The sequence below is a fragment of the Elephantulus edwardii genome, unplaced genomic scaffold (genome assembly GCF_000299155.1).
Source record: "Elephantulus edwardii isolate Elephantulus edwardi_28Jun2011 unplaced genomic scaffold, EleEdw1.0 scaffold00079, whole genome shotgun sequence".
NCBI classification, from domain to species: Eukaryota; Metazoa; Chordata; class Mammalia; order Macroscelidea; family Macroscelididae; genus Elephantulus; species Elephantulus edwardii.
Genome location: NW_006399829.1, coordinates 10969726 through 11025035, shown reverse-complemented (window position 1 = coordinate 11025035; position 55310 = coordinate 10969726). Strand labels below are relative to the sequence as shown.

Below are 55310 nucleotides of genomic sequence, written 5' to 3'. Positions count from 1 at the left end.
AGCAAAATTTAACAGGCCAGCAAGTAATAAATGTCAGAGAGGATGTGAAGAGATAGGAACTTTTATATATTGTTGATAGGATTGTAAAATGGTACAACTACTCTGGAAAGCAGCTTAGTGTTTGCTCAAAAAGCTGAACATAGAAATTCCATTATGACCCAGCTATTCCACTGTTTGGAATATACTCCAAGAAAATTAGAAATGAGACACAAATGGAGATTTGTAAACCAATGTTCATAGCAGCGTTATTCACTATCGCAAGAACCTGGAAACAACCCAAATGTCCAACCACAATCAAATGAATTGAGAAATTGTGGTAGAATCACATGATGGAATACTACACAGAACACAGGAGCAATGATTTTGAAAATTACTACAGAATTTTGGAGGGACTAGAGAGCATTATGCTAAGTGAACTAACTCAGCTCCATAAAGACAAATACTGTATAAGACAATTATTATAGAAATAGAAAGATAACTATTAAAATGGGTATGAGGATCCAAAGGGGAGAGGGTAGGAGCAGAGGGGTGAGAATATGGGCAGGGCGGTAATCATAAGTTTACACAATTTGATGGGTAGAGGGAAGCGTGGGTAAAGGATCCAGTGCAGGGAGTGGGAGGGGGGGAAAGAAGTATATAAACTTTGTAAGCAAACCAGCATAAAATAAAAACTTATTAAAAACAAAAAAAGAAATACTATGGACAAAATCTTGAATGATACAGGAAGCATTAAAAGAAAGTGGAGGGAATACACAGAATCACGCTACTAAAATGAATTGGACAACACTGAAATATTTCAGGAAGTACAATCCAGAGCCAATGGTAATGAAAAAAGAAGTTCAAGCTGCACTGAAAGTATTGACAAAAAATAAGGCCCCAAGAATCTGTGTTGATACATTTTGACTAATAAACGCACTCCTGCACATGCTCACCAGACAGGAAATTTGGAGGACTGTGGCCTTGTCAACTGACTGAAAGAGATCTGTATTTGTTCCTATTCTCAAGAAAGGTAATCCAAAAGAATGTGGAAATTATCAATCAATATCATTGAAGATCATAAAAAAACCCCGCTAGAATCTACATAAAGAGAGAAGTGCCAGAGTTCAAACTAGGTTTAGAAGAGGTTATGGTACCAGGGATATCATTGCTGGTTATGGATAGATGCTGGCTGAAAGCAAAGAATACCAGAAGAGTATCTATTTTTGCTTTATTGACTATGCAAAGGCATTTGGCTGTGTGGATCTAAACAAGTTATGGCTAACATTGATAAGAATGGAAACTCCAGAGCACTTAATTGTGTTCATGTGAAACCTATACGTAGGCCAAGAGAACAAGGAACACTACAAGTTTTAAAATTAAGAAAGGGTGTGTGTCAGGGTTGTATTCTCTCTCCATACCTAGTCAATCTGTATGCTGAGCAAATCATTCAAATAACTGGACTCTGTGAAAAAGAATGTAGCACCAGGATTGGAGACTCACCAACAATCTACATTATGCAGATGACACAACCTTGCTTGGTGAAAGTGAGGACTTGAAGCCCTTTCTGCAGAAGAGCAAAGACTATAGCCTTCAATAGGGGTTACATGTGAAGATCAAGAAAACCAAAATACTCACTACTGGACTGATAGGCAACATCGTGATGGAGAAAAGATTGACATTTTCAACTACTTCATCTTACTCAGATCCACAATCAACACCCTTGGTATCAGCAGACAAGAAACCAAAAGACGTATTGCATTGGGAAAGTCGGCACTTTGGGATTTTTCCAAATTGGCAAGAAATCATATAAGTTTGAGGACTAAAGTGTGACTGACTCAGGCCATAGTCTTTTCAATCACTTGTTATGCATCTGAGAGCTGGACAGTGAATAAGGATGACAGAAAAAAAAATTATGTTGGAGACGAACACTGAAAAACCCATGGACGACCAAGAGAACAAACAGATATGTCTTAGGGGAAAGTACAACTAGAGTGCTCGTTAGAGGCAAAGATGATAAAGCTTTGTCTCACATACTTTTCGTATGTTGTTAGGAGAGGGACATCATGCTTGGGAAGGTGGAGGGTCAGCAAAAGTGAGGAAGAGCCTCAACCATATAGACTGACACAGCGACTGCAGCAATGGCCTCAAGCATGTCAGAAATGACAAGATGACACAAGATAGAACAGAGTTCAGATCATTGTTCATAGGGTTACCATGAGTTGTACTCAACTTGAAGGCACCTAACAATAGTAATCAAGGGGTTGACACAGTGACTGCACCAATGGACTTAAACACAGCAACAATTGAGAAACAACTGTGAGGATGGATCAGAACTGGAATCAACTTGACTGGGCCTGACAACAGTAATTAAGAAGTGGAGAAGAACTGTTTTTGACATATCAATAGTTCTTCAAGATAGGGTTTTTCTTTTCTTCTCTAGCTCCTTCAATATAGTAACTTTTATTTTATCTAAGGGGGGAAGGGACGACATTCTGGACTATGCACTGTAATTTTAAAGCATTCACTTATTAGCTGAATTATGAGGAAATAGGATCTGTACAGATACACATGTCAAACTGGAGGAGCTGGTTCAGCCACCTTGCTCAGGGCACCTGTTTCCTGATAGCTCTACTCAGCAGAGCCAGTAATACTGTATACTTGCCCAAGATACTTCCCTAAATGCAAGGAGTCCTCATGTGCAGAACTATGGGAGATGATGAAGGTAAATCACTGCTTGACCTATGTTACTCACATAATTTCTAGAGTATAGAAATCTCAGATAAAAAGAAAACAAAAATCCAGGTAAAGGTGCTGTATGACATGCAAATTTTCTTAGACCAGGTCACAAAATGTAAGACAAGAATTCGTACCCTGAATTTTTGTGGTTACTGGCAAAAAAAGTGTAAACACTCCCCCATGTGGTATATGCCATTTTCTTAAGACAACATACAGTTTTTAACAAAATTGTGTTTCTAGTGGTTTTTACTTAAGTGGTTTGCGCTTAAGACTATCTGTAATTGCTATAATATTTACCATAAGTGTTAACAGAATTATATGAAGGATCATTTAAAAGAAATATGCTAGCACCTTTTTTAAAAAAAATTGTTCATTTCCTCTAAGAACGTGCAGTGTTTTCTATTTCATTGATTCTGGCAGTTAAACATGCAGAGTTTTCAATGAGAACCAAATTAGTTGTCCTTCTAGCATAGGGGAAGTTGAATGATATGTTGAGGGGAAAATCATCCAGAGACCTTGTTTCTGAGTTCAGTATGTGAATGACTAATGAAAAAGCAATTGAAAGTTTCTAATAATGGCCCCTATTAAGGAAAAGTACATAACAATTAGGAGCTTCCTTTTTCTTCTCATTTGCTGGAAGCAACTCATAGCTGACCCTGCACTGAGTTTTTGGGGGGTTGTAAATCACATAAGAGACTGCCATCTTTTTCTTGAGTCCCTGGTGGATTCATTTGAACTGCCAGAAAGATGTGACCTTTAATCTATCAGCTTCACTCCCTAAGACTACACCACCACAGACAACACATATAAGTAACCAAATAATCTATCATGCAGCTATAGTGCCTGTAACGGGCTTGGACATGACAGAGATCATCAGGATGGAGCAGATAGGGCCAGGTTCAGATCTATCGTTTATAGGGAGTCTTAGTTGACTTAATGGCACAAAACTAGTCAGCAAAGGAGAGGAAGACCTACAGTTAGATGGACTGACACGGTGACTGTAACAACGGGCTGAAGTGTGGCAGAGTTCATGAGGATGGCACAGAGCAGCGTTCAGATCCATCATTCATACGGTGGCTATGTGTTTTAGTAATCTTGACATGACCTAACACCACAAGGTCTAAAAGCATGTTATACAAAACTGCTAAGAAGAAATACTTCAAAAATGGACTCTGTGCACCTTTTGCAGTGAAGGGGGGGGCTCTCAAACCGATTGCCACTGAGTTGGAAACAACTCCTTAATTGACCCTCCAGCGGGTTTTCCAAAACTGTAAATGACATGTGAGAAGACTGCCCGTCTTTTCTTCGCAGAGAGGCTGGTGGATGCGCACAGCCCTCCTTACATTTAGTAATGCAACTCTCTGCCAACTAGGCCACCTTAGCTCCCAAGAAAGAGGAAGGGCTTTGCACCAACATTTTGAACACTGGGCAGGATCAAGAAACAAGTCCGCAGGGTGGCATTTGCCCTGCAGAAGGTCTTCTTTGGATTAGGCAGGTTCAGGAAGCACTTCCTTTTACGCCGCGCCAGGCGTCTCAGTTGGAATATTAATGAAAAGTTTTTCGTGGGACTGCATCCCAGTTCAGCTGGGGACCCAGCGGAACTTGTAACCCCCATTGGCTGTCCGGATGGTGAAGGCGTTGCCCTGGGGGAAGGCGAGGGTGCGGATGGTGCCGTGGCTGCGGATGGGCGTGCTGAATGAGCCATCTTCCAGCTCGCTTTGGCTCAGGTTCAGCGCGCTCTGGCTGCAGTCGGTCCGCAGCCCTCGGAAGGCGCCGTGCAGGTTCCCAGGCCGGCCAGCCGTGCTCGCGGGCTCCGGCTGTAGCCGCGGCCGTTTAGGGTCGTGGTTCTTCAGGGCTTCATCACAACGCTGGGAAAGCTCTCGCAGGACCGCGTCCACTTCGGCGCAGTCCTGGCCCGTGGCGCTGAACAGCTCCTCCAGGCTCCTTTTGGCTGTCGCCCTGAGCAGGAAAGGCTCCGTGGCCACCTGGCAGTCCCGGGACTGTGTGATCATCAGTTTCTGATAAAAGGGGTGGAGAGCGGAAAAGGTGCCATGGAATGCGTGAAGGAGAGGGCCTCGGTCGAGGGTACCCAAAGGCCACCCAAGGACACTACGCAAAGCTCAGACCCAGTTGACGCGCCCCCTTCAGGTGGATCAGCAAACTCTCAGTGGTTCGCCCGTTTCGCCCCAGCAAAAATCCCACCCCGAGTTCTGTCCCGCCAAGTCCCAACACTGGCAAAAGGCTACAACGTACACAGGAACCCTTGGGAAGTCCTGTAGGGTCGGTCCTACACGCCCTCGCCTCACTTACATCCAGTACCGAGGCCAGGTGCCGGGTCCGGCTGGCTAGTTCCTTCAGCTGCACGTTCCGCTCTTTGAGTGAGGCGATCTCCTCCTGCTTCTGGGTCAAAGTCACGTGCAGCTGCAGGGAGGTAAGACCCAAACACTCAAGGCCGCTCGCCATCGTGCTGGCTGCCCTCTGAGCGTTCATGAAATAAACCTGGCTCCTAACATTACCTCAGGAATTGGGGGCCCACGGACATTTAAAAATCATCATTCATTTTCTTGGCTTGATTATTTTGAAATGCATCACTTTATTTCACCAGCAGCGATGGGAAAGTCTGCTGTTAGGGACCTCTCCAAAGTACTGAAGAGTAATGGTGTCTCTCTGGAGACTAAGGTGCGTCTGATACAGGCCATGTTCTTTGCAATCACTTATTATGCATCAGAGAGTTGGACAATGACTAGGGAGGATAGAAGTAGAACTGGTACCTTTGAGCTGTGGTACAAGAGAAGAGAATTGAGTGTACCATGGATTGCTAAGAAAACAAACAGATTCATCCAGGAGAGGGTTAAACCAGGCTGCTCCTTGGAGGCAAGGATTCTGGGGCTTCATCTGACATACTTTGGACATGTTGTAAGGAGGGTCCGGTCCTTGGACATCATGCTGTAGGGTGGAGGGACAGCGCAGGAGGGGAAGACCCTCTATGAGGTGGATTGATTCAGTGACTGGGGTAATCAGGATAGGTGTGTCAGAGGCAGTGCGATTGGCATAGGGCAGAGCAGAGTTTAGAGCTGATGTACATAGAGTCGCTATGAGTCACAAACGACTCGATGGCACATAACAACAACAACATCACTTTATTTTGGAAAAATGCATATTAATCATTGTTTTGGACATTAAGTAACCTAGGTTCTAGTCCAAATTTGCCCTCTTAGATGTGAAGGTCAATCTTCATATGCCTTTTTTTCCTTAACTGAAAAAAAGCCCAACCTCCAAAGGCGGTTTTGAGTATCAAGGGAGAGTGGAAAGCAAATTAATAAATGCAGATCCAGGCACATAGAAAGTTCTCAAATATTACTGGTGATGCTGGTAAAACTCTACTAATGCACTTTATTCTAAGTGCAATGGAAACTGTAACACAGTCACTGGAGCATTAGCAACTTCCTCAGTTACTAGCTGGGCTAGTAGTAAGAAGCTGTGCTGCAATCCCAAAGGTACACGGTTCTAATCCATCAGTTGCGCCTAGGGAGCCAGGTGGGCAATCTCTGAAAACCAGCTGGAGGAATAGCTATGGATGGATTTCGACTCTAGAGTACACAACAACAACAGTCACTAGCAGGTCGACTGGTTCTGACTTCCGCAGGGACACACCTGTACCCTGGCACCTACCTCTCCCCCTGTCCCTGCCACCTACTTGATTATTCTCCACAAGCGCGTTCCCCAGCGCCCTCTGATTCTGGTCAGCCACCTCTTTCCAGTACTGCTCTGGTGGGGAGATGTCTGGAGGACACAGCGGTGATGACTGCAGGTCCATTGGGTCTAGGGGCGGGGAGAAGCAGACTCCAAATGGAGACACATCACAGGGTGAGAAAGGGAAGTCTCCGCCGGCCAAGGGAGATGACATCAAAGAAGACGAATCTGGGAGGAAAAAACCCTGAGCTGAGTTGACTATCTACGGCAGGTGCTCTGCCTGAGGAGAAATGGCATGCTTGGGTTCTATATCAAGATAAGCATGCTCGCCTTGGACCAAATGAAACAATAAAGCTTTTTGCAACAGCTAAAAAAAAAAAAAAAGATAAGCATGCTAACCAGAGTCTATAGGGGTATATTTCTTGTGTATGACACCCTTCACCCCATGTTCCCTCCTTCCCCTCCCTGTGCACACACAGCAGACATTTAATATTTATTTATTGAGCTGACCCGAACTGAGCTTTTCAAGGTGGCCAGGGCAAATTTGAATGGACCTAGAAGAGTCACACTGGGGCCCTTGCTCTTTTCCCTATTCTTTATCACTTCTCTGCTCCCCCAACTCCTCTCAGCAGGGGCTTCCTGTCCCCTGGCAAACCGATTACTCTTCAGATCTAGCCCTTTCACCTTCACCTCAGTAGGAAGAGGGTGTGGCCAGTCCCTGACAGCTGGGTGACTTACTATTTCAACATCCCCGCTGTTGCCTAACTGTGAGGAGACCGGACTTGCCTGCAATGAAATCTACTGTGTCTCTGAAATTCCGCAGCTGAACGAAATCTGGCTCCTCTTGTAGAGTTTGTCTCTGAAATAAACCAGAGGGGTAAACCGGTTCACACGGAGAGTCTAACCAGTGCAGAATGCGTCATAGAAAGACGGAGGCCCTCCCCTGCTCAGCTGCAGATCGGCACACACTTGTGTCTGCAGTAGAAGCTCTTGCATCTGCAAACCAAAGCTGCCTCCAGATGCAGAAGCCAGCAGACTTGCACCGCTGTGATGGGGAGCAGCAAGCACAGAGCCAGCACCACATGCTCTGGTCTGGCCCCTCACATGGCCTTGCTCACCATCTCACTGGCTGAGTAGGAGCCAACCAGCTGCTTCTGGAAAAAGGAAACCCTCCTGTGGACTGAATCTGAACACAGACTTAGTAGGGTACCATCATTTGTAGGACAGAGAAGGAGGAGTAGGAGCACTCCCCCCACCAAACCTGGCAGCATGTAGGGTTCTCCAAAGCAGTAAGTTAGGAGAAAACTAGACTATATTTGAGAGGTCAGGAATGCTAAAGAAAGTGCTGCTGTTTCTCAACCAGTACAGATGGCCCCTACTTCTTAGATTCCTGGGTGCTGGGGATGGAGGAAGGGAGGAAAGCTGACTTTTCCTTCCAGGCTGATGTGCCTCCAGCACCTTGACCTGGATGTTCCCGTACCTTCCTGCTTTGTGTCTGGGTGCAGAAGAAGCAAATGAGAAGAGCCTCTTTAGATTCCCTTAATACGTGGACAAAATCCTTTTACATTGACGGTCTCAGCTAGCTTTCACAGTAGTCAAGGAAAGTTTTTCAGGGCTGGAAAGTTAACTTTCTTGGATGGAGAATCTGAACTCAGGGGAATTGCATTGTCCCAAAGTAACCCAGCTAGAGAGAGTAACTTCACAGTTCCTGTCCGAGTAGATCAGCATCTATTTCAATCTCCTCCACACCTCATTGTCTCTGTGTTTATCTCTTACTTAAGAGCCTGGCTTCCACTAAAAACTGCACTGGGAAGGGGAAAGGAGTTTCCCAAAAGGGCAAGGTGTGAGGAATGCATCCAATGCCATGCTCCCATTAAAAACATTCATTTTACCAGCTGCAGTGATATTTCACTGTTATGGATTCGTTCTTTTGTGTCAATCCTACTACTCTCTCAGCATCTCTTCTCTACTATTAAAATATATTGAATAAGGAAGGAAGCTCTGGTGGCTTAGTGGTAAGAATTTACATTGCAATACCAAAGGTGCTCAGTATGAATCCACCAGCTGCACTGTGGGAGAAGGATGGGCAATCTCTTCCCTTGTAATTACTGCCTCTGAAAAATCTGCTGGAGGGTCAACTACGGGTCAGTTCCCACTCAACGGCGCACAACAACTCAGACTCTAAAGAGCAGACAAGTTCACCATTCCCCTAACACAAGTGGGGAGCTGAGGGTAAATGGAGGAGTGATTCAGAAAGGAAAAACTGGGGGACTCAGACAATCTATGAGGCACAAGTCCTGCCCTCGCTTCAGGGGTCACAAATGAGACTCATTCTCCATGGGCTGCTAGTCTCCCACAGAAGGGAAAAGGCCTTATTTATCATGAAGATGTAGGAGGCAAGCACAGCCATGGGGCTCAGGAAATGTTTTCAACTGATGTTATCCTTCATATTGACACATCCTGGATCTTGAACACTTCCTCTCTATCTATTATCCCGAATAAACAGGGGGCTGGGAATTATGATCAAAGTGTTCACCAATCCATCATCTCTCTTAGGGATATTCTCTTAAAGGTCAGTCTCTGCCCATCGGCCCTTGCTTCCTCCTGAGAAACAACCAAAACCTTAGACCTTCCATTTCACCTGCTATGAGCACTGTCAAGCATCTTTGAATCTCAACTTCCTAATAAGATAAAAATCTGGCCCTTCAACTGCAACAGCAAAAAGTCTAGTGTCAAACCGAAATTCTATATACTTAAGCAAGCATTCAATAAGAGCCTGCTGGGGTTTTGCTACTTGCAAATAAAGAAGCAAGTATGATGGAGTGAACCAGTCCCCTGGATCAGCTGAAAGTTGAAAGATGCTCAAGGATGGCCTTCCTTCATTTGAGGCTCTAGATCTAAGAAGATCTCTGCTGGGCAATACCCACTCCTACCTCTTGCTTTAACAATCTCTGCTCTCAGCAGCCATTTGTCCTGACTCACCAGGGGTTCAACTTTAATGTTCTATGACATCCTTAACCCTGAGGAGACTTGGAATCTTTGCTCCATCACCCACCTCAGGCCCTCATGAATGTTCACATCTTCTGGAGACTCTGTCCTTGTAGACCTCATGGTCCAGCACATGTGCCAGAAAGCTAGACCTAACACGCATCATGTGGATTGGAACAATCTCCAACACTTTTAGGCGCTCCATAAACCATAAGTGAGACAGGCTTCTAATTTCCTACCCATCGCCATCTTTCTCTGCCTCAAGGAGCATGATCAGTCCTGATACGTCGTGGGGGTGAGAGGGGGCATTGGGAAAGCAGCCAACCCTCCAGCTTTATCAAGAAAGTCCTGGAGATTCTTTCATTGTTTTACAATGAAAGAATCTTTTCTTTTACTTTTCCATAATTTTTGACTCATGTACTTATAACTTGTTAGTCAAATTTGTGTCTTCTAGGTTGCAACACCCCCATGATACATCTTCAAGGATATGAACATGTACGGCGAAGCACAATCAATAAGAGTGCATCTAAATTCCAAAATCAATCTCCATAATAGTCTATGTGTTTCCTACTGCCAAAGGGGCCCTTTAGAGTAGTGAGAGAAGATCTTCACCCTGAAAGCCACAGCGTCCCTTTTCAGCTGGAAGTAGCTAAGAGAATACGCCATCCCCTTTTCCTTATGACTCAGGGTGAAGTCTCTCTCAGGGAGGAGTGATAGGGAATGGCAAAGGACACACTGACAAAGAAGATTAATCAGAACTGGCTTTGACAAGCACTGTGGCATTTGGACAAGAACAAACTGGGAGGAGGGTAGAGAGAATAGTGCAACAATGAATGAATGGAAACCCAAAATCTCTGTAAATGTTTATTAAAATTAATAAAATATAATTATAGAAAAAAAATTTTGGGAAAGGTAAAAAAAAAAAAAATAACCTATCTTGGAGACATTTCCAGACCACTGCAGTGAAGCTGGTCACATGAACGTTTGGGTTTCCCAGTGCATATAAAATTTATGTCTACACTACACTGTAGTGCATTCGTCTCCTCCATTAAGATTTACAGCCTCAGAAACCCAACTGAGAGTTGCTAAGTTGGACCTGACTCAACGGCAGTGCGTGGGTTGTATATTTAAAATTGCAAAAGCAATCTGTCTGAAATATTGTAAGAATTGCCAAAATATGACACAGAGGCTCAAAGTGAGCATGGGCTGTTGGGAAGAGTACTGACAGACTTGATTGATGGAGTGTTACCACAAACTTTCAGTTGGTAAAACAAAACAAAAACACAGTGTCTGTGAAGCACAATAAAATGAGATTTGCCTTTAAAAAATAAAAAAAAAAAAAGAAAGTCCTGGAGAGCAGTCACCTTAACATATTAGGGTGCTCTGGAGGCTTAGTAAGGAGTTGAACTGCTGACCTCAAGATACACAATTCGAATGCCCCAACTGTTGCTCGGGTTCAGAAGGATGAGCAATCTCCTCCCCTGTGATTTAGAGTTAACATACTACTATGAAGGAAGTGCATTTCGGATTCCCAAGCACCAAATTTCTTCATGCCGCTTCTGCCACCAGCCAGGCGTGTCTGTGCACTGTGTTGGAGCTAATTCGTCACAAAAAGGAATGAAGTCAGAGACTGAACTATTATTATAAGAGGTAGCAGAGCTTCTGACTCCACCGCATTAAGTAGGTTAAGTATGAAAGTGGTGAGGGCAGAGGGAAGAGCGGTACCTGCGAGGCAGCGGGGTTACCACTAGGCGGCACGTCGGGTCCGAGCAGAGAGGAGCAGTCGGCGAGGTCCTGCAGGTCTATGGTGGTGAGGGCTGCGCAGGGAGACCGGGAAACACGCGTCCGGAGAGCCCTGGGTGTCCCGGCCAGTGCTCGCCACTGGGACCCCCGCTTAGGCATCGGAATCAGAGGGACAGAAGCTCTGTCTGAGCCATGCGCGCCGCCCCCACCCGGCGCAGGGATCCCCGGAGGACGCGCGGGGGCCACCCGGCTCACCTGGGAGCGCAGGGGGTACCGCATCTTCCGGATCCTCGTACACTGACACCCGGCTGGCGACGCTGCAGCCGGAGAAGAACGTGCGTGGAGGAGCGAGCTAGCGAGGAATAGAAACAGTGAGCGTTGCGAGCCCCGCGCCCGGCGCGTACCGACCCTGCCCGGTCCTGGCCCCGGTCCCACCTTCCTCTCCAGCTTCCCAGGTTTGCCCACGGGCCGGCTGGCTAGCTCTCTCATCCTGTTGGGGCATATGCTGTCGAAGGCCCGGCGTCCCGCCGCGCCACCTCCACACGCCTGCATGCTGCCTCGGCGAGCTTTGGTCCGGGAGCCCCGGGCCAGGCTTAAGGTGCCGGCTCCCGTGTGGCGGCGCGTGGCCGGGGAGGAGCCGCGGGCGGGGAGGAGCGCGGGGACCGCGGCGCGGGAGGGGCGGCTCGCGCCGGAGGTGGCGCCTTCAGCTCCGGACAATCTGCGCGCGGGCGGAGGCGTTAAACCCAACCTGGCAACGCCGCTTCCCCCGGGAGCCGCGAGCGCGGGGACCCGGCCCGCCAGCGCCCTTTCGGGGAGAGTTGGCGCCGCCGCCTCCAGACTGCGCCAGCGGGGCGGCAGGAAGGAGGGCGGGCCAGGCCCACCCGTGCCCAGCACTGGGACCGCCTCCCTTTATCGGCCGGGCGGACTCGTCCACGATTCTTATTTCCTTTCCACATTCCAGTTGCAAAGCACAAAACTGTGGAACCACACTAGCCAGTCAGACTTCGGAGTTTCCTCTGCTCTGCAGAATTTGGTGGGGAGGTAGAGTTTCCAGAGGGACTCCCCAGAGTAACACAGATGCCTTTTCCCCAAATCCTCTTTCCTTACCTATCTCCCAAATGTCCATTTGTTCCCACCTGATCTGAAACCTAAGGTCCGCCCCGCAGCCCTATCTCCGCGGGCCGTACTTTCCTTAGAAGGTCACCTAAGAGAAGAAGAAGGGGGGAGGGGGGGAAAGGACAACCACAAACCCCCCTCCAGTCTCAGAAATCTCCAAGTGGACAGCTCCTAAACTCTTAAAACTTTCATCTCTATTTTGCCCCACCCTCTGGGACCTCAGCTACCCATTTAAGGGTTTGTGACTCTGCACCGCTGAGCTCACTGGCTAGGCAGCAGCCTGGCTGCCCTTCGCAAACTCAAAGCTTCTCCACATCCCTTGTAAAGGAGACATCTCTCTCAGGGTCGCTCTCCCACCTATTTCAAACTACCTGAAACAATAGGCAGAAATTAAATCTATATTCTTCTCATTTGCACCTATTTGTTGCACTGGGAAATCAGTAGAAGCAACGGTGTCATTCTAGAGACTAAGGTGCGCCTGATCTAGGCCATGGTGTTCACAATTACTTGCTATGCATCAGATAACTGGACAGTGAGTAAACATGACAGAAGAAGAATCGATGCCTTTGAGTTGTGGTGCTGGAGAAGAGTATTGAACATACCATGGACAGCCAGGAGAACAAATAGGACTCTTTTGGAGGGAATGAAACCAAGTTTTTCCTTGGAGGAAAGGATTTAGAAGCTCCTTCTCACATAATTTGGGCACGCGGCCAGGCCATGAGGGATCAGTCCTTGGAGAAAAACATCATGCTTGGAATGGTGGAGGGACAGTGCAGGAGTGGAATACCCCAGACGAGATGGATTGATGCAGTCACTGGGGTAATGGGGTTAGCTGTTTTGGAGTCAGTGAGACAGATTCAGGACAGGGCAGATTTCAGAGCTGTTGTATGTAGGGTTGCTATGAATGCCAGGTGACTTGACCATACATATCGACAATAATACTTAGTAATAATGAAAGATTCTCTTTTAAATTGTCCTAATCATCTTTTTTTATTAGAGTGCTAAAGATAAAAAATATCAGTCTGGAGACTAAGGTGCACCTGATCCAAGCCATAGTCTTCCCAGTTACTTGCTATGCATCAGAGAGCTGAACAATGACTAAAGGTGAAAGATGAAGAATTGATGCCTTTGGAGGGAGGGGTTGGGCAGGGAGAGAAGTGCAACAGCGAATCACTGGAAACCCTAAGTCTCTGTAAACTTTCATTACAATTAATAATAATAGGGGAGCTCTGGTGGCCTAGTGGCAGGAAACTGTACTGCAGTCCCAGAGGTGAGTGGTTCAAATCCACCAGATGCTCTGCTGAAGGAGGAACAATCACCTCCTGTACCAGTCAGATCCAATTTGATGGTACACACATTAAAAAATTAATAATAATAATAATAATGATGATGAAAAGAACTTATGCCTTTGAGGTTGTGGTGCTGGAGAAGAGTATTAACCATTCCATGGACTGCCAAAAGAACAAACAGCCTGGAGAGGGTGAAACCGAGCTGCTCCTTAGAGGCAAGGATTTTGAAGTTCCCTCTCACATACTTTGGGATGTAGTTCTCAGATCCATTGTTCATAGGGTATCTATGAACTCGATGACACACACAACAACAAGCAGTGATGGAAAGCAACCCAAAGGTAGAGCTGGAATAAGCTTAGAGACCCTGTCTGACCCACTTTACAGATATGGAAAAAGATAGAGTGAGGTTAGCCAGCTACATTGGTGGAATAACGCTAGTGGTGAAGCTCTAAAAGCTAATAATTTTAGAACAATATTCAGTAAGTATCAGAACCTGATTTCACCTCAGCTCCAGTTCTTCAGAAACAACACTAATACAGACTTCAGTAGAGCTGCTGTGAAGCCAAATAGAGGTATTTATATAAAGTGACTGGTGCTTGACACATATGGATGTTTTGCACTTCCATTTCCTGAGTAGATCAGCCAGTAGGCAGACCACCTACACCTCTCTATCCACGATAACTTCCTGTGTGACAGTAACAAGGATATCTTTGGCTGACTTTGGGGAGAATTTCTATATATAGTAACCATTATGGAATTTCCAGAACAGACTCATTTTTTCCAATACTCATTAATCCCTAGTGGGAAAGAAAAACATAGGCATTGGACATACATGTGAACAATAGATAATTTGTGAAAATTTTTCCAAAGTCACTTTTTGCATAAGGAACAATCTCCCTCCCAGACCCCTCACCAGTCAGCTTGGGGTCTCCAGGTCTGTTAGGGCTCAAAACAAGCTATCTGACAAATATGATCTTTCTCTTCTAAGCAGCATAATACAACTGCTTTCCCCCAACCAGCTTGGTGATCTTCATTTAACAATTCCAGAGAAGGGGAGGAAGAGGAAGTTTCCGGAGAATTAAGAATAGCAATGCCAGTGGAGGGCAGGAAGTTCTCTGTGAGAGGGTTCCAGAATAGGCACTGGGGCACTTGGAGGACATAAGTGAAAGCAAAGTTCTTTAAGTCTGTATTAATTGTAACTTTCTATTTATCCTGAATTCAGTGGGAAACCATTGCTTCCCACCCCCTAAAGTTTTTTACTAAGATTCTTACAGTATTTGGGGGACGCTCTGGTGTTTATAGTCTGTAGTGAGTTGTACTGTTAACTCAAAGACCAAGCCTTTCTAGTGGTTCGAATCCACTACTGCTCCACAGGAGAAAAATGTTCACTCTCCTACTATGTTATTTACAGCCTAAGAAAACCTACTAAAGTATCAGCTATAAGTCACTCCGACTAATGACAGTGAATTTGAGTTGATAATACTTTGTTTTATATTTTAGTTAAGACTTTTTTTCTTATTTCTTAGAGACCTGCTATGTGCCAAAAATAGTACTGGGTGATTGAAAAGGAAATCATTCTTTCTATAGCCCAACTCTAAGGAAGGTACTGCTACTATTCCCACTGGGCTTTGTTGGTGTGTAGCATTGAGTAGGAACTCATGGCTGACCCATCCAGCAGGTTTTCAGGGGCAGTAAGTCACATGGCAGGAGATACCCCATCTCTCTCTTGTGGAACAGCTGGTGGATCGGAACTACATGCCCCCAAGCCAGCAGTGCAGCTCCATTCCACTTGGCCATCAGAGTTCATTAGTTTATCATTTCGATTTAGAGATGTGACTTTAAGGCCACCAAGTGTAGAAACCTAATGACTCCAGAACCCTTTGTTTCATTTACTACTTTATACTCCCTGATAACAACCTCTTTCAGCCATAGTACTGAATATAAGACTCAGAGAGGTAGACATTTGCTGGAGGTAAACAAGAAAACCTTTGAAAGTTGGAATGTAGAACAGAAACCTGGGAATGAAAATGTGAATGTTTTAGTGAAGTATAGTGATCACCTGTCACAGACTTCACAATAGGGCTGCAGGTTCATGGCAGTGGGCGATACCTCTTGGAGCCACAGACCTCCAGCAAGCCTCAATCTCACCTCTTAAGGAGTTATCTTTAAAACAAGTCCTGTGAAGAAACTAGAAGGTTGTGGTGGGCTCCACAAATAAGATGATGCTGAGGAACTAACTTGTCAGGATTCTATGCCAGGAGGTGGTAAATTCGTTAATGAGACTATATAGAAATCCGCGTGCGGACATTTAGCAGGTTGGCTAAAGGAGGACTGTGTGGTCTTGTTTGCCTTTCAAATCTACTTCCTGGCTGATATCCCTGATGTCCTCTTTTGAAAACCAGGATGCTTTAACCTCATAGAAGGATTGGGAGGACTGAAATATGGAGCACAGGCAGTTCTTGGCATATGGTCAACAACTGTTTTATGTATCATCAAACTGGAAACGATGCATAGCTGACTTTCCAGTGGGTTTACAGAGGCAGTTAATTGCAGGGTAGGAGATTGCCAATCTTTCTCCCATGGAGCAGCTGGGGGGATTTGAACCTCATGCCTTTTAGTTGGCAGCACAACTCCTTACTACTAAGCCACCAGAACTCCACTCAATATCAACCATTATCACTATTAAACCATTATTCATTTGGGTTTACAGGTGGCACTGTGTAAGGATGAACCATGAGATTGAAGGATATATGGGCTCAACTTGAGAAATGGTCATACCACCTGCAAAACTTTCATTTCCAACATCTGTGAATTGTATACAGGGATTCTCTATTATGGTCTTTTGTTCTCTCTTCTCCCCTCCTCATGCATTCCCTCGCCCTTCTGGAGAACATAGACTCCTGAGGACTCTAACCCTATCCTTTGGAAGCCAGGCAGACATGGTTCTCAGTCTCCTAACAGGCAAGGACCCTGGCTCCCCTCCTCCCACCCACCCCCATCACTGGATCCAGGCTATCTAGGACCTCACCCAACTTGGGGCGTACTGGAAGAGAGATGCTAAGCACAGAGCAGACCCAGCTAAGAACCTTGGTCTTTGTTGACTCTCCTATCCCCAGCAGACAGATGAATATTAACAACAGACAAACCATGAAGAGCAGCCTATTTATTTGAGAAGTGAGTTGGCTCTCAGCAAAATAAAGGACACGCTATTGTACACTATTTACAACCTGCAGGATGACCTGCAGACCATCAAGAGTCTTGAACTTGCTTTGTGGACCAGCCTGGTCCGAGAAAGGAGACCAAGATTTGCTTTATTTTAAGCTGGGGGACAGGCTGCACTTCTCAAAGATCTGGAAAGGCAGCATATGCGTCAGGGAGGTTTCATTGATGGTCACCAGCAGCTGCAGCTTGTCCAGGCATTCCCGCAGCGCCGCTTCAGGGTGCCCGCCCAGGAGCAGGTCCACTGGGCTCGGGAGCCGCAGCAGGCGGTCAGCCAGCGCCAGACAGCAGATGGCCAGCAGGGAGGGGGCGTAGCTGGTAAAGGCATAGTCCGCTAGGCTCAGCTCCGCCACCACCTGAGCCAGGGCTTGCGACTCCAGAGCTTGGGAGACCTCGATTTGCCCTTCGTCCACGCGCGCGTGCGTGTAATGCTCCAGGAAGAAGCTGATGGTGGGCGCGCCCAGGCTGAAGTGCAGTTTATGCAGCACGATGCACTCGAGGTTGCAGAGTTGCTGCCGCGAGAAGGCGCCACAGCACAGCGCCAGGAGCTGCTTCACGCGCGGCGGGTGCACCTCCACCTGCAACACAGGGCGCGTTCAGCGGCTCGGCGCGGCTTCCAGGACACAAAAGCTCAGTTTAAATCCAGGGGAGAACAGGGACCTCCCTTAACCCCTCGCAGCCAGACTGTTCTGTTCGACTCTGCCTCTCTCCTGCTAGCCTTCCATCACCTGGGAAAGTTTAACGGACAGGAAAAACAAAAACAAAACCTGATTTGGGACTGGAAATGGGGTGTTAAAAAAACCTGTTAGAGACTGTATTTCTTTGGAAGTTGCAAGAGAGGGTTGTTAGTTTGTGCGAGACTTGTGAGGCTAAGGCTGTGGGAGGTAGAGGATTGATAACGTCGGCCAAAATGGATTCAAGGAATTTAGCGCTGCCCATTGGAGAGCCAGAAGAGGAGCGTAGGCAGGGGTCTGGCTGCCCGTGGACATTCCGATACCTGTTTGCAAGCGATGAGTAGAGACGTGACTCCTAGCAGCTGGAAGCAATCTGAAGCCACTGGTGTGGTGGCGAGGAACCGGTCCAGGGTGTTCACCGTCAAGCACAGCGACTCGAAGGAAAGGCCGAACTGGCGATGCACGGGAATCAGCCAGCTGAGCAGCTTACAGCGGGATTCCGCAGTCACCTGGCGGGAAGGGAATGGGAAGGTGCCCAGGCTGAGTTCAGGGCGGAGGGAGAGGGAACTGCAGGAGAGCCTAGGCGAGTTCCAGGGAAGAGGACTGGAGAAAGAAGGGGGGAAAGCAAACGAATGCACTGGAAACTGGGAGGCGTGCGGGCAGCGCTGGAGTCTAAAGAGCACTGGCCTGCGCTTGGCCCCGAGTAGTAGACGCGTTATCTTGGGTCCTTCTTTCAGCGATTCGGTGGGGTTCCATTTTGCAGATAGGAAAAAAAAAAACCCAAACCAAATTCAACCTACATACAACACCACGCTCAGGATTAACACCCTGGAGATCGTTTGGAGCCCTCATTTCTGCATTCTACCGCGCTCTCAACCTAAACAGTTTGGAGACTTCGGGTAGAACATTTAAAACCCACTTGGCTCCATCTGTAAAACAAACCCAAGGCCCCTTTCCCAGTCAGGATAGGGGTGAGACCTGGGCAGGCGCCAGCGGGGGCTGAGTGGATGCCACAGGGGGGACAGACAGCGAGAAAGTAAAGAGCCACGGAGAGGAGGGTGGCGGCGGGGAGCGGACTCCGCCTGCGCCTCACTTGTGGCTGCTGAGCCAGCGGTTCCTGCGGGTGGAAGTGGCTCTCCCGGGCCTTGTGGAAGATGTAGCAGCTCTGGCCATAGTCGCGGAAGGTCAGCAGGTCTAGCTGTGCCCACTGCTGGGCAGAGCCAAGCCAGGGGCTGGAGCCCCGGGACGCTGATGCCGCGGGGCTGTCTGTGCCGTCCGAGCCCGAACTGGGCGACTCGAACAGGTCGCAAATGCCTGAGTCTCCAGGAAGCGGGCGCGAACACAGGGGCTGCAGCAATTGCTTCCTTCGGAGACGCAGGCGCCGGCTCTTCTTTATCGGGGCGCGGAGGTTCTGGTCGTTGTCCCGGCCCCTGGCCCGGGCGACGGGGCTCGCGGGGCTGGTGGAGCAGGAGGTCACCATGGTGCAGCCTGGAGGCCGCGCTACTGCCCCCAAATCACCGGCTGCGACAGGATACGATAGCGCGCCAGGGTGCAAAAAAGACGCGGCCTCGCCGCCAGCGAGGGCCTAAGTAGTGGACTGCCCCCTTCCTTCCACCACACCCCCTGGCCTCTCACTGGCTGAGCGCAGAGCGGCTCGAGAAGCGCGCTTTCTCCGCTAAAGAACTGCCTAGCGGGCGGCCTCGCAGTAAGACTCTCCCGACGCCCGCACATAGGAGGAGGGCCTCAGCCCGCGCCAAGCGTCCGCCTCCCGTGCGCGTCCTGGTTCCTGGGGCAACCGGAGCTCCCGGCCGTGGCGGGAGCCTAGCGCGCGGGCGCGGGGAAGGAGCGCGGCGGCTGCGCTGTCAGGTGAGCCAGAGGCGCAGCTGCAGGCTCGCCCTCACAGGGTAAAGACGTTCTCCCAGGGGGAATTCCCCCAGGTCTGGACCAGATGGTCTTGACACAGGCCAGCACTTTCCATGCGGGCTCCAATCCAAGTCGGTAATTTTGTAAAGATCCTCTTCTGAACTCTCAGCTAAAGTTCTGGCTTGCATTCAACCAGCACAGGAAAAAAAGTTTAATTCAGTGACCCAGACGGCATATTAGCTGTGCTTTCAAATCAATTGTGTTTCTGACTTTTGTTTGGGCCACTGTATATCCAAGTAGTAGTCCAGAAAGCGAGGCCATAGTGCTCACAGCAATAGGGAACATCGCTCATCAAACCTCAAACAGCAAGTCGACAATCATGTAATACTTTTCTCCTGTTCATTCTGCCCCAAGCTAAACCAAAGGAGGCTGCAGAGGTTGGAGGTTCTAATATTAATCGCAGCCTCTTTTGTTTATTAGCTTTGGAGAGGCCTCGGCTTTTGGCCTTGTCTTTGAGATTTCTCGCTTGGATTAATTTCCACTCCTTTGGGATGGGCAGCTCAGAATTAGAGTGGGATATGGAGAGGTGGTATGGCAGGTGCAGTTTCCTCCAGGCGCCCCTGGGTCAGTGCAGAAAGACCTGTCCTGATAGAACCTGCAGTCCTTCTCTGGCCTGAGGGAAGCTTTGAAGGGGTCCTGACCTTTTAGAACTGCAGCTCTGACAGGAGAAAGTGGTGGGCCAGAAGAGCCCCAAACAACATTGTAGATTTTTGCCCAGGTGCCCTCTCAGCCTGGGGAAATTTTCAGAGGTGCTCCAAGAACTGACATTCTCAGGTGCAGGAGCAGCCATTCTCCCCAAGTTTTAGGAGAAAGCTGCTGACAAGTGTATGGAATGAAAGGGCAGACTTCCCTCTTCAGAAATATAGTGAGGGTGGAGTGAAAGTTTAATGGAGTCAGCTAGAGAGACAAATGAAAGAACGTACTGGTTCCTGGTCCCTGACGCTACTTTTATTTTCTTTGCAAGCTTTTGAGTTTCTTGACTTAAAGAGTGTAACATAAGAAAACCCTTTCTAGGTCATTCTTGTACTTAGGGTCGCTATGAGTCGCAGGCAGCTAGATGGTACATAACAACAGCAAAGGTGATTCTTACCTGCGCAGGTAATTCTTAGTTACACAGGTGATTCTAACCTAAATACCTCTCAGATTATTTGTGGAAAGACCGTTGGTTAAAAGTGTTGGACTTTATTGGGTGGAGGTTGGGTTAGATAGCCAGCCTCTTCCTGGAGCAGCAATGTGGGTGTCTAGGAAGAGTCTTAAGGATTCCAATCCTTCAGGTGGGTGAGCCAGTTGTGTCAAACAGCAGGAAGAATGAAAAGCCATTTCCATTTATTGTTCATCTTAAGCATTCCACTTACCTGAGTCTCCTTTTCCTCCTCTGTTAAATCTGGGTCTTAAAGAGCAAGAGAAATAGATGTGAAAACTCACAGTCCCTTTCAATATTAATAATGACCTTAAAGCTGTCATTGGGCAGTTAACAATATCGAGATATTCTGAAAAACAGTTGTATCACTTTATCTCCTTGTGAACTTTCCTGAGTAGGAGGTCTGTAGTTAGTCACCTCCATAGCTGGTCCCTGAGCTCTGGGTTACCATCAGTACATGTATGAATGTGTGTGTGTGTGTGTGTGTGTGTGTGTGTGTGTGTGTGTGCGTGTGTGTGCGCAAAAGTACATTACAGTGAAAATTTTTAAAATCATATTGATTTCTGATACAATCATTCACAGACTTTTTTTTTCTTTTCCTATTCCATGTGTCATAGAGTAGGTGCAGCCAAAATGCTTGGAAGCAAGGATGGCAGGTTTGTGTGACATACTTTGGGCATGTTGCTAAGAGAAGCTGTTCTTTGTAAAGGGACATTGTGCTTGGAAGGGTGAAGGGATGGTGAAGGAGAGAAAGACCTTCAACTAGGTGGGTTGACACAGTGACTACAGCAATGGGCTCTAGTGTGTCTGGAAGTATGAGGATGGCGCAGGATAAGACAGGATTCAGATCTGCTGTTCACAAGATCATGATGAATCGTACTGGAATCACCTAACAACAATTAATGACTTCATTACAATATCTAATCAGCCTACATTAGTATGTATGGCCACTTGGCTTCCCTAAAGGAGCCCTGGTGGCTTAGTGCCATAATGTAACTGAATCCATCATCTGGTTCACAGGAGAAAGACTGGCAATCATAGAGATATACCATGTCAGAAATCCAATGGAGAGTCACCATCAAATGGATGAGTCACAATCCACTGAGCAGTGGTGCTTTGAGATTTTCATTTTGCTTCTCTAAAGATTTACAGCCTGAGAAACCCTACATATGAGGCAGTAGTTTTCCTCTGTCTGATACGGCCTCAATGAATCACAACTGATTCAGGGACAGTGAGTTTTACGTGTCATCCTTGTGAGGGGGCCATGCTAATCTTCTCTGTATTGTTCCAATTTTAGTACATGTGCTGCCAAAGGGAGCACAGGGACAGTGAGTTAGTTTTGGTTTTGAATTTGTCATACTAGAAGATGCCCTGATGGCACAGTGGATTATTCATTGTGCTGCTAACTGAAAGGTCAGTGGTTTGACTCCATCAGCCACAGTGAGGGAGAAAGATGAGGCAGTTTGCTTCCGTGAAATATTCACGCCTTTGAAATTCTTTGGAGCAGTTCCATCCTCTCCTACAAGGTTCCTATCCTGTCCTCTACAGCAGAGTATCCTCTGCTCTAGCCTATAGGTTGGAATCAACTTGATGGCAGATAGCTCAGTTTGGGTTCATTTATGATACTAGATGCTATGTAAACCAATAAGAAAAGACAACATGCACACTGCCCTCACAGAGCTGACAATTCAGTGGGGGAAACAAGAAAGCACTTATTGATCAGTGCTAATTAAAGCACTTATCACAGATCGACTTACTAAAGACTTACCACAGATTGTTGGTATAAGGTTGCCAAATTAAATACAAGGACCACAGTTAAATGTGAATGTCAGAGAATGCATTTTTAACAAGTGTAAGTATGCCTTAAATAGTCCACAGTACATGCTTGTATACTTAAAATTATTCCTTTTTCTGAAATGCACATATTGCAGATATACAATTTAAACATATTAAAAGTTATTTATTGCTTCTTTGACTCCCACATTTAACTGTGAAACTGTTAGAAGTTAGGTAGCAGCTAAAGAATTTGGGGCAAAAGCACAGAGAGAGCCAAGAGTTGAATGAAAATTAAACATGCCCTGCAAAGCAGAAGTATGGACAATCTCCTCCCGTGCAATTACCTGTCTCTGAAAACCTACTGGAGGGTCAGGTATGGGTCGGTTTCGACTCTATGGTACACAACAACAAAAAAATGCCCTGCAGTTTCTGCTAAACCTTGTCATACTATTAAAGCACAGACTGAGCCCATATAAAAGTTTTTAAAAAAGTAAATAAGAGGGCAGGAACTAGTCCAAAGTCTGGAGATGCCCATGTTGCTTTACGAGAATGCTGCCAAGGATTTTGAAGGCTGACATGTGCAGTAAAGAGCATTCCCGAAGCAGCATAATTCATATTTTAGACATGTGAAGCTCCTCAGTGACATCACGAGCTGTGGGCTGGAGTGAAAACCTCCTGTAATATCATTCCATCAGCCTGGATACCTTTGTTGCATGGAGCTCGACCTAAAAAGTAAACTGTTTATAACAACACCTAAACTGTTGTAATACCTTTATTCTCTCCACTCTACTCTTTTCCTTTTGGAGAGGGACCTGTTCCTTTCTCTGGCACATTCTGTCTTTACTTTCTTATCCTTAATAAGTTACCTCTACTTTGACTTCCATTCTCCTCACCTTCTTTCTCAGTAGCTTGGATGTTTCTACATTTAGCAGCTGTTAAACTCTCTGGAGCTCTAAGACCTAAAGCAGTTCTTTTCAGAGTCTGTGAAACTGCTGTACACTTGCTGTTGCCTCATTGGTGGTACTGAGCCTCCTGGCATCTCCCACCCAGCTCAAATATTTGCCTGGACAAGGAAGGTTAAATCCAGGTCACTCGTCCCAAGGTAACATTTTGGTGCCGAAATTTGGGAGTATAATCTATACATTTAACCCCGCGTTGAATTTGGTAACAGGAACTCTATTGTTATTTGGTATATCTGACGATTTTACCTGGGTGCTGTGGCTGGAACAATTAATCTTATTTGAAAAGGTTTCCCAGAGTAAGTGGTAGTTAAGTAAGATAAGCTAAGAAGTCAGGGACCAGAAGAGACACACAGGAGATGGTAGAGTCTGGAAGCAGGATTCCTGGGGCATTCCAAGACTGCCCTCATATACAATGGCGGGAACACAGACATGGCAGAGGGAAGAGAGATGAATTACAAAGATAACAGCTTCCCTGAGAAAGATGGACAATCTTCTCCCCTGCAATTTACAGCCTCTGTAAATCTACTGGAGGGTCAGTTCTGAGTTGATTCCAACTTCACAGCATATAACATAAAGAACTTAAGTGTCAGCTATGGCATTAGTCTCTTTATATTTTACTCATTTAATCTTAAAAAAAATGTCATAAGGCAGGCTCTATTACTCTCCCTACTTAACTAATAAAAACGCTGAGGCATAAAAAGAAATCATTTGCCTGAAGTCACACAGCGAACAATTACTCAAACTCAGCTATCACAGCCAGTGAGTTAGGACCAGCTCATAGCTGACACTCCATTGGGTTTGCAAGGCTGCGAACTGCACTGGAGTAGGTTTCCTGTCTGTCTTCCATATCGCCGCTGGTGGATTCAAGCTCCAGAATGGAGATACCTTTGAGTTTCCTTACTAAGGGTCATCAAAATGTGGGAAAACCTTTCCAGAGGATTTTTATGTGTCCAGGTGTAATTCTGACCTACACAGGTGCCAGGCCTTCCTACTTGTTAAATCTGGGTATGTTGTTTGTGTGTTCGCAGAGTTGAGAGAAGACCAGCAAGAATAAATGTGGGTTTTCAGGGGGTCATCGCTCTCTCAGGCAAATGACATTGAGAGATAGTGCAGCCCCTGCTTTTATTAGCAGAAAATCAAAGCTTACAGTAAAACATGATCTCACAGGGTGGGTAAATGTTTAACAAATCCTAGGTAATAGGGAATAAAGCATAGATAATATGAAACAAAGCATAGATAGGCATGAACAGTTTTCAAGAAAACATCTTTGTACTCATGAACAGGGTCTTACTGCACTCTTAACAAACTTATCAAGAACTTTAGAAAATAGTCTTTGTTTAACAGAGAACTTTCAGATCTCTTTTATGTTGGTACATGCTCCAGGGTGTATGAGACTGCTTTCAGACCCATCCATTCTTGGTATTATTTGCCTGCTTTCAGGCATTGTAACCAAGTCCTTTCACATGTATTCCATGGCCACAAGTAACCCTAGTGAACCAGAATGACTCTACATGGGTACGGATACCTGTCTTGAGGAACATGTAAACAGATGTGAAAACACAGTCCCTTAGAAAAGAAACTAATGAGCCCTCCTAAAGTCATCCTGGGGAAGTCAACAACATATTATCATTATTCTGAAAAGCAGTAATATTTAATCTGCCTGTGAGACTGTTAGCCTATAGTTGGTTAGAGTCAACTTCCAGCAGCTGATGCCTGAGTACAAACAGCCTGCATAGTTAAGACAAGAGACACAGGAGTTCCTGGTGGTGCTAATGGTCAAGCATGTAACTAACTGAAAAAGTTAGTAAATTTAACCCCTTGTGAGACTCCTCATTAGACAGACCTGGTGATTGAGTTCCAAATAGTCACAGCCTTGACCATCATGTGGAGAATTTCTACTCAGCAGATGTTGAATTTCCATGAGTCAGACTTGGTAGTAACAACAGTGAGGAGATAAGTGAGGATTCTAGAGGTATCGAGAAGATAGATTTTATAAAAGTTTACAGAAAGGATGGGTTTTCATTCCTTCATTGATGTACATTTTCCTCCTTTCCTTCTCTCCTAATTCACTCTATAATGCAATTCTTGTTCCAGATCCCCACCCCCACCCCAGATAGTTTGTGAACAGAGGAAAAGATGGAACCGGAACCTTGGGGATCGGGAAGAGCAGGAAGAGTGGGAGAGGGCAAGGCTAGCTCCTGTGTGTTAGTGTCCCATTTGAAGAATGGAAAAATAGACCTGGAGTGGTAGCAGATAGAGTGAGTGTGTGGTGGTCCCAGCCCACCTTAAAGTGGCTGCCCCAGGGCATCCTGTGCCTCCTTGAGCCCACTAGATAAATGGTGGCTTAGGACCCACATACAGAAGGAGGAAAGGGCTCAAATCCCTGCCTTCATGAGTCCCAATGGAGGGTCACTGTCCAACCTAATAAATGAGGAAGGGGTGAGACCCACCTGGGGACAGGTTTGGACACACTCAGGCCAATACCCCCAACCCCATTGGTCACACCTGCTGCTACCAATAAAGCTGGGTGGAGAACGTGTCAGAATATGGGGCTTGAGTCCCTTTAAGGCCAGGTTAGGCCATCCAGGCCCCATTAAAGGGAGCCAGAGGGAAGAGGAGAGGGACCCAGACAGCAGTGTCTCCTTCCAAGAGGGTGAGGGCACAGCAGATGCGGGTAAGTGGGCATTAGCTTTGTCCAGGAGGGAAGGGGGCGGTGTGTGCTCGCTCAGAAGGACAGTAGACTGAGGGAAAACTGCTCCCCACTCCGCTGCGGGGACGCTACAGCACTGATGTGCTGTGTGTAGTGTGTGGTATGAGGCGTTGGAGGTGGTGGTGCCCGGGAGAGGTTGGCGATGCGTGGGCCCAGGGGCAGAAATGGGGGTGTGGGAGTGGAGCAAAGCTGTGCAGCCCGGAAGGATGGGAGCAGGCTGCATCTGTCACTGCTCCTCCTCGGACTCCTGTGAGATGCCATCTTCCTCCTCCTCCAGCTTTTTGGGTCTGCCCCTTGGTTTCCTCCCTGGCGCTGTTCTGTTTTTCCGGGTCTTGGCAGCACCATTGTTTTTGCTCCCCTTTGGTCGGCCCTGAGGTCTCTTAGGTGTTGTCACTTTGCTGGGCTCCATCGGAGGCTGTTTGCATGGCCTATCCCACCCTCTCTTCTCAGTACCATCCTTTTCCTATTTGGAGGCCAAGGCCTCGTTGGACTTTGAGCTCGATTCACTCATCCTCCTTTCTCAATGGACCTGATAGAGCCATGGCTGGAGCTCGGCCTGCGGTGCTGCGCTCTGAGGACCAGCCTGGCTCCATCTCTGGCTGCTGGTATCAAATGCAGATACCTTCTTGGAGCTGCTCCAAAGCCAGAAATAGCCCCAGCTTGGAGGCCCAATTAGAAGACTGTTCCATATTATTAATTGTCATAATGCTCAATCATCCATTCCTTTCAGGCTGTCCTCCTCATCTGTTCCAGTGCAATGTTCATTGTCTATCCACTTTTTCCTTGTTCTTCCCTTTATTCTGAATCAATTACATTTTATGACAGTGGTCTTATGCAGTATTTGTCCTTTTGTGACTGAGATATTTCACTCAGCATACTGTCCTCCAGATGCATTCATGTTGGCTAATATTTTACAAAGTTGTTGTTTTTCAGTAGTATATAATATTCCATTGTTGATGAGCAATTAGGCTGCTTCGATCCACTCACTACTGTGAATAAGGTAGCAGTATACATGCTGGGCATACATCTATTTGAGTTGAGACCCTGGTTTTATTAGGGTATATTCTCAGTTGTGGGATAGCTGAGTCAAATGGTATTTCTACTTCCAACTTTTTGAGAAAGCACCAGATTACCTTCCATAGTGGTTGTACCATTTTACATTTGTACCAACAGTGAATAAGAGTTCCAATCTCTCCACATCCTCACTAGCATTTGTTGTTTGCTGACCTGTTGAACTTCATTGTTGTTAATGAAAAAGGTAGATTTTAAAAGGGAAGGTCAGTCCAGAATTAGAGTTGCAGAGTGGAGTATACTTGGGATGGGGTGTGTGTGTGTGTGTGTGTGTACCAATGAAGGAGTTTTTCTTTTGCTTTTCAAGGAGAGGAGTGAACTGGGGGTGGGGATGGGGGTGGATGGGTGAAGTGTAACAATGAATGAATGGAATTCCAAAATCTCTGTAGATGTTCATTGAAATTAATAATAATAATAATAAAAAGAAGTGAGGGGGTAAAGAAAAAAGTGCAACAACGAATGAATGAAAATCCAAAATCTCTGTAAATATTCATTAAAATTAATCAAATAAAATAAATTTAAAAGGGGGGGAAAGGGAAGGTCAGGAGAAGAAGGTCTTGGGGTCTAGCTCACATGCCTGGTGGTTAAGACAAGGGAGCCTCTCACAGATCTGGTTAATAAATAACTGAAAAGAAAACAGCATGAATTTCTACTCAATTGGACTTTTGCTGCCCATGGGACATTCAGTGCCCTTCTCCAACACCACGACTCAAAGGCATCAGTTCTTCTTCTGTCACCCTTATTCATTGTCTAGCTCCTCAGATGCATAGCAAGTGATTAAAAAGACCATGGCCTAAAGCACACTTTAGTCTTTAGACTGACATCACCACTCCTTAGTACTTTGAAGAAGTCCTTGACAGCAAATTTTTCCTATGTAAAATACCATTTTATTTCTTGACTGCTGGTACCAAGGGAATTGATTATTGATGCAAGTAAGATTAAATAATTGACGACTTTGGTTGCTGGTGCTCTGGGAGCAGTGGTGATAGTGCAGACATGGCTAAGTCCAAAAACCATTAACACACACAACCAGTCCTGAAAATGGCACAGAAATGGCATCAAGAAACCCCAATCACAATAATGTGAGTCCCTTAAGAGCATAAACTCCAACTTCCTGAGGAATATATGCTTCGCAAGAAACACAACAAGGACCTGAAGAAGATGCAGGTCAACAATGCCAAGGCCATGAAGGAACGTGCCAAGGTTGTGAAGGCTCTTGTCAAGCCCAAGAAGGTCAAGCCCTGGATCCCAAGGGGTGTTAACCCGCAAGCTCAGCCAACTCACCTACATCACCCATCCCAGGATTGAGAAGCATGCTCGGGCCCACATTGCCAAGGGGTTCAGGCTTAAGTGGCCAAAGTCCAAAGTCAAGGCTGACAGTAAGGCCAAAGCTCCAGCAAAGTCTTCAACTTCAGTCACCAGCTAAGGCCTCAACCCAGGCTCCTGCTCCACGTCAGGCTCCTAAATGTGCCCAGGCCCCCACAAAGGCTCCAAAATTGAGTTCTCTATTTGAGGACAGAAGAACTGGTGTGACCCCTTGGGTTGCCATCTTTATGGGGCTAGTGTCCTCCTTTGTTGTTTGTACAAATAAATCCTGAAGCAAGATAAAAGAAAAATCTACAACTTCAGTCTTCTATCCATCTTTTATGATGCTGCTTATTGGGCCCCTGGTAGGCACCTTCTTTATGTTGAGATGTAATCCATATTGAAGGCCAGTCTTTGATCTTCTACAGCAAGTGTTTTAAATTTTCAGCAAATAAGGTATGTCATGTACATAATGCAGGCTTACAGACTCTGAAACCCATTGGAGGGTCAGCTGTGAGTTGGTTCTGACTCAATGGTAATGAGTAAGTGCTAGAGGATTCACTCTTGGTTTTGGAGACTGGGCCTTGATCCTTTCAGGATGTGTAGACCATGAAGATGTGCATGGGTCCTTACATTCTCTGGCATCAAGGAACTTCCTCACACACAAATTCACGTCCAGAAAGATAGACTCTACTCCTGGCAATTCTTTCTTGATGCTCTTTAGGTCTCAACTCTTAACTCTCTAGTTTTCCTCCAGTTTTCGTTCTTGTGAGATAAAAGAAGGAACTGTCCCTTACTTTGGATCACAGCTGTGTTGCATACCACCCTTAATCCACTGGAAACTATTTGGTTTATCAGATTACAGGGATGATTACATAGTATTTACACTAATATCATTACATATGTGTACTTTGGGGGAACACAATTCAATCTAAATCAAAATACAAAGAATCTTAGCCATCTCTCCTTGACAATGCCAGCATCACATTTTTACCTCTTTTCTTCTACCCTCTGAAGTCATACCTTGTGCTCAGTGTCTACTTCCAGACTTTAATCCACTTAGTTATCAATACTTATTGAGTGCCTACTTGTGCTGGCCACTTTTCTAGGTGGTGGGAATACAGCTTTGAATAAAATGGCCATAAATGTTTGTCCTTATAAAAGTTACATTTTGGGAGGAAACCAAGAGGGCAGCAGTGGAGGAAAAAAGGTAAGGAGCTGCAGGAGCATCAAGCTGCATAGAAACGGGCCACCATGGCCCTTCACGGTCCTCAGTTTATCGATAATTGAAAAACTAAGCAATTGATTACTGATTTTCAATATGGATCAAGGCTCAACATCAAGAGAACAAATATTCCCCAAAAAGAATGGGTGAGTCCCACAGCTCCAAGCCCCTCACTGACGAGCCCATGCCACTGCTGCAGCTCCATGAAGCCTCCATGGCCAGACACCCAGGATCCCCTCACCTGGGATGGACGGCAGGTGCCAGACCCCGAAGCTAGTACAGTGGAGCCTTCACGCTGCCACAGAATAAACTTATTCTAAAATAAATTCTTGGAACCAAGATGGTGGTGGCAAGAGAGGAAACATGAGGAGAAGGAGGCTCAGCAAGCCACAGAGAAGCAGGCAGGCAACTTAAATATACCTAGACAGCCAGGCAGCTGGTCATCGCTGTGAACTGAAGTGCAACATCAAGAGGGTGGGGATTCTTGAAGGAACATGGGTGAGTCCCACTTCCTCCCACTGCTTGCCGTTGAGCCTGTGCTGCCCACAATTCCATGGGTCCACTGTGGCCGGGGGCCCACCGACCCCTGGCTGGACCAGGCAGTGAGTGCTGGGCCCCACGGTGTGATGGAGCCCCAGCACGGACAGTGACTGCGGATGCGAGAAGTTCTGGGCCCCCAGTGCAGGAGGTGGGTGTGGTGGTGGCACCATGGAGCCACAGGAGGTGAAGGACTTGATAAGGGAAAGCATTTTGCTGTCAGTGAAGATTTCCTTGGCAGGTCAGAGAAGGAAATCATTAACATAGTGGCTTGATAAGGGTTGCTATGAGTTGTCTATGACTCAATGACATTTAACAACATTTCCAAGATTGCAATTCACCTCAATACACCACATCTTTTGATTTCTTAACTACTGCTTCGAAGAACTGTTTAGACCTAGGGAGGGTCTGTTCAACACTCTCAGAGCCCCTTCTCCATTTGTGAAGGGTAAGGGTAGTGATGTCGACTTTGAATGGCAGTGACCACTTATAGGTAACCTTAGCACTGAGTTTTACTTCAAATTTGAACTGTGAACCCAGTTCCAAAGACAAAAGGGAAATATAACTGCCAGCTAAGGAAGCGAAGGAGGATGGAGTCCCAGGGTTCAGCCAGACATCTTCACTGGACCCACCTTGGCAAACACTTTGCAGACCAGAGGACAGTAAATGTCAGGAAAATATCTTCTAACAGAACAAGAAAGCATGCAGTGCAGCTTCGATCCAGGACCACCAGTAAGGTGTTAAAGTGGGCTCCACTACCCCCTACACATCAGTGCCCTACTCAGCATGAAGAAGCCAGAGAGTCTGCATCCCATTCCCAAATGAGAAACCCACAAGTGAATAAGACAATTTCTTTGTTTAAAAAAAATACTACTGGACTATGCTTACCATTACCATATCTCTGCTGGTCCCCCCTGGATCTTTATCATTTCCTTCGCTCACTCCCCCCACCCACCAAATTGTACAGTCCTGTGATTTCATCCCTGCCCATTCTCACTCTTCTGCTCCCAACCCCCACGTCTTTGTATGCCCATACATGTTTGTCACAATTAAAAAAAATATTTTTAAAAAGTTACATTTTAGTGGAAGGAAATAGATGATAATAAAATAAATGTGCACTTAACAGGTCAGACTATAAAAGAAGCTATAAAGGAAAAGTAAATGAAATAAAAAAAGAGGACCAGGAATTGTCATGCATGGTTTTAAGTGGGAAGATCTCACCAAGCAAAGCAAAGGCCTAGTGACCAAAAACCAGATGGAGTTGAGCGACTAAGTCATGCATGTATCTGGGGACAGAACATTCCAGGCAAAGCGAACAGCAAGTGCAAAGGCCCCAGGACAGGAACGTGCCTGGGAGAGGGTAAGTTCCTGCTTACATATTTAAATGCCTTGGTTGGACTACTCTGGAAATTTTAATCTACCAGCTACCCAAAGGGAAAAAGATGCACAGTCTTCTCCTATGCCAATTACAGTCTCATAAACCCACCAGAGGGGGTTAGCTATAAGTCAGTTCCAATTTAACAGCAACGAGTTCGAAGATTCTTTAGATCATTGTAAGTCTTTTGCCTTTCAAACTGGGAGGAGAAGCCTTTGGATGGTTTGAAGGGAGGATATTGATGTTTAAGCTTTGCAGATTTAGAACTGTGCTGTCTAATGTGGTAGCCACAGGAATAGATGAGATACAAATTGGCATGTTTTTACAGAAGCAGCCCCAGATGGGCTCACCAACCTGTGCCAGGAAATTTGAAAGATAGATACTTGGTCAACTCACTAAAAGAGATTCATATTTGTTCCTATTCCCAAGAAAGGGGATCCAACAGAATGTGGAAATTATTGAACTGTATCATTAATACCACATGTAAGCAAAATATAAAGGAAGATCATCCAAAACTGTCTGAAACATTACATCGACTGGGAACTGCCAGAAGTTCAGCCCGGGTTTAGAAGAGGCTGCGACATTCTAATGTCAGGCGGATCTTAGCTGAAAGCAGAGAATATCAGAAGAATGTCTATTTATGTTTTCTTAACTATGCAAAGACATTTGACTGTGGGGATCATAACAAATTATGGCTAACATTGAGAAGAATGGGAATTCCACAATTTAATTATGTTCGTATGAAACCTACATCTAGACAATGAAGCTGTTGTCCAAACAGCAGGGGAACACTGCATGGCTTTAAAATCAAGAAAGGTGTATGTCATGGCTATATCCTTTCTCCACACCTATTCAGTCTGCACACTGGGAGAATCAGTGGAGAAGCTGAACTTTATAAAGAGGAATGTGGTATCAGGATCAGAGGGACACTCATCAGCAATCTGGGCTATGCAGATAACCTTGTTTGCTGAAAGTGAGGACTTGAAACACTTGCTACAGAGGATCAAAGACTACAGCCTTCGATATGGATTACATCTCCACATCAAGAAGACAAAAATACCCACCACTGGGCCAAATGGCAACATGTTTATAGCTGGAGAAGAGATTGAAGTTGTCAATGATTTCATTTTACTTGCATCCACAGTAATACCCTTGGTACTAGGCATGCTAAACCTGTAATTGGACCAGGAGGCAGTCATCAGAACAGCACAAGCAAGCACTGCATGCTATAAAATTGGAAAGGATGTATGCCAGAGATGTGTTCTATCTCCATACCTTTTCAATCTATATGCAGAACAGATCATCCAGGAGGCTAGACTCTGTGAGGAGGAATGTGGCATCAGGATTTGAGGAAGACTCAACAACCTGCATTGCACAGATGACACAACCTTCCTTGCTGAAACTGAGGAAGATCTGAAGCACTTGCTGCAGAAGGTCAAGGACTGCAGCCTTCAGTATGAATTGAAGCTCAACATCAAGAAAACAAAGATTCTCACCACTGGGCTGATTGGCAGCATCATGAGAGATGATGAAGAGATTGAGATTGTTAACAGCTTTAGTTTGCTTGGCTCCATAATCAACACTCTTGGTACTAGCAGCCAGGAAATCAAAAGACAAAATTGCATTGGGAAAGTCTGCTGTCAGAGACCATTCCAGAGTACTGAAGAGCAACAATATCAGTCTGAAAACAAAGGTCTAGGCCAGGGTCTTCGTAATTATGTGCTATGCATCTGAAAACTGGAAAATGACTAGGGATGATATAAGGAGTATTGATACCTTTGAGCTGTGGTGCTGGAGAAGAATATTGTATATACCATCGACTACCAAGAGAACAGATTCATCTTTGAGAGGGTGAAATCAAGTTGCTCCTTAGAGGTAAGGATTCTGAAGCTCTGTCTGACTTACTTTGGGCATGTTGCAAGGAGGGACCAGTCCTTGGAGAGGGACATAATATTTGGGAAGGTGAAGGGAAAGCATGAAAGGGGAAGACACTGGATGAGATAGATTGACTTAGTGACTAGAGCAGGTGTGTCAGAGACAATAAGTTTAGCTCAGGATAGAGCAGGGTTCAGAGCTGTTTTACATAGGGTCACTATGCATTGCAGGCAATTTGATGGCACGTAACAACAACATTTAATCTGTATGTTACTGAGCAAATTATTCAAGAAGCTGGACTGTATGAAGAATGTGAAATCAGGGTTGGAGAAAGAATCATCAACCACATCCATTGTACAGAAAGTGAAGAAGGATTGAAGTTCTCACTGAAGAAGATCAAAGACTACAGCCTTCAGTACAGATTACATATCAACTCAAGAAAATAAACATCCTCACCACTGGATCAATAGTCAGCATCAAAATAGATGGAGAAAAGATTGAAATTGTCAATTTTAATTTTACTTAGATCCACTGTCAACTCGGTTGCTAGTAGCAGTTAAGAGGTCAAAGATGGGTTGCATTGGGAAAATCTGCTATTGAGCACCTCTCTTAAGTGCTTAAGAAAGGAGAAATAGCCTCAAAAATCTATTCTGATAGGACATATTATTTGGAACTAATTCAATATAACCTCTACCCAGTGCCTGTAGCAGTGGGCTTGAACATATTGGAGATAGTATGGCACAGGGTAGAACAAGGTTCAATTCTGTTGTTCATAGGGTCACTCTGAGTCACAGTCAACTTAATGGCATCTAACAAAAGCCATAATAGCAATTTAATGTAGCTTTGCTAAAGTAACATAAAATTATTCTCTGAATATTACCTGGCCTAATTTTACACCTTTTAAGCTTTGGGGTGTTTTTTTTGTTTGTTTGTTTGGGTTTGTTTTTGTTTTCTTTTTTAAAAACTAAGTCCTTCAGAGACATCATCACCATATGTGATGTCCGGCCCCCCTCCCCAGCTTTTGATATGAACAATATGTTGTTGTTGTTGTTATGTGCCGTCAAATCGCCTGCGACTCATAGCGACCCTATGTACAACAGCCCTAAACTCCTCTCTGTCCTGTGCCAATCGCACTGTCTCTGACACTCCCATCCCAATTATCCCAGTCACTGAATCAATCCACCTCATAGAGGGCCTTCCTCTCCTGCGCTGTCCCTCCACCCTCCCAAGCATGATGTCCCTCTCCAAGGACCAGTCTCTCCTCACAACATGTCCAAAGTATGTTAGACGGAGCCTCAGAATCCTTGCCTCCAAGGAGCCACCCGGTTTAACCCTTTCCAGGACTAATCTGTTTGTTTTCCTAGCAGTCCATGGTACTCTCAATACTCTTCTCCAGCACCACAGCTCAAAGGCATCAATTCTCCTTCTATCCTCCTTGGTCATTGTCCAACTCTCTGATGCATAACAGGTGATTGCGAAGACCATGGGCTGTATCAGACGCACCTTAGTCTCCCCACCCCTTTGAAAAAATCTTTTTTGTTTCCTAATCTCTCTGGGCCCTTGGCCCAGTGCACCTTAAAGGCAAACTGAAAATGTTTAAAAAAAAATGTAAAACCTAATTAAACCCAAAGGGTGCCACTGGTTTGTCAAATGCCATAATGATTATTCATGGTGAACAGTGTTTGGTGGAACTCCGAAGTTAAGACAGGCTTGGAAGCAAGAGTGGCTTCCACTTCCTAAACAACATGACTTTGGAAACTATATGTACCTTAGGGAAATGATAGTTATAGAATATGGTTTAGATTTTTTGTTCATAGGGTCACTATGAGTAGTGGCACTTAACAGCAACAAATTAAACCCAGGTTTCTCTAAGGAAAGCTGCTTAACCACACTTTGAGCCTACTTGTTTTCAGGTGTGGTTTGTGAAATCTGCAAGGGAGTGTTAATATAATGGAACTGAAGGTCCTTCTCCATCTCCACTCCCCATTTCAACTTGAGACAGAAGCCCCACCCTCTCACCCTGCACCATCTGTGATTTGAGTTAAAGTGTGAGTAATTGCATTTCCTGGCAATAAACTTATTTCAGCAAACAAAGCAAGTGGATTGCTGCCTCAGGGTGGACATTCAGTTTCTCCCATGATTCTTAAACTAAGTTTTGATGTCTCTAAAATGAAAAATTATTTTCGGCTAATGCAAGCATCCAGCTTGAGGAGCATATTTAAGATATCTCAAGTCAGACAAGTTTTGTTACTATTTCAGAAACAAAAGGTAGGATTTTTTAGTACATTTTCAAAATGTAGCTGTTTGACTTTCAAGTCTACCAGTATCCAAACCTGTGGAGAAGGCTCTCTCTCTGTTACAGGACTCCCTGACGTTTTGCCAATTACCAGTTCATTAAAGGTTCAGGACAGAAGGTTTCCCCTCTCAACTACATTCGCCATGGCAACCTGCCAAGGAGGTGCTATGGTTGAAAATTTGGGCTGTGAAGGCCAACTCCTTTGGGTGGAAGCCCAGCTAAGTCTTTCCAATTTAGAGTGAATGTGAGAATCTCAAATATCTTTGCCTAGTCCATAAGACGCAAGCCTCTGCATTCAGTTAAGATCTATCTAACATCAGCTCTGATATCCCTAGTTCCACAGCCTCTTCTGAATCCAGGTTGAATTTCTAGCAGATACCTATTGATGTAATGTTCTAATAATTTTTAAATAATCTTCAGCAAAATTTTACTTGCATATCCAGGAATAGATGGTATACCAATTGACATATTTTAGTTAACAGATGCTGCCCTGGATGTGCCAAGAAATCTGGAGAACAACCACTTGGCCAACTGAATGGAAGAGATCTATCTTTGTTCCTATCCCAAAGAAAGGTGACCCAACAGAATGTGGAAACTACAGAACAATCTCACTGATTTCACATGCAAGCAAGAGTTTACTGAAGATTATCCAAAAACGGCTGGAACAGCACATCAACAGAGAACTACCAGAAGTCCAGGCTGGGTTTAGAAGGGGTCGTGGTACTAGGGATATTGTAACTGATGTTAGATGGATCTTGGCTGAAAACAGGGAATACCAGCGGAATGTCTATCTGTGTTTCGTTGACTATGCAAAGGCATTTGACTGTGTGGATCGTAACAAACTATGGCTGACTCTGAGAAGAATGGGAATCCCAGAACACTTGATCGTTCTAATGCGAAACCTATACTTGGACCAGGAGGCAGTCATCAGAACAGAGCAAGGGAACACTGCATGGTTCAAAACTGGGAAGGGCGTACACCAGAGATGCATCCTATCTCCATACCTTTTTAACCTATATGCAGAACAGATTATCCGGGAGGCTGGGCTCTATGAGGAGAAATGTGGGGTCAAGATTGGTGGACGATTTATCAACAATCTGCGTTATGCAGATGACACAACCCTGCTTGCTGAAACTGAAGAGGACCTGAAGCACCTGCTGCAGAGGGTCAAGGATTGCAGCCTACAATATGGATTGAGGCTCAATGTCAAGAAGACAAAAATTCTCACCACTGTACCAACTGGCAGCATTAGTATGGATGGTGAAGAGATTGAGATTGTACACAGCTTTAGTTTGCTTGGCTCCACAGTCAACAGTCTTGGCACCAGTAGCCAGGAAATTAAAAGGCACATTGCCATGGGAAAGTCTGCTGTTATGGACCTCTCCAAAGTACTGAAGAGCAATGGTGTCTCTCTGGAGACTAAGGTGTGTCTGATACAGGCCATGGTCTTCACAATCACTTGTTATGCATCAGAGAGTTAGACAATGACCAAGGAGGATAGAAGGAGAATTGATGCCTTTGAGCTGTGGTGCTGGAGAAGAGTATTGACAATACCATGGACTGCTAGGAAAACAAATAGATTTGTCCTGGAAAGGGTTAAACCGGGTGGCTCCTTGGAGGCAAGGATTCTGAGGCTCCGTCTAACATACTTTGGACATGTTGTGAGGAGAGAGTGGTCCTTGGAGAGGGACATCATGCTTGGGAGGGTGGAGGAACAGTGCATGAGGGGAAGGCCCTCTATGAGGTGGATTGATTCAGTGACTGGGATAATTGGGATGGGAGTGTCAGAGACAGAGTGATTGGCACAGGACAGAGCAGAGTTTAGGGCTGTTGTACATAGGGTCGCTATGAGTCGCAAGCGACTCGATGGCACATAACCACAACAACAACATGATGCTAGTGATATTTGTTAATTTACAAGTTCTGTTGGATTTTTTAAATTTTTTTATTTTTTTTAGCAGGCACACATATGGATCTCTTCCAATTGGCCAGGCTGACTGCCTCTTGTCCAAATTTCTTGGCATAAACTAGACGTCCAAGGCTGTATCTGTTTTCTGAAGCACCTCAGTTGATATTCCATCAATTCCTGAAGCCTTCCTGAATGTCTTAAATGCAGGTTAGATTTATTCCTTAGTTGATTGATTCGTGATCTTTTGCTACTTCCTAAAATAGTTTTATGTCAGCCTATTATTTTTGGTACAGTGACCATGTGTATTACTTCCATATTTTTTTAAAATTTTATTGTTTTGTGTTTGTACAATCAAATCCGATCTGACTGGTATAGAAGGAGATTATCCCTCCTTCTCCAACATCTGGTGGATTCAAACCACACACCCCTGGGATTGTAGTGCAGCTTCTTGCCACTAGGCCACCAGAGCTCCCATTCTTTCTTCCATATTTTTTGAGGCTTCTGAATTCATCATTCAGGATTTTGCCCTTGAATCCTTCCATATTACAGAGTGAGGCTTGACTTTTTTTGTCTTCACTTTTTTCCATTCTTTCATGACCTGAAAAATGCTAAGCCTGTTTTTTCCTTTTTGTTTTCTAATTCCAGTATCTTTACACATTTGTTAAAATACTATGCTTTGCCACCTCTAGCTGCCTCTGAAATCTGCTCATCATTTCTTCTCTTCATTTTGCCTTCTTAAAAAGTAAGTTTCCAAGTCCCTTCTTACAATCTGCTGCTTCTTTCTTCCCTGCCTTTTTAATGACCTTTTGCTTTCTTCATAGATGATGTCCTTGATGACATCTCATAGCTCATCAGGCCATTAGTATCCAATGCACCACATCTATTTTGATACAGATTGTACAGCTTTGCTTGTAGAAAGTGAAGACAACCTGAAGCACTTACTGAAGAAGATCAAGACCATAGTCTTTAATATGGATTACATCTTAATAATAAGAAAACAAAAATCCTCAAATTGTACAAGTAGGCAACATGATGGTACATAAAGATTAAAGTTGTTAATGATTTAATTTTGCTTAAATCCACAATCAATACCCATAGTAGCAACAGTCAAGAAATGAAAAGACGTGCTATTATGGGCAAATCTGTCAAGAACCTTATTAAAGTGCTAACTAACAAGGGTGTCAGTTTAAAGCCTAAAATATTCCTAACCCAAGCCATGCTATTTTCAGTTGTCCAGTGTGCATCTGAAAGCTGGATGAAGAATAAGGAAGATGAAGAATGGATGTCTTAGAATTACAGTGTTGGTGAAGAGTGTGGGTTAGCCTACAGACTGTAAAATTACAAAGACATTTGTCTTGGAGGAGGTGTAACTAGGGCTCTACTTAGATGGTAAGATGGTGCAACTTAATCTCACATACTTTGTGCCTGTTGTCAGAAGGGGCCAGTCCTTGGAAAAAGGCATCAAGCATAGCAAAATGGGCAATTAGTGAAAAAGAGGAAGGCCCTCATTGAAATGGATTGATATAAGTCCTGCAATAATGGGCTTGAACATAATGGATATTATGAGGATAGTGCAGGATGGGGCAAGGTCTGATTGTTCATCCTAAAGATGCTACAAGTCTTAGTTGATTGGATAGCACCTAACAAAAGCAAAAAGAATGCTCATATAGTGCCCAGTACATTGTAAGTCAGTATATACCATAGACTGCTAAGAAAAGGAACAGGTTTGTCCTGGAGAGGGTGAAGCTGGGCTGCTCCTTGGAGGTGAGGATTCTGAAACTTCGTCTGACATACTTTAGACTTGTTGCAAGGAGAGACTAGTCCTTGGAGAGGGCTGTCATGCTTGGAAGGGTGGAGGGACAGTGTAGGAGAGGAAGACCCTTGATGAGATGGATTGATTCAGTGACTGGGGTAATGAGGGGAGATGTGTCAGAGATAGTGAGATTGGCACAGGATAGGGCAGAGTTTAAGGCTGTTGTTCATAAGCTCGCAATGAGTTGCAGACAACTCAACAGTACGTAACACAACGATAATTGTTGTTGTTTTTGTTGTTATGTGCCGTCGAGTCACCTGCAACTCATAGCAACCCTATGTACAACAGCCCTAAACTCTGCTCTGTCCTATGCCAATCGCAGTCTCTGACACTCCCATCCTGATTACCCCTGTCACTGAATCAGTCCATCTCACAGAGGGCCTTCCCCTTCCGCGCTGTCCCTCTACCCTCCCAAGTATGACGTCCCTCTCCAAGGACCAGTCTCTCCTCACAACATGTCCAAAGTATGTTAGACGGAGCCTCAGAATCCTTGCCTCCAAGGGGCCACCCAGTTTAACCCTTTCCAGGACGAATCTGTTTGTTTTCCTAGCAGTCCATGGTACTCTCAGTACTCCTCTCCAGATACAGACTATCACTTGTTATGCATCAGAGAGTTGGACAATGACCAAGGAGGATAGAAGGATAACAACAACAACAATTAGTTGGTGGATTTTCCAAAATAGGTATGTGACAGTTAAGATAGGTGTCTTTCTGTTATCCAATCTGCTGTTGTAAGGTGCCGTCAAGTTGAGTACAACTAATAATGACTCTGTGAAGAACAGATCTGAACCCTGTCCTATCCTGTGCCATCCTCACACTTCCTGACACACTAGAGCCATTGCGGGAGTCATCATGTCAATCCATTTGGTTGAGGGTCGTTGTCTTCTTCACCAACACCCCACCCTACCCAGAAGCATGTCCCTCTCCAAGGAATAGCCCTTTGTAGCAACATGCCTGAAGTATGTGAAGTGAAGCCTCATGATCTATGCCTCCAAACAGCACTCTGGCTGCACCCTCTCCAAGACATATCTATTTTCTTGGCCGTCCATGGGATGTTTAACACTCTTTTCCAACACCACAACTCAAAGGCATCAATTCTTCTTCTTTCATCCTGATTCATTGTCCAGATGCATAGCATGTAATAGGAAAGACCATGGCCTGAATCAGGCACACTATAGTCCTCAAACTGACATCAGTACTCTTCAATAATTTGGAGCGATCCCTAACTGCACACTTTCCCCGTGCAATACAGGGACTCCTGGTTCCAAGGGTGTTAATTGTGGATCCAAGTAAGATGAAGTTGTTGACAGTTTGTCTCTTCTCCATCGACCATGATGTTGCCTATCAGTCCAGTGGTAAGAATCTTTGTTTTCTTGACATTGAAATGCAATCCAAATTGAAGACTGCATTCCTTATCATCCAAGGTAGGTTACAGAAATAATACTGTTATCAGATGCCACCAAGTCAATTCTGATGTATTCTGTTGAAAATCTTCCTCTCTTCTGCTTTACTGAGCATAGTATCTTCCATTAGAGACTAGTCTCTCTTGATAACATGCCCCAAGGATATTAAGACAAAGTCTTAACTCTCTTTGTTCCTAATGAACATTCTAGCTGCACTTTTCAGGATAGATTTGTTTGTCCTTTCGGGAATAATATTTGCCCTTCAGTCTGTTTGTACCTAAAAATGGATTTATACCTGTAAGGAATGAATGGGTTACTAATTCAGATTTTATCAAGGGGTTCCGCAGCATTTCACCTGAGTCTGGCCTTTGAGATGGTAAACTCAAAGTGTCAGCCAGAGAAAAATCCTTACATGGGGAAACATTTAAGACATTTTCTTTCTAGAAAATGTTTGTCTCTTTGCCACATTCACATACTGAACTCTAGCAAGGAGAATGGTAACTGGGTGAGAAGGTTTCTTATCACCAGCTCTGTCTTTTCAGTGTCTGGATCAGAAGCGGACTTAGAGAGCTAATCAGGCTATAAGTGTAGCCGTTAAGGGATGTTTGAAGTCAGTGCAGCATGAGCGCCTGTGTTTCAGTGAGCCTTCAGGGTGTTTCTGGTAACTGTGATGCGGACTCTCAGGGCTTCCCTTTTATTGGTAGACTTGTCTATACAGACTCAGGGTGTCAGAAGGGAGCAGCTTTCCCAGCGTTAAGGTTATAACTCCCCCCCCCCTTTTTTCTCTTTTTTAAAATGTATTAGTTTTAATGAACATTTACAAAGATTTTGGGTTTTCATTCATTCATTGTTGTACTGTTTTCTCTACCCTCCTCCCCAGTTCATTCTTCTTTTCCCCCCCCCTTGAATGTCTGTTTTAATTGTCCAGTTGCCACAGTGTTTGTCAAAGCCAGTTCTGATTAATCTCTTTTGTCAGTGTGTCCTTTGCCATTCCCTATCACTCCTCCCTGAGAGGTTGACATTACTTATAATCATATCTTAAGATGTTGTACTATCAGACTCATTCTAGGCACTATTAACTTCATTTATGCTGTTATGTTATTCAGTCATCACTCATTCTATGAGGATAGAGTCTGTCTTGAAGGGTGAAGTTAGTGCTGGGGTACTACAGAGTTGCTAAGAGTTGGAATTGACTCGCTAACAGTAGATTCGGTCTGTTTGGGCTTTTGTGGGCAAAAAATGTAGAATAAGACACAAAAAAAATCTTTAAAAAGATGGGGTTTACTGGTGTAATGGAGACTAGTGGGACCCCCAAGGCGGTGGCCCTTAGTCACCCTCCATCCCTGGAACTGAAGTCTCTCTAGTGACTTGACCTCTAGCCAAACAATAGAAAGATCTAGAAGGTGATCAGTAATCCCAAGAGGAGCGCACTCCTCCAGCATCAACTGTACGGGATCAGAAGAGTAGTGTTTGCTCAGTGATTGAGCTCAGGAAGCAGGAAGGCACAGGAAAGACAGAAGGAAGGGGTAGAAAAGTAGAAACTGGAAACTCAGAGAGTGAGGAGAGTACTGTTAACAGTGTGGGGATTCAATGAAGGTCACAAAACAAACTATGAATTGTTGAATGGAAGACCAATTTTCTTTGAAAACTTTCAAGTCACAGTAAAAATGGGGGTGAGGGAAGAAGAAATAAAAAGAAATGAGATAGACAGACTTTGGTGAGCTTCAGGAAAGAAATATGTTTTTCTAGTCCTGTTCCCCCCTCCCCCTGACATATTAAAGAAGTCTGGGTGTTAAATTACCCATTGATGGTAGGTATTAAAGAGGCAGGCCTTGGACTTTGTGATATACTCAGAGAGGTATTAGGCAAAATTAACAGAATATAAAAACAGTTTATAAATTTGATTATGTAGAACTGAAGAAAAGAAAGAAATGTATTTTCTGGGGGAAATGAAGATGGGGTGATAGTAGGCATAGATCAATGTGATTAATTTTATTTAAATTCATTTAAAACACAATGTATAGGAATATGAAATACAATGTGAATGAAGGAGTGTGTGAGGCACAATGCACACGAATGAAACACAATGTATGTCAATTTTATATGCTAAAACAATATAAAATTTTTTATAAATGAAAAAAATACAATCCTAGAAAAATACTTATAACTGACACCCCAGACACAGGCCTGATTTTACTGAAGAGAACTATGAAGAGAGTAATGACAGTTGATCTATGAGAGTAAGAAAGTAATGACAGTTCTATCAGTGTCTTCTTGCTGCATTAAAAAAAATTTACTGCTTACTCAGTGGCTGAAAACATAAACATTTTCTTATAAAAAAACCTTCTGAAAAAAAAAGAAAAGAAAAAAACCCCTCTGGAGTTTAGAATTTGAAAATGGGGATCCATGGGCAACACCTGAGATATTGGCTTGTGGGAAGAAACCTCCTACCTGGGGTGAAATAGTGCAAAAGCCCTGAGGTGTTAAAGGGGCTGGGGTGTGGAGAAATAGCAAGGGGGCCAGCATGGTGGAGGAGGTGAGGAGGAGGAGAGGGGCAGTTAAGGTCAAAGATTTAAAGCAGCCAGATTATGTGGGACCATTTTCTCACTAAGGTTCACTGAATTCTTATACATTACTAGGTTTCATGTTTTCGTTTAATGCCATACCCAGTTATCACCTCCACCTTATGGGTATTTTTGTTGTTGCTACGTGTGTGTAAGTTGAGCATGACTCAAAGTGATCCTATGAACAACAGACCTGAACCCTGTCCTCTCATGCGCCACCCTCATCATCTGCTTGAAACCCATTGCTGCAGTCACTTTGTCAATCCATCTCGTTGAGTGTCTTCCTCCTTTTTTGTTGACTTTCCATCTTTCCAGACATGATGTCCCTCTCCTAACAACATGCCCAAAGTATATGGACTGAGGCTTCATCATCCTTGTCTCCAAGGAACACTCTGGATGCACTTTCTCCAGGAAATATCTGTACTTTTTGCAGTCCATGGGCCATTCAGTACTCTTTTCCAACACCACAACTCAAAGGAATCAGTTCTTCTGGCAAACTTACACATTGTTAAGCTGTCAGATGCATAACAAGTGACTGAAAGACCATGGCCTGAATCAGGTGCACCTTAGTCTTTAAACTTATATCATTGCTCCTTAGTATTTTGGAGAGGTCCTTTTTACAGATGAGAAAACAGATTCAGAGAGATTAAGGAGTTCACCTGAGGATATACAACTGGAAAAATCCTCAGCACTTGAGCTAGAGACAACATTATGCTAGCAGGAGAAAGGATTGAAATTGTCAATGCTTTCATTTGACTTAGATCCATAATCAACACCCAGGATAACAACCAGTCAAGAAATAAAAATATATATTGCATGCAGTGGGGAGGGGAAAAAAATCTGTGGTCCATGGCCTCTCAAAATGCTTAAAGTCAAGGATGTCAGTTTACAGACTAAGGTGCACCTGAATCAAGCCATAATCTTCAGTTCCTTCCTAGGAAGCTGAAAGTTGAACAACGAAGAATTGAAGTCTTTGAATTGTGTTGGAGAAGAGTGTTGAATGTCCCAGGACTGCCAAAACAACAAGGTTTGTCTGAGAGGAAGTGCAGCTGGGGGGCTTCTTGGAGTCAAGTATGGTCAAACTTCACCTCATATGTTTTGAGTATGTCGTCGGGAAAAGCCATTCCTTGTAAAAGAACCTGATCCTGGAAAAGATGGAATGTCATAGAAAGTAAGGAAGTCCTTCAGCAAAATGGATTGACATAGTGGCTGTAACAAAGGGCTCGAGCATATTAGAGATTGTGGATTGATGCAGGAAAGGGCAGGGCTCACATTTGTCACTCACATGGTTGCTAGGAATCATAGTTGAGGCAGTATTGCCTAACAACAAACCAATCTCTGATTCCACTCTGGGCATCAACCCCTTTGCTCAACTGTAATTGTTCAATGCTAAAGGAGAAACACTGGGCCACTCTCCTGAATGAGGAGCAAAGAGGAAGGGATAGAGCCCCAGGAAGAAAGGCAGAACCCACAGGATCGGAGCTTGGCCTGCTTGGACAGATGGTCCTTTCCATCTGAACTGTACTTTCCTGTGGTCATCCTTAGACACTCGGGCTGTGGTGTAACAAAATAGGCAGAATTTCCTCACCAAGTATGTGTAAAAAAATTGGGTGAGGATTAGGAGCGAGGTAAAAGGAGGCTTCAAAGCCAAACAAAGTGTGAAGCCATTTGTAGTGGGATTATCACAAACTCTGCCTAATATCCCCGAGAAAGCCCCCTCTGAGGAGGTGATCACCTCAGGAAATGACAGTTACTTAGCATCTCAGCAAGAACACTGGTGCTGAAGAGATGGATTACAATTGGCTAGAGAGAGCAAGGTTTGAAACCTAGCAGCCTTGGCAGTGAAGAGTAGGCCTCAGAAAGGAGAATGCCTTGAGGAGTGAGGGAGTCTGGCATCTGTGTTCTCTTTTGTTCTTATTGTCAGGGGCCATCTAGTTGACTAGGACTCATAGCTACCCTATGAACAGCAGACGGCACCTTGCCCTATCCTGAGCCATCTTCATGATCTCGAGTCTAATTTGTTTTCTTGATGTTGATATAGAACCTGTATACAAGGCTGTAGTCTTTAATCCTTTTGCTGAAAGTGCTTCAAGTCTGCTTTTCCTCCCCTTTTGTTCTGTAACCTGTTGAAAGTAAAGTTTACCTTTCCATCTTTTATTACTGCTACTGCTAGAGATGACACAACCTTGACAACCCTGCTTGCTGCAGAGGGTCAAGGACTGCAGCCTTCAATATGGATTGAAGCTCAACAGCAAGAAAACGAAGATTCTCACCACTGGGCTGATTGGCAGCATCATGATAAATGATGAAGGAATTGAGATTGATAACAGTTTTATTTTGCTTGGCTCTACAACCAACACTCTTGGTACCAGCAGCCAGGAAATAAAAAGACAAATTGTACTTGGAAAGTCTGCTGTCAGGGACCTCTCCAGAGTACTGAAGAGCAACAATGTCACTCTGGAGACTAAGGTGCGCTTGATCCAGGCCATTGTCTTCGCAATTACATGCTATGTATCAGAAAGCTGGACAATGACTAGGGATGATAGAAGTAGAATTTATGCCTTTGAGCTGTGGTGCTGGAGAAGAGTATTGAATATACTTTGCTAGGAGAACAAACAGGTTTGTCCTGGAGAGAGTAAAACCAGGTTGCTCCATGGAGGCAAGGATTCTGAAGCACCCTCTGAAATACTTTGGGTATGTTGCAAGAAGGGACCAGTCCTTAAAGCGGGACCTCATGCTTGGGAGGGTGGAGGGACAGTGCAGGAGAGGAAGGACCTGGAGGAGATGGATTGATTCAGAGACTGGGGTAATGAGGATGGGTGGGTGTGTTGGAGACAATAAGGTTGGTTCGGGATAGAGCATGGTTCAGAGCTGTTGTACAGAGGGTCACTATGAGTTGCAGGTGATTTAACAGCACATAACAGTAACAACAACAGTATTTTATTAGAGTGAAAGTTTATAAACCTCATTTTGTTTTCAATCACTCATAGGCCAAAATTACCATTGTTGTTTATGTGCCATTGAGTTGCCTGCGACTCATAGTGACCCTATAACAGCTCTGAAGCTTGTCCTATTCTGAGTCAGTTTCACTGACTCTGATACACCTATCCTACCTCCATTGCCCCAGTTACTGTATCAATCCATCTCCTCTTGGGTCTTCTCCTGTACTCTCCCTTTACCCCTCTGAGTATAATGTCCTTTCCCAAGAGTTAGTCCCTCCTGGCCATTTGCCCAAAATATGTGAGACAAAGCTTCAAAATCCTAGCTTCCAAGGAGAAACTTGGTTTCACCCTTTCAAGACAGACCTGTTTGTTTTCTTGGCTGTCCATGGTATGTTCAAGACTCTTCTCCAGCACCACAACTCAAAGGCATCGATTCTTCTTGTGTCATCCTTAGTCGTCGTCCAGCTCTCTGATGCATGGCAAGTAATTGCGAAGACCATGGCCTGAGTTAGGTGCACATTGGTCTCTAGACTGACATCATACTCAGTACTCTAGAGAGGTCCCTGACTGCAGATTTTCCCAGTGCAATTTATCTTTTCATTTCCCATTGGCTGGTGCCAAGAGTGCTGATTGTGAAGTTGAGCAAGTGGAAATTGTTAACATTCTCAATCCTTCTCCATCAATTACCTTATTATAGTGTCTAAGTAAACCCTGCTATTCCCTTCAGAACCTCCCTTCTGTGTATAAATTTTTTTTATCTTTCTCCTCTACCCTCAATTAATCCATAGTGTAAGTCCTGTTCTACGTTGTTGATTGTAATAGACATAATATCTGATGGTCTATTCATTTCTGATTGAGCTTCCCTTTGACTCTTCCAATACAGAAATTATCCATACATTCTTTTCCTGTTCTATTGTACATCAAGCCCCCACCCCGTATTTTCAAGAGATGCTGGGTAGTAGATTTGCCCATTCATTGCAACAGGTAGTTTGATGTTCTGACTGCTTCTTTCCTTCATCATGGTTGAGGATGGAAGTTTGTGGCAATGGATAAGACCCCTTTTTGCCACAAGATAGGGGAGGCTTACAGTGAAAATAAAATACAAATAATATAGACAGCCTCAGACATAAGTAAGTTGGGTGCAGAGATTTAAAAGTATAATGGTCTACAATGCAATTGGTGGCTACTTTAAATTGGACCATCAGACAATGCCTCTTTGAAGAAAGTTATGTGTTGCCAATGCTTGCAGCCTCAAAACTCACTTTTTCTTTTCATATTTTACAAATTTCTTGCATAAGTGAGATTTTTCCACTGTGTCACTGTGTTCTGGTCTTGTACAGCAACTCTTTCTGGTAAGTTGGGGTAGGAGTTCCACAGGTTCTTGCTGTTGCTGTTATGTGCCATCAAGTCACTTGCCACTCACAGCAACCCTGTGTGCAATAGCTATGAAACTTATACTATCCTGAGCCAATATCACCGTCTCTGACACATCTACCTCTATTACTACAGTTACTGTGTCAATCCGTCTCGTCTAGTTCATGTGCCTAAAGTGTAGGACATGGAGCTTCAAAATCCTTGCCTTCAAGGAGCAGCTTGGTTTCACCCTCTCTAGGACAGACAGACCTGTTTGTTCTCTTGGAAGTCCATGGTATGTTCAGTACTATTCTCCAGCACCATAACTCAAAGTCATCAATTCTACTATCATTCTCAGTTATTATACAGCTCTCTGATGCATAGCAATTCATTACAAAGCAATGATCCACAAGTTCTTACATAATGACAAGTCTTTCCAAGTAGTTATCTTGTGGGGATCTACAAAGAAGTGGAAATGTGAGACGATTTTGCAGCATAAATTTTATTCCCCCACCCACCTACACACACACACACACACACACACACACACATAGAAGGCACAGCTAATGCACCTCTGATTATTTTAAATGACAATCATCCAACTTGATGCAAGGGTTCTTCCTGCCCAGTGGGGCACCCTATGTTAACAGTTCTCTTGGTTCCAGCAGCCAGGAAATTAGAAGACGAATTACATTGGGAAAGTCTGCTGTCACAGAATTCTCCAAAGTACTAAAGAGTAATGATGTCAGTCTGGAGGCTAAGGTTTGCCTGATCCAGGTCATAGTCTTTGCAATTTCTTGCTATGTATCAGGAAGCTGGACATAGACTAGGGATAATAGAAGAAGAATTGATGCCTTTGAGCTGTAGTGCTGGAGAAGAGTATTGGACTGCTAGGAGAACAAACAGGTTCATCCTAGAGCCGGTGAAATCAAGCTGTTCCTTGGAGGCAAGGATCCTGAAGTTTCATCTGACATACTTTGGACATGGTGAAAGGAGAGACCAGCCCTTGGAGAGGGATGTCATGCTTGGGAGGGTGGAGGGACAGCACAAGAGAGGAAGACCCTGGATGAGCTGGACTGATTTCAGTGACTGGGGTAATGGAAGTAGGTGTATCAGAGACAATAAGATTGGCATAGGATAGAACAGGGTTAGGGCTGTTGTACATTGGGTCACTATGAATTGCAGGTGTCTTTACGGCACATAACAATAACAACAGGCTTCCATGTTGGGGACAGGCAGCCAGCCTGTTACTAGTTATTTGGTGTGTTATTTTATCTGTCACATAGAAAACAAAATGGACAACAATTAGTATCCTCAGAGCATGAGAAAATAATCTCGTCCCTGAAATGTAAAGAAAAGCTGATCCTATTGAAAAAGAACAAAGGGGAGGGCTGACGGGAACAGCATGCAATCTGTCTAGTTGGGTGTCAAATCATAGGGTGCAGATCAAAAACGGAGCAGCTGTTGAGGGCAGCCTGGTCATATGTCTCAGCATTTCTGAGAGACATGAGGCACCACAGGCTTGTGCTTAACTAAAGCATTCACTTTGTAGCAGAGAAGGCTGCCCTGCTGAGAGGCAGTATCCAGCTCGGAGTTGAACTCTACTGATTTGAAATTAAGGAACAGAACAGCTATGTTTTCTTCTCAGGTGGCAAGACTCGATATTAAATTGTGTCCTTCAGCAATCTCCCTGGGAAATGCAAAATATAGCTAAGAAGATGGTCAGTACCATAGATGCAGGCGTATATAATTTCTGTATGTGTATTTAGTATACCTTTTTTTTTAACAAAATCAGGCTCTTCCATAAATAGCTTGCCTCTGGAAATCCTATGAACCTGGAGAAAGGATGAAAGCCACGCATGCAAATGTCGAGGACTTTCATTCATAGGGTTGCTTATGAATCACCTACGACTCGACAGCACCTAACAACAACAACTAAATTAATTTTCTTTTTTTTTGTGAGTTTAAACAAAATTTATTGGTTATGGTTTTCCTAACACTCGTATTCTAAAACAAAAAAAAAACCCAAGCCCATTGCCAGTAAGTAGATTCATTTTCTTAACAACTATCTTCTAATCTTAGTAGTGGATTAACCCAACAACACTTTGGTTCTTGCTGTCAGCTTAGCCTGATGCAGTTGAGGCAACTCACTTGACTAGTTTTCTTCTAACAGGGAGTTAGAGATGAGAGCTCCTGCTGGGGCCTCCCCTACTCTCCTTACACCCACAGTGACACTGCCACAGGCTGGCTCTTCTGTTCCTGGCCTGTGTTCAGTGACTTCCTGGACTGCTCTGTCTTAGCTATCCACTATCAGGATAGTCCTTAGGTTTATTATTGAAACAGTTGCATCTCATATTTTAAACTCTGAAATTCCCTTCCTTCAGCAGCCTCCTCTACTTCACTCATTGACTATGACTGTAAGATTGGAGCCTGTCTTCTGATCCCTTAGCCTCTGCCTGTGTTCCAGGTCCATGACTTTCATTCTGACCACAACAGCTGCAAACAACCATTAGTAACAGGAACATGAGTGTATGAGGTATGAATGTAGGGAAACTGGAAGTTGTCAGAAATGAAATGGAAAGCAATCCTTATTTATTGCCCCCCTTTTACATTTTTATTCATACCTTAAAAATTGTGTTTTGTGTCTATACAATAAAGAATTAACAGACTTACAGCGGCTATCCTTAGAAGGCCTACTTGAAGGTTTTCCCCTTGGCTAGAGTTTGGGGACTTGCTTTTGAAAAGTTCCCAGTGTTGCTAACAATTCTTTGCCTCCATGGAGATAAGGTAGTGTAGAATTTCCAGCTGTGATTGGTTACTGTGTCTGTATGGTCAGTTTCCAATAAAACTCAACTCCAGTGGCTTCACCTTGGCAGAAACACTGCACAATATACAGTAAGCTGGTACCTCCATTCATTTAGACACCACCTGACTTTTTTCCTACTCACTGATCTAGTGTGTTCTCTCTGTAGAAAGGCAGTAGGTACAACTCTAAGTCTTGAATTCTAGCAAATCGCCTCATGTGTGGGTTTTGTGAGATCCACTGAAACAGTGTCATTCCTAGCTACTTATAATTCAAATAGCTCTCTAAAGATAATTCTGTTAATTCTCTGGTCTTTTTCATAGTTTATAACGTCTCTCTTGACAATACTATAGCTTCCAGAAACTTTCCTTTTTTGGCTGAACAGCTGGATTCTACAAAGGTGTGTTTTCTGTTTTGGTTGAGGCTTGGGTGTGGTCTGTTGCTCATAATTTAGTATGAGATGATTGGATCTGGCCTGTATTTAAAAAGGCATTTGGTTTTAATTGTTTTCAGTCACATTCTTCTAAGTAGTATAGCACTGGTCTATCCATTTGCTGTACAGAGGTAATGAGTGGTTGATATGATTCTAAGCACTGTGACACTGATGTGTCAAATGTGATAATGGTTACCCATGGTGAACAGTGTTTGGTGGTGCTCCCTGATTAAAAGAAGCTTGGAAGCAGAGTGACTCACAGCAACACTATAAACAGCCAACACCAGTCCTATCCTGTACCATCAACCCCCATTGTTACATTGACCCTGTCACTCCATCTTGATGAGGGTCCTCTTCTCTTTCTCTAACCCTCCACCTTTGAAACAAATAAAACAAATAGATCGCCTTTGTAAAACCCTGTGAACTTAGAGAAATGATGAAAGTTATGCATGCTCAAGACTTGTTCATAGGGTTGCAACTTGATGGCAATTAACAACAACAACACATCCTTATCTCACCTCCATTAAGTCATTCAGGGACTTATTGACATCACATTATCCCTTCAGTAACTCATTCAGGGGCTAATTACTGAATGGCCAGTTGTGCCAGCCATTGTGCTAGGTATATATTGGCCGATAAGTCACGGTACAGAATATAATCTGGTGAAAGAAGAAAGCAAATAGATGGTATAAGTTGAGAGAAATAACTGTTTAAAAGAAATAACTGATTAAAAGGGGAGACCCATTTCAGTAGGATGGTCTGTGGAAGCAGCACTGAAATAGGGTGAAGAACTAGAAGTAGTGCATCATAGTAAATAACAGCATATACAAATATCTTAAGAAAGTATTTTCTGGGACTTTAAAGGAACCACAGTATTTTCAATTACTTGCTATGCATCTGAGTTAGACAGTGAGTAGGTTGACAGAACAATCATTGATGTCTTTGAATTGTGGTGGTGGAAAAAAGCATTGAATAGCCCATGGACTCCCAAAAGAACAAGACTATCTGGAAGTGCAACAAGGGTGCTCCTTAGAGGGATGGGTGGTGAAACTTGGAATCAAATACTTTGGGCATGTTGTCAGCAGAGGTCAGTCCTGGGAAAAGGACATGATGCTGAGAAAGGTGGAGGGTTAGAGAAAGAGAAGACCCTCAACAAGATGGATTTGACAAGGTCAATGTAACAATGGGTGGGGGGATATGGTACAGGCTAGGACCAGTGTCGGCTCTGTGTATAGTGTTGGTGTGAGTCATAATTGGCCTGATGGCACCTAACAACAACAATGTAGCTGGAGAAGGGAGGCAAATGAGAGGAAACTGAAAAAGTAGCAACTCCCAGATCACCTGGGTCATTGCAGATCTGTGAGTTTTATGTTAAGGGTCTTGGGAAGCCAGGAGAGGATTCTAATTAGCCAACTGAGCTATTTTAATGAAACAAGTCCTTGTGGCAAATGTGGAGAGAATGCATTAAAGAGGGGCAAAAAATATGGGAGAGCCTAGTTAATTACAGTTGTTGCTGTGTACCATAGAGTTGGTGTTAAATATTAGAACCCTGTGAGGCTGGTTCTGATGCGCAGCACTGTTCATATTTGTAAAGGAATAACAGTTGTTTAAAATTTTAAATGGCTCAGGAGCTATATATACTTTTTCTGCAGAATGTCTTATTATCTGCGTGATCTTGGACAAGTTATTGCACTTCTCTGTGCCTCATTTGCAATATGGGACCAACATAGCATCTGTCTCCTAAGGTGGTGGTAGTTTTATAAATTATTTTCTTTTAAAATTTTATTGTGATTTTATCAAAAGTTTATAGAAAGGTTTTCATTCATTGTTGCACATTTTCTTCCCTCTTCCTTGTCTCCTCCCTATCCCACCCTGAAATGCACTAGAAATATTCCAGATTTTTGTCATACATATAATGCCTAATCATATATTCCTTTACAATAGATATTCCCCTCATCTGTCCCAACACATTGTTCTTTATCTATCCACTCTTTTCCTGTTCTCCACCCCCATGTCAGACCTATTTTATAAGTGGTGTTATGCAGTATTTGTCCTTTTTTGACTGAGATATTTCTCTCAGCATGCCTTCCAGGCAATTTTAATGGTGTGACTCTTTCCCTCTGTAACTTAATGATTTGGAAGGTGTTTTGAATGTAAAAAGGTAATTCTTCTGTTCTTCCCTTCTCTCTGAGATACTTGTTGTTTAGGAACCCTAAACTCCAAATGTTATCTTCTCAGCTCCATGAGACAGCTTGGTCCAACTTCCCAGCCTCTTGCCCAACACCAAGAGTTAGCGAATGTGCTAAGGGCTAAAACGATACCTCTCTGGGGCCACTCTTCTCTCCAGGATCTTGGCTGAGTAATAGATAACATTTGGACAGTAACTTGTACAAGAAAATCATCAACAAGTATTAGTCCAGCTGCAAGATGACATGATCCCTCTGCCTCCCACACCCCTTCTATCTTACTCCTATCATAGATTTCTACCAAGGACACCAGTGACAGACTCCAAACTGTAGTCACATTTGCCTCCTTGCTCTCAGTTCCTGTGTTGTTGTTGGGTGCTGTCGAGTACAACTCATAGTGACCCTATGAACAAAAGATCTGAACCCTGCTCTATCCTGTGTCATCCTTAAACTTTGTGACACACCAGAGCTCACTGCAACAGTCACTGTGTCAATGACCTTCCACTCTTCCCAGCATCATATCCCTCTCCAAGGAAGCCCCTCCTAGCAACATGCCGGAAGTATGTGAGGTGAAGCCTCCTCATTCTTACCTCCAAAGAGATCTTCAGCTACACCTTCTCCAAGACATACTTGTTTGTTCTCTTGGCTATCAAGTGCTCTTCTCCAGCACCACAGCTCAAAGATGTCAATTCTTATTTTGTCAATTCCTTTACCCTACCACAAATAACAGCTTAAAATTAAGGGCATTATTTTTCTATTAGGTATTTTATTTCCATCTGTGCCCAAAGTAAAGTCCCTGTTGTAATTAAGTCTTGGTTGCTAAAGGTTCATAGTTTAGATGCATCTAGTGGCTCATGGAAGGCTTGGAGCTCGTATATATTTACGGTGGGAAAAAAACCAAAAAAACCCAAACCACCCTCTGAAGCATTTCTATACATGGGTTCACCATTAATTGGAATCAGCTGGTCAGTAATTGTCTTTTAAAAATTTATTGTTCTTCAACAAATACTGAGTACTTATTTATGATAGTCAGATGGGATAGACTCAAGACCATATTTTGGTTCTTGAAGACGTTTTTCTTCAGCCTCAGCTGGAGCTTAGACATGAGTCATTGACCATCTGTTCCACAGTTGGCACCTGGCCTTGTTGAATGCTGATACTGAGTTTCTCCAGTGATTCCTTCCATTGATGTAGTTAATGTGATTCCTATGCTGAGAGTTGGACAATGAATGACAGTGAATTGATGCCATTGAACTGTGCTATCCGAGAAGTGTACAAGAACAAACTAATATGTCTTGGAGAAAGTGCAGCCAGAGAGCTTGGTGGAGACAAAGATTATAAAACTTCATATACTTTGGGCATGTTGCTAGGTGAGCTATTACTGGGAGAGGAACATCATACTTGGAAGGTGGAGGGTGGGCAAATAGGACCCTCAGCCAGGTGGATTGACAGAGACTGCAGCAATGGGCTCAAGTGTGTCAGATTGTGAGGATGGCACTGGACAAGACAGCGTTCAGATCTGTTCTGATGGCGTTGCTGTGAGTCGTATTCGACTTGATGGCTACAACAACATGATAGTCAAGCAGCTGTACTAGGTTACTAAGGAACTAAAATCTTGTTGTTCATCTTGTGTTTAGATAGAACTTTGCAAGGTCTTTGAAATTAACAAGCTATTGATAGGAAATAAAGGTAAAACTTCTACCAACAAATGGAGATTCAAGAGATCCTCAATAAGAAACCACTGAAAAATTCTAAACATGGCTTTACCACTTCAAACTTGCTAACTTATCAGTTACAGATACAAAATGGGGCCCATGGTTGTTGCTGTTGTTATGTGCTGTCGAGTCGCCTGTGATTCATGGTGACCCCATGTACAGCAGTCCTAAATGCTGCTCCATCCTGTGCCAATCCTATTGCCTCTGACACACCTGTCCCAATTACCCAAGTCACTGAATCAATCCATCTCGAGGGTCTTCCTCTCCTTCCTCTGTCCCTCCACCACGCATGATGTCCCTCTCTAAGAACTAGTCCCTCCTTGCAACATGTCCAAAGTATGTCAGACAAAGCTTCAGAATCCTTGCCTTGAAGGAGCAGCCTGATTTTACCCTCTATAGGATGAACCTGTTTGTTTTCTTGGCAGTCCATGGTATATTGAATACTCTTCTCCAGCACCACAGCTCAAAGGCATCAATTCTCCTTCTATCATCCCTAGTCATTGTCCAGCTCTCTGATGTATAGCAATGAATTGCGAAGACCACGGCCTGCATCAGG

At 44.3% G+C, this 55310-nt stretch overlaps 2 protein-coding genes and 1 pseudogene across 2 annotated transcripts; all 3 read right to left on the bottom strand.

Annotated features, from left to right (window-relative positions):
• Positions 1 to 4295: 4295 nt before the first annotated feature.
• Positions 4296 to 11691, bottom strand: MCIDAS (multiciliate differentiation and DNA synthesis associated cell cycle protein). The gene is made up of 7 exons (XM_006889560.1): positions 11575 to 11691; positions 11395 to 11491; positions 11122 to 11213; positions 7186 to 7267; positions 6413 to 6636; positions 5026 to 5136; positions 4296 to 4733 (listed from the first exon to the last, which is right to left on the bottom strand). Exons 1-7 carry the CDS (start codon positions 11689 to 11691, stop codon positions 4296 to 4298), a joined length of 1161 nt encoding a protein of 386 aa, XP_006889622.1.
• A 5164-nt stretch (positions 11692 to 16855) lies between these two features.
• On the bottom strand, positions 16856 to 18917 carry CCNO (cyclin O). Its single transcript, XM_006889592.1, has 3 exons — positions 18531 to 18917; positions 17761 to 17946; positions 16856 to 17341 (listed from the first exon to the last, which is right to left on the bottom strand). Exons 1-3 carry the CDS (start codon positions 18915 to 18917, stop codon positions 16856 to 16858), a joined length of 1059 nt encoding a protein of 352 aa, XP_006889654.1.
• A 7258-nt stretch (positions 18918 to 26175) lies between these two features.
• LOC102864063 lies at positions 26176 to 26460 on the bottom strand (annotated as a pseudogene).
• Positions 26461 to 55310: the final 28850 nt, after the last annotated feature.

Bases quoted from the DNA above. Each gene is read 5' to 3' on its own strand.
- MCIDAS (XM_006889560.1), bottom strand. From the start codon at position 11,691: ATGCAGGCGTGTGGAGGTGGCGCGGCGGGACGCCGGGCCTTCGACAGC. The intron at 11,214-11,394 runs GTGAGCCGGGTG...CTCCCTGCGCAG, and splicing joins GGTACCCCCTGCGCTCCCAG to CCCTCACCACCATAGACCTG. The intron at 5,137-6,412 runs GTAGGTGGCAGG...ACCTCCCTGCAG, and splicing joins CGCTTGTGGAGAATAATCAA to CTGCACGTGACTTTGACCCA.
- CCNO (XM_006889592.1), bottom strand. From the start codon at position 18,917: ATGGTGACCTCCTGCTCCACCAGCCCCGCGAGCCCCGTCGCCCGGGCC. The intron at 17,947-18,530 runs GTGAGGCGCAGG...CCTTCCCGCCAG, and splicing joins CGCTGGCTCAGCAGCCACAA to GTGACTGCGGAATCCCGCTG. The intron at 17,342-17,760 runs GTATCGGAATGT...CCTGTGTTGCAG, and splicing joins TACTCATCGCTTGCAAACAG to GTGGAGGTGCACCCGCCGCG.